This window comes from Impatiens glandulifera, chromosome 7 (genome assembly GCF_907164915.1).
Source record: "Impatiens glandulifera chromosome 7, dImpGla2.1, whole genome shotgun sequence".
Classification (NCBI taxonomy): Eukaryota; Viridiplantae; Streptophyta; class Magnoliopsida; order Ericales; family Balsaminaceae; genus Impatiens; species Impatiens glandulifera.
Window position 1 is genome coordinate 34,045,082 of NC_061868.1, and position 72,089 is coordinate 34,117,170.

General features: G+C 34.1%; 3 protein-coding genes and 1 pseudogene across 3 annotated transcripts; 2 read left to right on the forward strand and 2 right to left on the reverse strand.

Annotated features, from left to right (window-relative positions):
- Nucleotides 1–5,835: 5,835 nt before the first annotated feature.
- On the forward strand, nt 5,836–7,001 carry LOC124909786 (lignin-forming anionic peroxidase-like). The gene is made up of 3 exons (XM_047450428.1): nt 5,836–6,045; nt 6,153–6,344; nt 6,439–7,001. The coding sequence occupies exons 1-3, from the start codon at nt 5,836–5,838 to the stop codon at nt 6,994–6,996; spliced, it is 960 nt and encodes a 319-aa protein (XP_047306384.1). The 3' UTR covers nt 6,997–7,001.
- Nucleotides 7,002–15,625: 8,624 nt separating this feature from the next.
- Nucleotides 15,626–16,825, reverse strand: LOC124909787 (lignin-forming anionic peroxidase-like). The gene is made up of 3 exons (XM_047450429.1): nt 16,616–16,825; nt 16,309–16,500; nt 15,626–16,214 (listed from the first exon to the last, which is right to left on the reverse strand). Exons 1-3 carry the CDS (start codon nt 16,823–16,825, stop codon nt 15,657–15,659), a joined length of 960 nt encoding a protein of 319 aa, XP_047306385.1. The 3' UTR covers nt 15,626–15,656.
- Nucleotides 16,826–32,455: 15,630 nt separating this feature from the next.
- LOC124910398 lies at nt 32,456–33,442 on the forward strand (annotated as a pseudogene).
- An 8,217-nt stretch (nt 33,443–41,659) lies between these two features.
- On the reverse strand, nt 41,660–42,828 carry LOC124910329 (lignin-forming anionic peroxidase-like). The gene is made up of 3 exons (XM_047450962.1): nt 42,611–42,828; nt 42,312–42,503; nt 41,660–42,217 (listed from the first exon to the last, which is right to left on the reverse strand). The coding sequence occupies exons 1-3, from the start codon at nt 42,818–42,820 to the stop codon at nt 41,660–41,662; spliced, it is 960 nt and encodes a 319-aa protein (XP_047306918.1). The 5' UTR covers nt 42,821–42,828.
- Between the last annotated feature and the right edge of the window lie 29,261 nt (nt 42,829–72,089).

Genomic DNA, 72,089 nt, shown 5'->3' on the forward strand with positions numbered 1-72,089 from the left:
TATGTATGATGTTTTTATAATAATTTTTTTGATAAATATTTTAAAATGAGAAAAGATTATAAAGATAAATATAAAAATAAGAAAAAATAAATAAATAAATTTAAGAGTATTAAAATGTAACCTTAAAAATAAATTTAGGTTATGGTTGGATTTATGGTAAAAAAAAATTAAAAATATTAAAGATGGAAAAGCGACTATAATGTAAACAATATAGTTAGAGTTAGTGATATAAATGAGCTACAATAAATACAATAAAGATCTAGAGAGATAGATAGAAAATGGACCTACTAATATTAAGAATAAAATAAATTATATAATAAAATAATAAAATCGCTTACAAATTAGAGAGAAAATTTAATATATTATTATATTAGATATAATATGAAGAGGAAAAAAATTAATATATTATATATAATGTAAAGAGAGAAATAAATAAAATATTATTATATAATATGTAGAGAGAAAAAATGTACATTATTATATATAATATAGAGAAAAAAAGTTAACTTATTATAAATAAATATAAAAGAATATGATATTATACGGGTAAAATAGATAATAATATATAATATATAATTAATAATATTATATATACTAAAAATTAAAATGTTGGGCCCGTGTGGGGCCGATGTAATTGTCGAGCCTACAAACCTGACTAACCTATATAACTTATACTACCCTATATAAAAGTAATTTTAATTACGATTTTATATATAATAGTTAAAATAATGTGTGTTTTATATAAATATTGAATAGTAAATAATTTATATATATTATTAAGCACAATAATATATTTATATATATATATTTTATTTGGAAGATTATTTTAAAGTATGATTTTAGAATAATTATTAGTAAATAAATTATATATATATTATTCCTACATAAAGTATTCCAAATTTTAAAATTTTAATATATTTACTTAATTCATATTTATATATAATACATATTCTAAAAAATTAAAACTTACCATTACAATTATACAAAAGTAAAATAAAATTGAACAAGTCTATAACAAATCTCAATTGTATTAGTTTTATATTTATTTAATCATTAAAATAATTTAATCAAATTAATAAATAATCTATATACATTTTTAATAATATAACATATTTATAAATAATATTGGTAATATATATTTTTAATGCATTAATAAAAATATCCATATATATAATATTAATAATAAAATTTATTATACATTAATTGATAATAAATACTTTATTATTTAATTTTTATAATATTATCATACACAAATCTTTAAATATTTATATCATAATTAAATTTTAAAATAATAAAAATTAAAAAGTTTATGTTGTATCCAATTAATTTCTAAAATAATACAAATTAAGATTTATTAATAAGATTTTTTATGTTTGATAATCTTAGTAAGACGTTTACCTGTGGTTTTATATATCAGGTAAAACTTTTAATTGCGGTTTATAGTTTAATGTAAGACTTTTAACTGCGGTTTTATATACCGTAGTTAAATGAAAGACTTTTAACTACAGTATTATATACCGCAGTTAAAGGTAAGACTTTTAACTACGGTTTTATATACCGCAGTTAAAGTTAAGACTTTTAACTGCGGTTTTTATATACCGTAGTTAAAAATAAGACTATTAACTGCGGTTTTATATACCGCAGTTAAAAGTGAGATATTAACTGCGGTTTTATATACCGCAGTTACATGTAAAGTATTAACTACGGTTTTATATACCGTCGTTAAATTTCGCCACTAATAACACATTTTTTACTAGTGTACGGGTCTCGCTTTGTGTTTTTGAAAGTCTAATATGGGTTTGAAAGGATATGTTGATGTTGACAATGGTGGTGATGTTGATAGTAGGAAGAGCACAATAAGGTACATTTATACTCTGGGAGGTATTGCAATCAGTTGGGTTTCAAAATTGCAGAAGATTGTTGCTCTTTCTAGTTGTGAGGCAGAGTATGTTGTTGTGACAGAGGCTGCTAAGAAGATGATGTGGTTACAACCATTTTTGCGAGAATTGGGTCAAGACTACGAGAGAAGTGTGTTGCGATGCGACAGTCAGAGTGTCATTCATTTGGCAAAGAATCCTGTTTATCATGGTAGGACGAAGCATATACAGGTTCGTTATCATTTCAACCGGTCAACTTTAGAATATGGAGTATTAGCTCTTGAGAAGATTCCCGGGAGTGAGAATCCAGTTGATATGTTGACGAAAATGAGAAACTGGAGTTGTGTGCAACTTCAGCTGGTCTTCTTCATTAAGACACCAGATGAAAAGCCGCAACCGATCAAGAGATGATGAAGTTAGTCTCCAAGTGGGAGATTGTTGAGTTATGGAGCCTACACTTATAATAAACTCTACAATTGTTAATTAGAGGTTATTTAGTTTGTATTTGGTTTTGGGCTTGGGCCTGATCAAGAATTATTTAGATTTATTACTTGAATGTTTACCCTATAAATATGTGATTATTAAGGGTTTACAATGAAGTGAAATAATTCTAGAGAGATAAAGTGTGAGGTAAAAACTCTATATTCCTTTTTTTTCTTCATAGTGAAATCTGGTAGTGGCTGAAGTGGATGTAGCTCAATATAGTGAACCACTATAAATCTGTGTCTTCTTGTGTTCTTCTTTCTTACATTTTTACAGATTGTTTCAAGCTGGTCGAATTTGGGAGATACAAAACCTAACAATCCTGTATTCCGTCAAAGGGATAAAAGACTACTATGTCATGTCTTACAGATTTGGGTACTGTCCAATTTCTGATAAATACAAGGCTTTGAAGATATTAAAGCCCTGGAATCTAAATGTTATAAATAAACCCCCAACTCTTCTTACTACTAATTGGAGGAGAGTTGAAGGTGCTCCAATGGTTGTGTGCAGTGACTACATTCCTATCTTCTTGAATGGATATTTGCATTGGATGATAAATGAGGTTAGGACTATCAATTCTTATGGTTACATGATTTCTTTCAATCTCAATAACGAGAAATACAAAACACATAAGAAAAAAGTTGCAACCCTTCATATTTGTTCATATTTCTTATTACATTAGGAGAGAGATGAAAAACACATGAAAATGGTTACCTTGGAGTATATGAAGGCTAGTTGAGTGTATTTGTGCTCAATTCAAATAAAAGATTAGATGTTTGGGTCATAAAGGAGTATAGGGTTTTTGATTCGTGGGTGACGAAGATTGTTGTGGAAACGGTTGGAATCTATATATATATATATATATATAATGATGCTTAATTTTCAAAATGTCTGGGTTGCCGAGTCGAGAGTTTGATTAATTTAGATATATATGTGAGAGTAAATTGATATTTTGGTCGGATTGTGGATTGACCCGCACAAAAACTTAAAACAGCTAAAAATAAAATTAAAAATGTTATATGTATTTTTCGAATTTGCAAGTACAACACATTAACTAACTAGACTAATAATATTTTATATTTTTAATTCAACACCAAATTTGATGAACGCGAAACATTTTAACAGGATAAGTTCAACTTTTTACTAAATAATTCTATATAAAATTATTACTAAATGTATGTTAGAGTAAGTAGATATTTGAGTTGGATTATTGGTTAATCCGTCTATAAATTTAAAATAGTTAAAAATAAAATTATAAATGTTTCGAACTTGCAATCTAACAAAACAACAAGTACAACCCTTTACCCAAATAAGCTAATAAGATTTTTTATTTTTAATTTATTAATCATTATAAATTTAATTAATGCGAGATATTTTAATAATATAAATTCAATCTTTTAACTAACATAAACATACATCGAAGTCATATAACATATATTTAAGGGAAAATGTCCATTATGTTTCTATACATGCCTTTAAGGTATCCATGATATTTAGACCAGTCTAAACATTAAAGTTTGATGTGTAATACATATTGCACTACAAGGAAAAGTAAGTACAATTTTAAGGGAAAATGTCCAATATGTTTCTATACATGCCTCTAATGTATCCAGACTAAACATTAAAGTTCGATATGTAATACATGTCACACTAGAAGGAAAAGTAAGTACAATTTGAAAGTATTATAAAGATGAATATTAATGAATAGTAGTGTTGAATCAATTATAAGAATTATTTAGGTATTTTCTTATAATTTTTGAAGTTGAATAACTCAAATTATAAGATCATGAAGTTTGGGGAAAATGAGAAAATGTTCTAAATGAGTCTTAAAATTGTGAGAATTTTTAATGGAATTTAGAAAATTATTTTGATCTATTTATAATTTTTTCAAATTTTCAAATATTATTTAAAATAGAAAATAGTTCAAAAACAATTACAATAAAATACAAATAGGGGCTTAAGATTGGTTGAGAATTAGACACAATTAAGATCTATGGTCTGTGGGCTTATGGGTAAGTTTGGGAGATCCAAGGTTCGAGGGCTCTAAAGAGGCCTAGGCATGCCTCCTGGTCCAAAGTTGGAGGGACATGAGGTTAGGGGTCGAATCGCCTCACGCTCCCTTTTTCTCTTTGTTTTTCATCGGGTTTTTGTTTCGAATTCCTATTTTTTTTTTTTTTATAAAAGAGAACTAGCATGACACTCAACATTTATGTCCCCACTTAACCTTAAATCGCTTTCAGATTAAATCGAATTCATAATCTTTCAGTCTCTTAAGTCGACTATTATCACTGTAACCTTGTTGGAGTTGCTTTGAATTCTTATTTAAACGTATAAAATATTAATATACTATTTAAAATTGGTATATTTAGAGTTATTAAAGACCTCTCTTTCTCTTTTATTATAATTTTTAAAAAAATTATATATTAATTTATTAAATTTATTTTATTATTATTAATTTTTATTAGCCAACTTTAATTAATAAATTTATTTTCAGTTATAGAAATTATTTAAATTTTTAATTATATATATAAATTATAATTATTAATATATATTCAAATTTGTGACATAATATATTATAAGGTTGTTATATATATATATATATATATATATATATATTAATAAATATATTATATATATATATAATTAAAATTTCAAATAATTTATATAACTGAAAATAAATTAATTAAAAGTAGACTAAGAAATAATAATAATAAAATTTATTTAAATTTAATATTTAATGTGTAAATTTTATTATTTTTTGGGGAAATATAACTAATCTTTTAAATATTTGTCTATGAATAATAAATTTTTAAGTATATTATAAATAAATAATAAATTAAATTTAAACCATTAATAGAGAAGAGAAAAGAAAAGAGAGAAATATGATATTTATTTAATATTAAATATAAAACAATAACATTTTTAATATCACTAAGTCTACTCATTTTAAATATATAAACTTTTAATAATTTATACGTTTAATTGAGTCATATAAGTACAATTTATTTTTATTTTTATTTTATAGTTTTAATAAGTTAATTTGGAACCCATTTATTTAATTCAAATATTAAAGGGTTGAATTTTGAATGAATCAAATTGAAGCTCATGTAGGCATGGCAAACAAAATTGACAATTGCTAGAGTTGACCTTTAACAGGCAGGCAGTTAAAACAAACTCCTTGTTATCTTTTAATATAAGACAGGCAGGCAGGCAGTCAAAACAGGATTTGATCATGTTTAATTTGCATTTCACGCGGCCACCCAGTTTATATATATTTTTTTTTTATAGAAACCCACCAACCCAACTCTTCTCCTTATAAATTGAGAATTATCTTTCAAACTCTCTCATCAATCATCATTAATCCCATTCCTTTTCTAAGTGCCTCACATCTCTTCCTGTCTTTCATATCAAGGAATTTCTCTTATCGACAAAATAAGAAAGGGAAAAACCATAAGTTGTTAATTACTTGGTTGCAATGGCTTCACCGACCCCTCCCATGCTTGTATCCATCTTGTTCTTTATATCCTTATTCATTGGGAGCAACTCCTTGTCTACCACCTTTTACGATAATACTTGTCCAAATGCTCTTACTACCATACGAACATCCATCAGACAAGCTGTATCTCGCGAGCGTCGCATGGCAGCATCCCTTATTCGCCTACATTTTCACGATTGTTTTGTACAGGTAATTTCCCATTAATTACATTAATTCCTATATATTCGACATTAATTATATGATGCCCGCATTGTAAATATAACTTTCCATATGGGTATGTTCATGGGTATGTTCAGGGATGTGATGCTTCTGTCTTACTCGATGAAAACACAACCCCCGCGAGTGAGAGAAACGCAATACAAAACCAAAATTCTGCTAGGGGATTCAATGTTATTGATGCGGCCAAGGCTCAAGTCGAGCAAATATGTCCTGGAATTGTTTCATGTGCGGATATACTTGCCGTAGCTGCGAGAGATGCTTCAGTTGCCGTGAGTTTATAATTCAAACTTGTTAAAACTTGGCTTACTTGTGAATATGTTGAGATATATAACTTGCTAATTAGAATGACGGTTGATGTATTAGGTGGGTGGTCCAACATGGAATGTAAAACTTGGAAGAAGAGACTCCACCACTGCAAATTTAGACGAAGCTAAAAGAGATCTTCCATTATTTACAAGCACCCTGCGTGAACATATTGAAAACTTCAACAAGAAAGGTCTCAATGAAAGAGATATGGTGGCCTTATCGGGTTCGCACACCATTGGACAAGCTCAATGTGTCACTTTTCGAGACAGAATATACAACGGAACAAACATTGATGATAATTTCGCAAGAACTCGACAACGTCGATGTCCTAACAACCAACAAGATGGAAACGGGAATTTGGCACCTCTTGACTTAGTCACACCTAATTCTTTTGACAACAACTACTTTAAGAATTTAATTCAAAGAAAGGGTCTTCTCCAATCCGATCAAATATTGTTTAGCGGTGGTTCTACCGATAACATTGTGACAGAATATAGTCGCAACCGTGCAAAATTTAGCGATGATTTTGCATCAGCTATGGTGAAGATGGGAGACATCAAACCAACCACAGGACAAAATGGGATCATTAGAAGGGTGTGCAGCAACTTGAATTAAGCCTTGAACACCACAACTAATAGTTTTGTGTTGTTATTCTTTTATTCATTATTGTTTTTTATATTTGCAATGTTAATGTCATTTATTTAAAACACTTTTTCTGTTGTTAATAAAAACAATTCTATTTATATTTGCACACATGTATCAGCTTTTCAATCTTTTTATTTTTCATTTGGGCTTCATTTGTTTATTAAATGGAAACATATTATTGTAGTTGATTGATTAAATGATTATTTGGGGTATGAAATAGGGATTTTTCATGGATTATAAACTACGAGAGAGCGAGGACATTCCTTGATGCAATAGCATGTGAAGAAACGGCAATCGCCACTGGTAAAGCCCTCATTCTTGCACACACCACCACAGTTCTTCTTGTTGAAACACAGCCCATCGTATAACTGACTTTTCGACACACAACTCCTTAGCGATTCAAACATGGTCATCTTGTTCGACGTCGCCTCAGCCACTGTCCAATACAATAATGTTAATGATAATAATTATAGAAATATTGAGAGCGACACAACATATATTACTAACCATTAATTGCTATGACAAGAATAACGATAACTATAATACAAGACATGATCAGATTCTTTGAATGCGCCATTTTCAGCTCTAACCGACGGACAGATCGAGATAGATGAACTCTAATGGATTTAATTAGTTTGCTCACCAAGTTTATCAACCTGATATATATACTTAAACATAGGATGGACCTTTTGGTATACAAAGTAATACGGATGTGGATAGCATATCCTATTAACTCTTTTTTACATGTTCAACAATCAATAGTATATATGTTCTAAAAGTAATTTATGTTCATCTGATGGTCACGTTAAATTGGGGAAAGAACATTAATGGGATTTGACAACAATTATTCAATTATATTCTTGTATTTTGTATTTATATATCTTTTCCGAATTATTCAAAACTAGGATGAGATCTCTTAGTTATGGTCACTTAAATCGACTATTTCCGTTTTGTCACCCTGATGTTGTCACCCTGATGGGTTTTTATTTTTTGTGCATTTTAATTTTTTAATTTTTTTTTAAATACGGTCAACTAAATGTGCACCTTCAATGTCTATTTAAAAAATTAAAGACACTTTAACATTAAAATTTGGTAGAGGTTTTTTAAAATAATCAATGAATTATTAAAATAAATTGATCGGGTAGTGAGTTTGAGAAAGATGAATATTTTTGTAAAATAATTTTAAAAGATTAATATATAATGATAAAATAATTAATTTTTTTAAGAAATAAAATGTATTTTAATATTTGAATTAATAAAATACATAATTTAATTAATAATATTTGAAAGAAATAATTGTTTAAATATGTTGGAAAAATTCAAAACCGACAAAACTGTATAGAAAATGAAATGACATTTTCATTCATTGAAATTACAAAATGGTTATCAATTCAATAATAAAATGAAATTCAGTTTTATATCTAGTATTTCAGATCTCCTTTAAAGATATACTATCTATAAGATATATTTATTCTCTCAAATATATTTTAGAAAGGTTAATCGATTTAATTTTTGATTAATTTATACCAATTGCAGTACAGTAAATAGAACTTAATTCACCAAATTATTTCAGATGGTCCTTATATTTAATAAAAATTTTAGGTTATTTGTATTCCTCTAAACCCCGTTACAGTCACCAAATGATTTATTAATTTTATAATTGTGATTTTTATTTTAATTATATTTTAGTGTCACTTAATGTAGAAACATTTTTTTTATTAGAAAATATTAATAGAATTGAATTTAGTTTTATAAGTTTTTAATTATTCTTTTTAAAATAGCACTTCTATTCTTCAATACTTTTTTGAAAACCATTTAATGTCATTTACTAAAATAAAATTCAAACCAGATACGGAAAAGTGTTTTAAAAAAAGAAAATAAAAACACGTATCATTTTCACACAAATACAACTAACAAATCAAATATCTTACACAAGTTTAAAATATAATTTAAAAGATGCAGCTTTATATAAAGGCTTCTTTGCATCACCTTCTCATAGTCAATTCTCAATTATCCGAAATACAAGGGTATATGATAGAACCCGCATGAGCGTTGAAGAGTTATGGAAATATATTGTATCGGATTGCAGCGTCCTCACGGGAACGTGGACAAGAATTCCAAACACGGAGCATAACTGGAATATTTGTAGGAACTGGAATTTACCGTTTTTTAAACTCACTAGAATTGAAAACATTGTAATCAGATAATTCATTTACGTTTTTAGCTTTTTAGCTTTTTACTCTGAATGTTACGACTTCAAAATCATTCTCGGACTGTCTAGAATGATCTCTTAAACTCGTGGTTTTTTTCCCATTTTTGGGAATTTTTAATGAAATAACGATAAGTCGTTTTTCTCAAAAATATATGTATATGTATATGTATATGTATATGTATATGTATATGTATATGTATATGTATATGTATATGTATATGTATATGTATATGTATATGTATATGTATATGTATATGTATATGTATATGTATATGTATATGTATATGTATATGTATATGTATATGTATATGTATATGTATATGTATATGTATATGTATATGTATGTATATGTATATGTATATGTATATGTATATGTATATGTATATGTATATGTATATGTATATGTATATGTATATGTATATGTATATGTATATGTATATGTATATGTATATGTATATGTATATGTATATGTATATGTATATGTATATGTATATGTACATGTATATGTATATGTATATGTATATGTATATGTATATGTATATGTATATGTATATGTATATGTATATGTATATGTATATGTATATGTATATGTATATGTATATGTATATGTATATGTATATGTATATGTATATGTATATGTATATGTATATGTATATGTATATGTATATGTATATGTATATGTATATGTAAATGTATATGTATATGTATATGTATATGTATATGTATATGTATATGTATATGTATATGTATATGTATATGTATATGTATATGTATATGTATATGTATATGTATATGTATATGTATATGTATATGTATATGTATATGTATATGTATATGTCAGTACGAGTATGAGTTGAACTAATTTAATTATAAATATATAAAGGGTTGATTGAACATCTCGTTGTGTTGAACAAAATTAACTAATATTGATAATTAATGACTTTAGTTAGATTTAATTAACTAGCGTTAACAGCGTTTTCATTGCATACTTTGTTGAATTCCAATTTATTTTGTTGGCGTTGCAAAATTAGTTTTAAAAGATTGTCACTTATTTTTTTTTTTTTTGGTATGAAAACTTATAATTAATATTAAATGTATAGTTTCATAGCTTTTAACATTGACCCAATAAATATAAGTAATGATGAATTGGAACCCATTTAATTAATTAAAAATACTAAAAGGGTTGAATTGTGAATCAATCAGATTGAACTCTTGTGGGCATGGCACATAATTGACAAATTCCCAGAGTTGACCTTCATAGGCATCAAAACAAACTCTGTTATCTTCTAATATAAGACAGGCAGTCAAAAGAGGATTTGATCATATTTAATTTGCATTTCACGCGGCCACCCAACTTAGAAAAATTCTTATAGAAAGGCAATAACCCAACTCTTCTCCTTATAAATTGAGGATTATTCCAATTCTTTCATCATTAATCTCATCCCTTTCCTATCACAAAACAAGAAAGGGAAAATCATCTTATTAATTATTTGGTTCCAATGGCTTCACCCACCCCTCCCATGCTTGTTTCCATCTTGTTCTTTATATCCTTATTCATTGGGAGCAACTCCTTGTCTACCACCTTTTACGATAATACGTGCCCGAATGCTCTTAGTACTATCCGAACATCCATCAGGCAAGCTGCTTTTCGCGAGCGTTGCATTGCAGGGTCCCTTATTTGATTTTCATTCACTCCCTCTCTAAAGGTTAAACGAATATTCAATCCACTCTTCTAGCCTAACGAAAATAAGAGATGGATATCCTCAACTTCCTTAAGAGTTCCTGAGTTTGTCAGACGATAAATTCTACGCATATGATTTAGAGTGTTTATGATCAGAAACGAAGTGATGCTTACGATTTCTTTGATGAAGAGGTCCAGGACAGTCTAGAAAGTAAGGAACCCAACACTTGTATTCATTCATGAATATAGTGACATGGAACATAAGGGGACTCAATGACCTTCTAAAATGCATAGAAATCAGGAGGATCATTGAGAACCAGAAGATCATTATTATGGGTATTCTTGAGACAAAAATCAAAAGCCGGAACGTTGAGAAGGTTAGCAAGCTGTGTATTTATAGCAGCTGAGAAATCATTCACAACTCAAATGACAAAATGGGCAGAATCTAAGTTATTTGAGATAACAAAGTTTCTGAGATCAGGGCTCTCTTTTCGAATGATCAAGCAATCCTAGTGGAGGTCAAAGACAAAATCACAGGAATCGTGTTTAATCTTGCTAATGTCTATGGTAGCAACTCAAGCACTGACAGAAGACTCCTCAGGAATTGTCTTAGAAACTGGATCGGTAGTGATAAATCTTGGGCTGTCCTTGGTGATTACAACGTAACCAGAAACGAATCTGATCGTAGCCCAAAATCTGAAATAACTCGGGATATGATTGACTTTAATGACTGTATCAGAGATATGGGTTGTATCGAGCCTACAAATTCTGGGAATTTCTTCACTGGGTCTTCTACGAGAGGGAATGAGCAAATTAGAAGAAGTAGAATTGAAAGATGTCTGGTAAATGAGAACTAGATTAACCAATTTCCGAGAAGTCAACTTCATGTTCTGAATCCGGGTATATTCTATCACTTCCCGATTAAATTTTCTGAGAAAAGGAAGAAATGTTGAAAAGGCCCTTTAAAATTTTCAATTTCTGGATGGAAAACGACAAATTCAAGGGTATTCTCGAAAGCGTATGGTCTACAGATGTCAGGGGATCTAACATGTACAGGGTTTCTAAGAAGCTTAAACTCCTGAAGAATCATCTCCAAAGTTTTGACAAGAAAAAGTTCAGCAATATCTCCAATAGAGTTCTGGCTGCTAAAGAAGAACTGAAAGAAGTTCAGAAAAGGTTATTAAGTGATGAAAAACTCAATAAAACAGAAAGGAATGTGCTTGAAAACTTCAGGAAGTTGAGTCAGCTTGAAGAGAATTTTTTAGACAAAAATCAAACAGAGATGGAACTCGTTGGGTGATAGAAACACAACTTTCTTCTACAGAAAATGCAAGGCTAGAAACATGAGAAACAATGTATACAGGCTGAAGAATGATGATGGTAAATATGTCCAGGGTCAAAAGGGTGTACAAGATTTGTCTATCAATTTCTATAAACAGCTATGGGTACAAGAAAGCAGCATCAAAGTCACCTGAATACCTTGTATTAGATTATTGATAGGAAAATCTCTGCAAAAGATAGTCGCGAGCTGATAAGGGTGGTCACGAGGGTTGAGGTTAAAGAAGCTCTATTTAGTATTGATGGGAATAAAAACCCGGATCCCAATTGATTTAATACACAATTCTTCAAAGACAATTGGTCGGTTGTGGGTAAAGACGTTACTGATGGGGTTCTAGAGTTTTTTATGAACATGAAGATGTTAAAGCAATGGAATACAGCGGTCCTAACCTTGATCCCCAAAACTACGGTACCCGAGAAAGTACAAGATTTCAGACCAATATCCTACTGCAATGTGATTTATAAAATAATTTCAAAAATCATTTCTAAACGATTTAAAAATATCATATGAAAAATTATAAATCTTAACCAATCTGCATTCATCCCCGATAGGACAATCTCTCATAATATTCTTCTCATGAAGAGCCTTTTAAAAAGCTACGGGAAAAAGAAAATATCCACGAGAGTGGCTTTCAAAATAGATATCAAGAAAGCTTTCGACTCTGTTAAATGGAAAGTAATTAGGGACTTTCTGGTTGTTTCTATTTTTCCTATGATTTTTATTGATTGGATTATGCAATGTGTTTCATCATCCTGCTTTGTTGTTAGCGTCAAATGAGTCCACAAAGACTATTTTAAGGGGGAAACGGGGTAAGGCAAGGGGACCCCCTCTTTTCTTACCTTTTCGTAGCTATCATGGCGATCTTTGAGAGCATCTTCGCGATGTTCCGAAAGAATCGTCCATACATCTTTCACCCATTCTATGAGGTAGAGAAGTAACCCATTTATGTTGTGCTGACGATTTGTTCATTCTAGCGCACGCATACATTGATTCTATTAAAACTATTAGGGATGGACTAACGTTCTTTTCTGAGGTTACATGTTTAACTATTAATGAAAGAAAAAGTGTGGCATTTTATGGAAGCATGAAGGACGAAACAAAGCAGGATATCTTCAATATCATGGGCATCAAAATAGCTTTCCCGTAAGGTACTTAGGAACTGTGTTTACCGCAAAGTGGATTGAGATCTCACACTACAAGCCGCTAATTGAAAAGGTAAAAAACGATATCTGGCTGGGCAGCGAAAAACATTCTTATGTAGGGAGGATCGAACTTATCAAAACCGTGGTCATGGGCATAGTTGGCTACTGAGCGCAAAAAATGGTCATTCCGAAGAAGGTAATGAAGGAGCTCGACACGCTAATAAGGAACTTTATCTGGGGAAGTAGCAAAAGAGGAGGAAAGAAAGACAAATGGACTACTCTCTACAAACGGAAGGACGAGGGAGGCATCGTCTTGAAAAACTGTATCGAGTGGAACAAAGCTCTCACTTTCAAGCATCAGTGGGTTTTGCAGTGCAATCAGGAGTCATTATGTATCAAATGGGTGCATACGAGGTTTGTGAAATACGAAACCAGCATCTAGACCTGTAAAATTCATGAAGGAATGAGTTGGTCTCTAAAAAAGATTCTTAAACTAAGAAGCGATATTGCAAATCTTTATGACATCCGGCTAGGGGACGGGAAAGACACTATATTCTAGCACGACCCCTAGTTCGAAAATCAGCCTATCATCCACAAGGAGGAGTTTCAAAATACCTGTATCAGAATGGACTGCGCAAAAGAGAAAATCAGAGACATTAAAGACGGGAATTGAGACTCACTCCTAAGAAGAAATAAAGAAGGATAGAGAATACTCAATCATATAAGTAACATACAACTACACGACAGATCGGATATTGATGAATGAAAAGCTGAGGACAATGGGAAGCTGGTATTGAAGAAAATATGGGAGGTAACCCGGGAAAAAGCACAAATAGTAGAATGGTCTCCTCTTGTATGGTCAACGAAGATTATTCCTCGACACTCGTTTATCCTATGGCTCGCCTTCTTGGAATGACTCATCACTCGTGATCGTATCATCAAGTATATGAGCATCCCTGACGCGAGTTGTCTTCTGTGCAGAGGAAATGAAGAAACCATAGATCCCCTATTCGAAAATTTTTGTATTGCTTCAGAGTTTTGGGACAGATTCTATAAAATCCTGGAGCTGATCAGTTTCCCGAGCGAATGGAATGAAATCAAAGAAGCGACACTACTTAAAGCCAAGGGAAATAGATTTACAACAAGCGTGTTCAAGTGTGGCTTTGAAGTAGTGGTGTAAAACCTTTAGCAAGAACGGAATGCAAGAGTATATGGAAGAACCCGCAAGAGCGTTGAAGAATTATGAAATGATATAGTATCGAATTGCAGCACCCTCGCGAGATTGTAGAGAAGAATTCCAAGTACGAAGCAGAACTGGAATATCTGCAGAACTAGAATTTACCATTTTTTGAACTCACTAGAATTGAAAGCATTGGAATTATATAATTCATTTATATTTTTAACATTTTAGCTTTTATTTAGAATGTTACGACTTTAAAATCATTTTAGGTCTGTCTAGAATGATCTCTTAAACTCGTGGGTTTTTTTCCTGTTTTGAGAAATTTTTAATGAAATGACGCTAAATTATTTTTCCCAACAAAAATAGTAAGGATCATATTCTAATTTCTGAAAACCCACTTAATTCAAATTATATGATATTTTTGAATGTCATTATTTGGAAGCTTGTTTGAGTCTATATAGACTCTTATATTTCAGTTTAGAAACAATATTTTAGGGACAAGTCATCAGGATTTTCTTGTAATTATTTTTTGAGTGATCAATGAAGAAAAACATTATCAATATCAATTTAGTGTAAAAATCATCTTTTACAAATTGTTAAGGTAATAATTAGTTTGATAGTAATATTTTTGACAAACGGTACAAAACATTGATTAAAATCAATTACACTTTTTGAATTACACTCTTTGGATTGAAGCCTTTAACTACCAGTCTTGCTTTGCACTTGTTTAATGTGCCATTATCATTCAATTTAGTTTTAAAAACCACCTACATCTATCTGCTTTCTTTCCTTTGGGTATTCTATTTATTCCTAAGTTCTAATAACTTGTAAAGTTTCTAATTTATTAGGCATAATTTTCCCTAAATCTGAATTTGGAGCTTCTAATTTATTAGGCATAATTTTCCCTAAATCTGAATTTGGTGAGACTTCTAAATAAGTTTTGGTTCAGTAAATACAATTGATTTTATTAATAACACAAAAGGTTTATAAATAAATGACATTAACATTGCAAATATAAAAAACAATAATGAATAAAAGAATAACAACACAAAACTATTAGTTGTGGTGTTCAAGGCTTAATTCAAGTTGCTGCACACCCTTCTAATGATCCCATTTTGTCCTGTGGTTGGTTTGATGTCTCCCATCTTCACCATAGCTGATGCAAAATCATCGCTAAATTTTGCACGGTTGCGACTATATTCTGTCACAATGTTATCGGTAGAACCACCGCTAAACAATATTTGATCGGATTGGAGAAGACCCTTTCTTTGAATTAAATTCTTAAAGTAGTTGTTGTCAAAAGAATTAGGTGTGACTAAGTCAAGAGGTGCCAAATTCCCGTTGCCGACTTGTTGGTTGTTAGGACATCGACGTTGTCGAGTTCTTGCGAAATTATCATCAATGTTTGTTCCGTTGTATATTCTGTCTCGAAAAGTGACACATTGAGCTTGTCCAATGGTGTGCGAACCCGATAAGGCCACCATATCTCTTTCATTGAGACCTTTCTTGTTGAAGTTTTCAATATGTTCACGCAGGGTGCTTGTAAATAATGGAAGATCTCTTTTAGCTTCGTCTAAATTTGCAGTGGTGGAGTCTCTTCTTCCCAGATTTACATTCCATGTTGGACCACCCACCTAATTCATCAACCGTCATTCTAATTAGCAAGTTATATATCTCAAAATATTCACAAGTAAGCCAAGTTTTAACAAGTTTGAATTATGAACTCACGGCAACTGAAGCATCTCTGGCAGCTAAGGCAAGTATATCAGCACACGAAACAATTCCAGGACATATTTGCTCGACTTGAGCCTTGGCCGCATCAATAACATTGAATCCCCTAGCAGAATTTTGATTTTGTATTGCGTTTCTCTCACTCGCGGGGGTTGTGTTTTCGTCGAGTAAGACAGAAGCATCACATCCCTGAACATACCCATATGGAAAGTATCGCAAGTTATATTTACAATGCGGGCATCATATAATTAATGTCGAATATATAGGAATAAATGATTTGGTTAAATAAGTCATGGGAAATTACCTGTACAAAACAATCGTGAAAATGTAGGCGAATAAGGGATGCTGCCATGCGACGCTCGCGAGATACAGCTTGTCTGATGGATGTTCGTATGGTAGTAAGAGCATTTGGACAAGTATTATCGTAAAAGGTGGTAGACAAGGAGTTGCTCCCAATGAATAAGGATATAAAGAACAAGATGGAAACAAGCATGGGAGGGGTGGGTGAAGTCATTGCAACCAAATAATTAATAAGATGATTTTTCCCTTTCTTGATCTTGTAAATACTTAGAAAATGGATGAGATTAATGATGAGAGAGTTGGAATCAATACTTCAATTTATAAGGAGGAGAGTCGGGTTGGTGGCTTTCAATAAGAATATTTCTAATCTAATCTGGGTAGCCGCGTGAAGGGCGAATTAATTAAACATGATCAAATCCTCATTTTGACTGCCTGCCTTATATTAAATGATAGCAAAGAGTTTGTTTTATTCTTGCTGAAGGTCAACTATGGGATTTGTCAATTTTGTTTGCCATGCCCACATGCATGAGTTTCAATCTGATTCATTCAAAATTCATCCTTTTAATATTTTAATATTTTAATTAATTAAATTGTTTCCAATTACTAATTTCCTATATAAATTGGGTCAAGGTTAAAAACTATAGATCTATATTTTATATTATTTATAAGTTTTCATGCTAAAAGAAGTGACTATTGTCAAACTAACCTGCAGCAACGCCAAAAAAAAAAACAAATTGGAATGAAAACACGGTTAACAGTATAAGTGGCATTGTTAATTTTGTTTAACACAACAAGAGGTTCATTGTGATTCATTCAAAATTCAACCATTTATAATTAAATTAATTCAACTCATAATTGTACATATAAATTGGATTAATATTAAAAAAATTTAAATTGCATAATTTATTTATAAAATTTCACTACAAAATGGACTATTTTCACAGCTAAATTTCTAACACACTAAACATTGAAAAACAGAAAAATAGCAATTTTAATACTCTTATTTAAAAATTAAGTATTAGACAATATTTAATAAAATGATTTATTACTTAATTTCATAATTAATTGAATTATTTGAAATAAATCAATTTTATAACTCGTATATATTTGAAATAACTCAAAGTTAAAGTTAGTTGGCATTTTGTATTAATTAGTTTATTTTCTTTAAATAAGATTATTGTTATATTTATTTGAACTTTATAATTTGATCATAAACACAAATGTGAAGGAATGATCTTAAAAATGAACGTAACATTTAAAGGTGGTTTTTATCCAGTTAAACGTAATTACAATAGTAAAATTATCGCAGTCAACCGCCGTTAAAGAAATTTTGACCATTAAGACGGGTAAATTATTGAAGTTAATAGTCTTTAGTTGTGATTTTAAAACCTCAGTTAATAGTTGTCTGGTAAGATGATAAAAATAGGATAAATAACAAATTTATAACTATATTTGAAACATTTTGTCAAATTTAGGTCTCTTAATTTTTTTTCGTTTGAATAACTCTACTCACAATATTTGGTTATATTTAAAACTTCTTATTAGCACCGTCAATTTAGTTCGAAATTTTTCTAATCGGATAATCTCAACATATTAGATCTCCTGAATTCCGACGTTTTATGAAAATTGACTTTTTAGTACAAAAATAAGCCTAAAAATAGGTGTTTTGTATATTTTTCTCAATAGAAATATTATACTCAAAGTTCATAATTTTCAAACCAGTCAAGCTGAAGGTGTTGGATCATCTGAAATCCGTGTATTTTTGAAAATTGGCATTTAGACCGCTCTTCAATGTTCATTCTAAGCCATTTCTGAAAAGTGTTTCTAATTTTTGAAATTAAATATGATCATCATACTAGACCGAGCAAATTTATTTTAATTTTGGGGTGTAAAAATGGAGTGTCTATTGTACTCATCTAGAGTTATTGTGGTGTTTTGATGATATTTGTAACATAACCTAAGTCTTGATCATAACTGATTGATTTGGGAAAATAATATTTTAAGTTTTGACTAAATCACGAGGCATTGATATGTCTTGATCATATGTGATCGATTTGGGAAATATTGTCTTGAATAAGGTTCAACAAAGAGTGTTGACATATTGTTTACAAGCTCTCCCATCTTACTAAAAATGCTCTAAGTAAGGAAATGGCTTGTTGGAACACTGAAACTCGATATATTATCTTGGAAAAGGTCTAAGTACACGTATTTGAAGAGTCATGTGCACATTATTGTTGAAGTCCTTAGAGATTGAACCCCTAATTAAATCTAATGTGTAAAGAGTTAGTACGCGAGTTTCCCGGGAGACTCTTCAAGTTTGCTCTCTTTCCTTTTTTATCGCATTAAATAAACAAGTCCGAAAGAAATTTATAAATTAAAAATTTCAAATGTAGTGCCTATTTTTCAAACTTGGACATGCATTTTATTAAATAGAGTGCTTTTTTACAAACTTTTCAAGAGGAACATTCTATAAACACTTTTTTTTCACTCTCCAATATTATAGTTTATATTTTTTAATCAATCCCAAGCATATTTGTTGGAAAAAAGTAAAAACAAAGTAAAGAAAAGAGTTAATTAAGTGAGAAGTAATTAATTTAGAAATAAACGAAAGCTATGAAACATTAAACAACTGAAGTTTGATGATATTTAATTAGAATAAAGCTAGATGTTTAATTAGAATAAAGCTAAGTTGTATATTTTATTGCGTGCAGGTGCATAAGATTATGCTAACTTAGACGTGGTCTAAATAGGCTAATTAGATGTGGTTAGACGTGGTAATCTAACTCCTTTAGACTTGTCTAAAGGGAAATAAAGTTAGACGTGGTAGTCTAACTCCTTTAGACTTAGTCTAAAGGGAAACGTAGTTAAACGTGGTAATCTAACTGCTTTAGACTTGGTCGAAAGGGAAACGTAGTTCGACGTGGTAGTCTAACTCCTTTAGACTTGGTCTAAAGAGAAACGTAGTTAGACGTGATAATCTAACTCCTTTAGACTTGGTCTAAAGGGAAACATAGTTAGACGTGGTAGTCTAACTCCTTTAGACTTGGTCTAAAGGGAAACGTAGTTAGACGTGATAGTCTAACTCCTTTAGACTTGATCTAAAGGTACGCGTAGTTAGACGAGGACATCTAACTCCTTTAGACTTGGTCTAAAGGGACGCGCAGTTAGACGAGGACGTCTAACTCTCTTAGACTTGGTCTAATGGAGCACGTCTAATGCCTTGCTTTTGCAGCCGTCTGAAGAAAGCATACGTCTAACCACGATCAACTAGCTGTCTGCTACTTCTGCTCCACTCACTTCTGTGCATTCTGACAAGCCAACTAATTGTATCAAATGAACGAACGTCACGTACGCAAATATCCTTCCAACTGCCTGTCTAGTACAAGACAACTTTAGAGGATATTCGGCGCACTACAAGTTCGGTACGACCACGATCCATTTGCTCAAAGTCTGTTGTATTCTAGTACTATAGGCGGCCTTTCAACAGACACTTGCCACGTGTCCACGAAGAAGATTCAGCCGTTGGTGTCCTTCTACTATACATAGATGCTCAAGGACAACGGACGAATCACCAATCTAACCTTCCTAGTTTACTGAATTCACAAATTCACTCTTGCTCCTACTTATTTCTATCATTCAAACTCAAGAGAGAAAATCAATTACTATCTAGTTGTGAGAATATTGTTGAGAATATTGTAAGTTGAACAGAGGTTGTTCTATTCAACAAAGAGTTATCTAGCTCAGTAAGTTGTATTTGATTCAAAGTATTTAGTGGATATCCTTTCGGTTGTGGAAGAAGGGGTGACATAGGAGTTTTATCTCCGAACATCCATAAAACTCCTTATGTTCTTTACTTTATGTCATTCATCTTCCATCGGTTCAAAGCTTCAAATCTGACGAACACTTCCGCACTTGAATCCGTTTCAAGAATTCAAAGGATTTGTGAAGAATAGAAACAGATATTAATCCCTCACAGGATTATTATAGAATTGTTTATCATAAGCTGTTATCAATAGTCAATCTCTAGTCTCTATTGTTAGCACCAATCCTATTAAGGGGTATTAGAGCTAAGTTTTCTATTCTCATACACCAAAAAGAACCTAAATCATGACTAAAGACGACAGCTCCTCCAAGATCCCTATGTTTTCGAAAGAAAACTACATCATGTGGAAGAAGAGAGTTCGTGCTCATCTTGCTTCCATAGATGATAACATATGGAGTAGTGTCACAAAAGGTCCTATCAAAATAGAGAAAGAAAGATCAGAGGGGACAAATGAAGACAAGAGGAAGAAAAACCTCGACAACTTGGCTATGGATATCTTATATAGATCTCTTGACGACAACATGTTTAACTGCATCATATCATGCGAGTCTACCAAAGAAGTTTGGGAAAGACTCACTCAACTCTGTGAAGGCAACGAGCAAACCAATGAAAACAAGATTACGGTTGCCACCTAGTAGTTCGACAATTTTAAGATGCGTCTTGAAGAAACAATGTCTGGGTTTGATGCAAGATTCAGTAAAATCGTTACCACTCTATCTATACTGGGCAAGATCTACAACAATAGAGAGATTGCTATAAAGGTCATGCGAGCCTTACCCAGGGAGTGGTACATCAAGACTATGGCAATTAGAGAGTTCAAAGACCTCAATAAGATGGAGCTCTTTGACTTGCTTTCGGATCTGAAGGCTTTATGAGTTCGAGTTGAACTCTAGGAATGAAAACACGGTTAACAGTATTTTGTCTTACTGGAATTGTTAATTTTGTTTCACAACAAGAGGTTCATTGTGATTCATTCAAAATTCAACCATTTATAATTAAATTAATTCAACTCATAATTGTACATATAAATTGGATTAATATTAAAAAAAATTTAAATTGCATAATTTATTTATAAAATTTCACTACAAAATGGACTATTTTCACAGCTAAATTTCTAACACACTAAACATTGGAAAACAGAAAATTAGCAATTTTAATACTCTTATTTAAAAATTAAATATTAGAAAATATTTAATAAAAATGACTTATTACTTAATTTCATAATTAATTGAATTATTTGAAATAAATCAATTTGATAACTAGTATTTATTTCGAATAAGTCAAAGTTAAAGTTAGTTGACATTTTTTATTAATTAGTTTATTTTCATTAAATAAGATTATTGTTATATTTATTTTGATCATAAAACAAATGTGAAAGAATGCTCTCTCAAAATAAACGTAACATTTTAAATGTGGTTTTTGTTGGGCCTTTGGGTTCAGCCCAATTAGCCATTTAATAAAACAAGCAAAACTTAAGAATGATGCTCATTCTATCATTTTTAGAGAGAGAAGACATTCTGCAAAGAATGGAAGAAACAGAAGAGAAGAAACAGAGGAAGAAGAAGAAGAGAAGGAGAAGTAGATCTTTTACATTTTCACTTTCAGATTCCAATCTCTTGTTGTCTTATATCTAGACTAGCTTAAATCTGAATGAAATTGGTTTTCTCTGTTTGTATACCTCAACTTTGGGTTTAAAGTTGAGAAGAACATTTGTATCGGTTTCTTGTTTATAGTGAAATATGCTGGTTAGCCCCGTAGTTTTTTACCCTCCAGGTTGAGAGGGTTTTCCACGTAAATTTGGTGTTGTTTTGTTCTGTGCTTGATCTTCTGTTTTAGACTTGGATTACCTGTGTATTTACCCATCTCACATTTCTACATTATAGTATAAAAGTAATTTTCGTTTCAAAATTCCCAACAGTTTTATCGCTGTTAAAACGTAAATAAATAGTAAAATTATCGCAATCAGCCGCAATTAACGAAATTTTGACAATTAAGAATGGTAAATTATTGAAGTTAATAGTCTTTATTTGTAATTTTAAAATCACAATTAATAGTTGACTTAAGATAAATGATAAATTTATAACTAGAAAGATTTTGTCAAATGTAGGCCTCTCCTAATTTTTTTTCTATCATTTGAAAAACTGTACTCATAATGTTTTGTTATATTTAAAACTGCTTATTAACACTATCAATTTAGTTAAAATTCTATTAAAATATGTCTCATGTAATTTTTTATTTATTTATTTATTTAATAAATTTACATATCATCAAACCACCTCTCCTCGACTGCCCAACGTCATCTCTTCTGATTCTCTCTCCTCCTCGCGACACAGACTGCTTCCCTACCTCTATCACCCGACCTTTACCTACACCTCTCCAAATCATTTCCCGAGCTCATAGTATGCTCTCCTCGCTCGGACAATATGACTCTCATCGACTCCATCACCAATCGAGCCCACGAGCTCGACCTCTTGTCCAACGAACCGTTCACTATAACGGTCTTGAACTTCAGTCACGGCCTGCTATATACGTCTCTGACCGGATTGTTACTCTTTTCCATCTCCGAATCTCTATCCCTATTGTGTCTTCAATCCCTGTGGAATTTACCCTCATCCTTGTTGAGTTATGGGGCCTACACTTATAATAAACTCTACAAGTGCTAATTAGAGTTTATTGGGTTTGTATTTGGTTTTGAGCTTGAGCCTAACCAAGAATTATTTAGGTTTATTACCGGAATGTTTATCCTATAAATATGTGATTATTAAGGGTTTACAATTAAGTGAAATAATTCTAGAGATATAAAGTGTGAGGTAAAAACGTCGTATTCCTTCATCTTTTTCATAGTGAAATCTGGTGGTGGTTGAAGTGGATGTAGCTAAATTTGAGTGAACCCCTATAAATTTGTGTCTTTTTGTATTCTTCTTTCTTGTATATTTACAGATTATTTCAAGCTGTTTGGATTTGGGAGATAGAAATCCTAACAACTAGTATCAGAGCAGCTATGCTAGATCTGAGCATTGGAAACAATAGCAAGTGATAACAGTATAGGAAATGGGATTGGAAGATTTGATGAGACAGATTATACCTTCTGGAGAATGCAGATTAAAGATTATCTCTATGGAAAGAAGCTTCATGTTCTTTTGAGTGAGAAACCAGAGAAGATGGATGAAGCTGAATGAAAACTCCTCTATAGACAGGTTTTGGGAGTTGTCCGATTGACGCTAGCCAAGACAGTTGCTCACAATGTAGCAAAGGAGAATACCACCATGGGTATGATGAAAGATCTTTCTGATATGTATGAGAAACCATATGCTAACAACAAGGTACACTTAATGAAAAGACTCTTTTACTTAAGAATGGTTGATGGTACTTCTATCACTACTCATTTGAATGAATTCAATACAATTATGAATTAATTGCTATCTGTTGAGATTGATTTTGGGGATGAAGTTAGTGCCCTGATTTTGTTAGCATCTCTACCAAATAGCTAGGAACCTATGAGAGCAGCAATTAGTAATTCAGTTTGAAATGCTAAACTAAAATTTGTTGAAGTTAGAGATCGTATTCTTGTTGAAGAGGTTCGTAAAATTGATTCTGGTAAAACGTTCAAAGGTTCTGCTCTAAATGTGGAAAATAGAGGCATAGGTAATGATAGAAATTTCAATCGAGGTAAGAGCAGATCTATGTTGAGGAGCAAGAGGAGTCAGTCCAAGTCTGTGCGGACATTTGAGTGCTGAAATTGTGGTAAACAGGGTCATTTGAAGAGGAACTGCAAAGCACCGAAGAGAAATAGTGATGATAAAAATGATGCGGCCAACGTTACAGAAACTGTCACTAATGCGTTACTTCTTTCTGTTGATAGCCCGATAGATTCATGGTTTTTGGACTCGGGAGCGTCTTTCCACACCACTGCCCACAAAGAATTAATGGAGAATTATGTGGCTAAAAACTGTGGGAAAGTTTATCTTGCAGATGGTGAGCCACTGGATATTGTTGGCATGAGGGACATCAAATTGAAGATGACAAATGGTTCTGTTTGGAAGATTAATAAGGAGTGACACATTTTAGGTTTAATGCGCAATCTAATTTCTGTTACATAACTTGATGAAGAAGGTCACAATTTCAGTTGTGAAAATGGTGCATGGAAGGTGACTAAAGGAGCAATAGTTGTTGCTTGAGGTCACAAAACTGGAACGTTATACACGACTTCAACTTGCAGAGAAACAGTTGCTGCTGTAGTTGATGACTCAAAGAACGGTGAATTGTGGCATTGCAGGTTGGACCATATGAGCGGAAAAAAAATGAAAATTCTTTTGAAGAATGGACAGATTCCAGAACTGAAGTCTGTTGAACATCAGTTATGTAAAAACTACATTCTTGGAAAACAGAAACGTGTGAGTTTCTTAAAGATTGGGAAGGAGCTCAAAAAAGAAAGGCTAGAGTTGGTACACACTAATGTGTGGGGACCTACACCTGTTTCTTCTATTGGCGGATCACAATACTACGTGACATTATAGATGATTCAAGAAGAAAGGTATGGGTATATTTTATTAAGCACAAGTCTGAAGTATTTATTGTTTTCAAGAAATGGAAGGCTTTGGTTGAAAATGAAACAAATCAGAAAGTTAAGTGCTTGAGATCCGACAACGGAGGTGAATATATCAATTCAGATTTCAAAGAGTATTGTGTTGTGAATGAGATTAGTATGGTGAAGACTATTCCCTGAACACCTTAAGAGAATGGAGTAGCTGAACGAATGAATCAAACATTGAACGAGCGTGCTAGAAGCATGAGATTGCATGCAGGGCTGCCTAAAACCTTATGGGCAAAAGCTATTAATATTGTTGCCTATTTGATAAATAGGGGACTCTCTGTTCCTCTTGAATTCAGAATTCCTGAAGAAGTTTGGAGCAATAAAAATGTAAACCTTTCTTATTTGAAAGTGTTTGGTTGTTTATCATATGTTCATATTAATGAATGTGATAGGAGCAAGCTTGATCCAAAATCTAAAAAATGTTTTTCATTGGTTATGGTGATATCAAGTTTGGTTATCGTTTCTGGGATAATCAAAATCGGAAGATCATTCGTAGAAGAAATGTTATCTTCAATGAACAGGTTCTCTATAAAGATTATGTTGGGAAGACATCAGATGGTGATTCCAAGTTGGAAGAGATTGGTACAGTCGATTTGAGAGAATTTTCAGCTGAATATATACCAGTTGTCGAAGAAGAACAATGTGTTGTTGAAGATGAAATCATTGAGAACGTGGCCCTAGAGGTAAATCAGCAAACACCGGTTATACAATTGAGAAGATCATCAAGGAATCGAAAACCAGTTGAGAGGTGGTCTCCATCTCTGAACTATATCTTGTTGACAGATAGAGGTGAACCTGAATGTTATGAGGAAGCATTACAATCTGATGAATCGATTAAGTGGGAGTCTGCTATGAAAGATGAGATGGACTCTTTGATATTGAATCAGACTTGGGAGCTCACTGAGCTACCAAAGGAAAAAAAAGCACTTCACAACAAATGGATCTTCAAGATTAAAGAAGAACATGATAAAACCATGAGGTACAAGGCAAGATTGGTTGTGAAAGGATTTCAATAGAAAGAAGGTATTGACTACAATGAGATCTTCTCTCTAGTAGTTAAATTGATGACAATCAGAACTATTTTGAATTTTGTTGTGAAAGAAGACCTTCATCTTCAACAAATGGATGTCAAAACTGCTTTTCTTCATGGTGATTTAGATGAAGAGATTTATATGTGACAACCAGCAGGATTTGAAATCAAAGGAAAAGATGATCTTGTGTGTAAGCTTCAGAAGAGTCTGAATGGTTTGAAACAGGCTCCAAGGCAATGGTACAAGAAGTTCGATAACTTCATGAAAAGTAACAATTTTCTAAGGTTTGAAGCTAATCATTTCTTTTATATTAAGAGGTTTGATAAACCATGCATTATTCTGCTCCTCTATGTTGATGACATGTTGATTGCTGGAGCAAGTTTGTATGAGATTAACAAGCTCAAGAAAGAATTGTCTGAAAAGTTTGCAATGAAGGATTTGGATGCTGCTAAACAAATCATTGGGATGAGAATTTTCAGGGATGAAGAAGTTCTCAAGCATTCACAAGAAGAATATGTGAAGAAAGTTTTTAGCAGGTTCAACTTGTATGATGCAAAACCAGTTACTACTCCCTTTGCAAGTCACTTCAAACTATCTAAAGATCAGTCACCTTCAACAGAGGAAGAGAAAAATTACATGGTCACTATTCCGTATGCGATGGTTTGCAAAAGACCAGACATAGCACATGCAGTGGGAGTTGTTAGCAGGTTCATAAGCAACCCGGGTAGACAACATTGGGAAGCAGTAAAGTGGATACTACGATACTTAAGAGGAAGTATGGGTCTCGCTTTGTGTTTTCGAAAGTCTAATATGGGTTTCAAAGGATATGTTGATGCTGATAATAGTGGTGATGTTGATAGTAGGAAGAGCACAATAGTGTACATTTATACTCTAGGAGGTACTGCAATCAGTTGGGTTTCAAAATTGCAGAAGATTGTTGCTCTTTCTAGTTGTGAGGCAGAGTATGTTGCTGTGATAGAGGCTGCTAAGGAGATGATGTGGTTACAACCCTTTTTGCGAGAATTCGATCAAGACTACGAGAAAAGTGTGTTGCGATGCGACAGTCAGAGTGTCATTCATTTGGCAAAGAATCATGTTTATCATGGCAGGTTCGTTATCATTTCATCCGGTCAGCTTTAGAAGATGGAGTATTAGCTCTTGAGAAAATTTCCCGGGAGTGAGAATCCAGCTGATATGTTGACGAAAGCTGTGATAAATGAGAAATTGAAGTTGTGTGAAACTTTAGTTGGTCTTCTTCATTAAGACACCAGATAGAAAGCCGTCACCGATCGAGAGATGATGAAGTTAGTCTCCAAGTGGGAGATTGTTGAGTTATGAAGCATACACTTATAATAAACTCTAAGAGTGTTAATTAGAGTTTATTGGGTTTGTATTTGGTTTTGGGCTTGGGCCTGACCAATAATTATTTAGGTTTATACTCTAAATGTTTACCCTATAAATATGTGATTATTAAGGGTTTACAATTAGTGAAATAATTCTAGAGAGATAAAGTGTGAGGTAAAAACTCTGTATTCCTTCTTCTTCTTCATAGTGAAATTTGGTGGTGACTGAAGTGGATGTAGCTCAATTTGAGTGAACCACTATAAATCTGTGTTTTCTTGTGTTCTTCTTTCTTGAATTTTTACAGATTGTTTCAAGCTGGTCAGATTTGGGAGATACAAATCCTAACAATCCTGTATTCAGTCAAAAGGATAAAAGACTACTATGTCATGTCTTACAGATTTGGGTAGTGTCCAATTTCCGATAAATACAAGGCATTAAAGATATTAAAGTCCTGGAATCTAAATGTTATAAATAAACCCCTACTCTTCTTACTACTGAGATATACACACTCGAAACCCCTAATTGGAGGAGAGTTGAAGGTGCTCTAATGGTTGTGTGCAATGACTACATTCCTATCTTCTTGAATGGATATTTGCATTGGATGATAAATGAGGTTAGGACTATCAATTCTTATGGTTACATGATTTCTTTCAATCTCAATAACGAGAAATACAAAACACATAAGAAAACAAGTACAACCCTTTATACTTATTCATATTCCTTATTACATTGGGAGAGAGATGCAAAACACATGAAAATGGTTACCTTGGAGTATATGAAGGCTAGTTGAGTGTATTTGTGCTCAATTCAAATAAAAGATTAGATGTTTGGGTCATAAAGGAGTACATGGTTTTTGATTCGTGGGTGACAGAGATTGTTGTGGAAACGGTTGGAATCTATATATATATATAACTAGACTAATAATATTTTATATTTTTAATTCAACACCAAATTTGATGCACGCGAAACATTTTAATAGAAAATAAGTTCAACTTTTTACTAAATAATTATATATAAAATTATTACTAAATGTATGTGAGAGTAAGTAGATATTTGGGTCGGATTATTGGTTAACCCGTCTATAAATTTAAAATAGTTAAAAATAAAATTATAAATGTTTCGAACTTGCAAATCTAACAAAAACAAGTACAACCCTTTACCCAAATAGGCTAATAAGAATTTTTATTTTTAATTTATTAATCATTACAAATTTGATTAACGCGAGATATTTTAATAATATAAATTCAATCTTTTAACTAAGATAAACATACATCTATGTCATATAACATATATTTAAGGGAAAATGTCCAATATGTTTGGATAAATGCCTCTAAGGTGTCCATGATATTTAGACCGGACTAAACATTAAAGTTCGATATGTAATACATGTCGCACTAGAAGGAAAAGTAAGTACAATTTGAAAGTATTATAAAGATGAATATTAATGAATAGTAGTGTTGAATTAATTATAAGAATTATTTGGGTATTTTCTTATAATTTTTAAAGTTGAATAACTCAAATTATAAGATCATGAAGATGGGGAAAATGAGAAAATGTTCTAAATGAGTCTTAAAATTGTGAGAATTTTTAAAGGAATTTAGAAAATTATTTTGATCTATTTATAATTTTTTCAAAATTTCAAATATTATTTAAAATAGAAAATAGTTCAAAAACAATTTAAATAAAATAAAAATAGGGGCTTAAGATTGGTTGAGAATTAGACACAGTTAAGATCTATGGTTTGTGGGCTTATGGGTAAGTTTGGGAGATCCAAGGTTGGAGGGCTCACGTTGGAGGAACATGAGGTTAGGGGTCGAATCGCCTCACGTTCCTTTTTTCTCTTTGTTTTTCATCGGGTGCTTGTTTCGAATTCCTATTTTTTTTTTTATAAAGGAGAACTAACATGACACTCAACATTTATGTCTCTACTTAAACTTAAATCGTTTTCAGATAAAATCAAACTCATAACATTTCAGTCTCTTAAGTCGACTATTATCACTGTAACCTTGGTGGAGTTGCTTCGAATTCTTATTTAAACATATGTACTTATATTTTTTTATGTATCAAATAGTTTTTAAACGTATAAAATGTTAATATACTATTTAAAATTGATATATTTAGAGTTATTAAAGACCTCTCTTTCTCTTTTATTATAATTTTTAAAAAAATTATATATTAATTTATTAAATTTATTTTATTAATATTAATTTTTATTAGCCAACTTTAATTAATAAATATATTTTCAGTTATAGAAATCACTTAAATTTATAATTATATATATAAATTATAATTATTAATATATATTCAAATTTGTGACATAATATATATATAATTAAAATTTTAAATAATTTATATAACTGAAAATAAATTAATTAAAGGAAAAAAGCTCACTTAGACGTATCTACTTGTACAACTAGCTTACTTAGACGTATATACTAATAAAAGATCATTTAAACACATGTACTATCAAAAATTGGCTCATTTAGCCTCTTTTAATAACCATGGTTAACTTTTATTTTTAAATTTATATATTTATTAATTAAATATTAATATATTTTCTCTCTCCTTCTTTTTCATTAATGAAATTAGGTAGTTTATTTTATTATTAAATTTTTTATTATTTTAATATTAATTTCTCTTTTATATTTTATTTTCATTTATTTTATTAGTTTTTATTTCTCATATTTCTTAAATTCTCATTTTAAAAAAAAATTTAATAATTTATTTATGAATTTTATGTTTTACTATAATATTTTTATGAAGGGTTTTTTTCTTATTTATTTTAATATAATAAAAATGAAAAAGAGTTTTTTCTTATTTAGTTTAATATAAATAAAAATGAAATTAATAATTTTTTATTTAATTTTTATTCACGACTTATATTAGTAGTAAAGGAATTGTTTTGTCTAATATTTGGTTATTACTCTTTTAGTGTGTGATGAATGAGTTTTTATTATTATTCAATTCTTAGTTATTAATTAATTTATTTTTGTGTTTGAAGGATTTTTATTATTGAAAGAATTTTCATTGTTATATTCAATTATTGGGATCAAACAATTTTAAAATAATTAATGTGAATATAAAAAATATATATATAAAAAAGAAGAAATATAAAGTTAAAATAATAAATGATGAATGCTCATATATATAAAATAAAATTAAAATAATCAATCATAAATATTCATATAAAAATAATAAAAAATTATAAAAAAAATAGAGGATTCATTTATTAGTAATAAATGAAATAATAAATGAAAAGGAAAGAGAGAAAAAATATATTAATATTTAATTAATAAATATATAAATTTAAAAATAAAAGTTAATCATAGTTATTAAAAGAGGCTAAATGAGCCAATTTTTGATAGTACGTTTAAATGACATTTTATTAGTACATACGTTTAAGTGAGCTAGTTGTACAAGTATATACGTCTAAGTGAACTTTTTTCCTTAATTAAAAGTAGACTAAGAAATAATAATATTAATATAAAATTTATTTAAATTTAATATTTAATGTGTAAATTTTATTAATTTTTTGAGGAAATATAACTAATCTTTTAAATATTTGTCTATGAATAATAAATTTTTAAGTATATTATAAATAAATAATAAATTAAATTTAAACCATTACTACTAGAGAAGAGAAAAGAAAAAAGAGAAATATGATATTTATTTAATATTAAATATAAAACAATAACATTTTTAATATCACTAAATGTACTCATTTTAAAAATATAAACTTTTAATAATTTATACATTTAATTAAGTCATATAAGTATAATTTTTTATTTTATTTTATAGTTTTAATAAGTTAATTTGGAACCCATTTATTTAATTCAAATATTAAAGGGTTGAATTTTGAATGAATCAAATTGAAGCTCATGTAGGCATGGCAAACAAAATTGACAATTGCTAGAGTTGACCTTTAACATGCATCAAAACAAACTCCTTGTTATCTTTTAATATAAGACAGGCAGGCAGGCAGTCAAAACAGGATTTGATCATGTTTAATTTGCATTTCACGCGGCCACCCAGTTTATATATATTTTTTTTTTATAGAAACCCACCAACCCAACTCTTCTCCTTATAAATTGAGAATTATCTTTCAAACTCTCTCATCAATCATCATTAATCCCATTCCTTTTCTAAGTGCCTCACATCTCTTCCTGTCTTTCATATCAAGGAATTTCTCTTATCGACAAAATAAGAAAGGGAAAAACCATAAGTTGTTAATTACTTGGTTGCAATGGCTTCACCGACCCCTCCCATGCTTGTATCCATCTTGTTCTTTATATCCTTATTCATTGGGAGCAACTCCTTGTCTACCACCTTTTACGATAACACTTGTCCAAATGCTCTTACTACCATACGAACATCCATCAGACAAGCTGTATCTCGCGAGCGTCGCATGGCAGCATCCCTTATTCGCCTACATTTTCACGATTGTTTTGTACAGGTAATTTCCCATTAATTACATTAATTCCTATACCTGGGAAAATATATCTGGGCATTTAGTGTAATGCATCTGGCACATCTGGTATTTAAAGTAAATCTGGTGCATCTGGCTATCTGGGAAAATATTCAAGTCAAGGTGGAGATTTGTTGGGTTTCTTTGCCTAGAATATTCTTTTTGTATGATTGTCCCACATCGGAAGATGATGGGAGTTGGGGAAGTTTCTTACTGTATAAAAGAAACTCTCCCCTCTTTGGTTCACTGCACCCAATATTTGTTAGTTCTCTTTTGAACTATTCTGAGTATCTGTAATTCGTGTTAACAATTATAGTGAAATATTTTTCAGTGGCTCTGCCCGTGGATTAGTCAGCAATTTTGCTGGATACCACGTTAAATCGGGTGTCGTTTTCATTCTGTCTTTTACTATTATTATCATTGTTCTTGCATCCGCATAACAGGTATGTATTTACAAAATCAAGCTTATTAATTATTTGGTTGCAATGACTTCACCCACCCCTCCCATGCTTGTTTCCATCTTGTTCTTTATATCCTTATTCATTGGGAGCAACTCCTTGTCTACCACCTTTTACGATAATACTTGTCCAAATGCTCTTACTACCATACGAACATCCATCAGACAAGCTGTATCTCGCGAGCGTCGCATGGCAGCATCCCTTATTCGCCTACATTTTCACGATTGTTTTGTACAGGTAATTTCCCATTAATTACATTAATTCCTATATATTCGACATTAATTATATGATCCCCGCATTGTAAATATAACTTGCGATACTTTCCATATGGGTATGTTCAGGGATGTGATGCTTCTGTCTTACTCGACGAAAACACAACCCCCACGAGTGAGAGAAACGCAATACAAAACCAAAATTCTGCTAGGGGATTCAATGTTATTGATGCGGCCAAGGCTCAAGTCGAGCAAATATGCCGTAGCTGCGAGAGATGCTTCAGTTGCCGTGAATATGTTGAGATATATAACTTGCTAATTAGAATGACGGTTGATGTATTAGGTGGGTGGTCCAACATGGAATGTAAAACTAGGAAGAAGAGACTCCACCACTGCAAATTTAGACGAAGCTAAAAGAGATCTTCCATTATTTACAAGCACCCTGCGTGAACATATTGAAAACTTCAACAAGAAAGGTCTCAATGAAAGAGATATGGTGGCCTTATCGGGTTCGCACACCATTGGACAAGCCCAATGTGTCACTTTTCGAGACAGAATATACAACGGAACAAACATTGATGATAATTTCGCAAGAACTCGACAACGTAGATGTCCTAACAACCAACAAGATGGAAACGGGAATTTGGCACCTCTTGACTTAGTCACACCTAATTCTTTTGACAACAACTACTTCAAGAATTTAATTCAAAGAAAGGGTCTTCTCCAATCCGATCAAATATTGTTTAGCGGTGGTTCTACCGATAACATTGTGACAGAATATAGTCGCAACCGTGCAAAATTTAGTGATGATTTTGCCTCTGCTATGGTGAAAATGGGAGACATCAAACCGCTCACTGGACAAAATGGGATCATTAGAAGGGTGTGTAGCAACTTGAATTAAGCCTTGAGCACCACAATTCATAATCTTTGTTTTTGTTATTCTTTTATTCATTATTGTTTTTTATGTTTGTAATGTTAATGTCATTTATTTATAACACTTTTTCTGTTGTTAATAAAATCAATTGTAATTATATTTGCACACATGTATCAGCTTTTCTATCTTTTTATTACAAATGAAGCCTTTGGGCTTCATTTGTTTATTGAATGGAAACATATTATTGTAGTTGATTGATTAAATGATTATTTGGGGTATGAAATAGGGATTTTTCATGGATTATAAACTACGAGAGCGAGGACATTCCTTGATGCAATAGCATGTGAAGAAACGGCAATCGCCACTGGTAAAGCCCTCATTCTTGCACACTCCACCACAGTTCTTCTTGTTGAAGCACAGCCCATCGTATAACTGACTTTTCGACACACAACTCCTTAGCGATTCAAACATGGTCATCTTGTTCGACGTCGCCTCAGCCACTGTCCAATACAATAATGTTAATGATAATAATTATAGAAATATTGAGAGCGACACAACAAATATTACTAACCATTAATTGCTATGACAAGAATAACGATAACTATAAAACAAGACATGATCAGATTCTTTGAATGCGCCATTTTCAGTTCTAACCGACGGACAGATCGAGATAGATGAACTCTAATGGATTTAATTAGTTTGCTCACCAAGTTTATCAACCTGATATATATACTTAAACATAGGATGGACCTTTTGGTATACAAAGTAATACGGATGTGGATAGCATATCCTATTAACTCTTTTTTACATGTTCAACAATCAATAGTATATATGTTCTAAAAGTAATTTATGTTCATCTGATTGTCACGTTAAATTGGGGAAAGAACATTAATGAGATTTGACAACAATTATTCAATTATATTCTTGTATTTTGTATTTATATATCTTTTCCGATGATTCAAAACTAGGATGAGATCTCTTAGTTATGGTCACTTAAATCGACTATTTCCGTTTTGTCACCTTGATGGGTTTTTATCTTTTGGTGCATTTTAAATTTTTGTTTTAATTTTTAAATACGGTCAACTAAATGTGCACCTTCAATCGTCTACTTAAAAAATAAGACACTTTAACATTTAAATTTGGTAGAGGATTTTTAAATATTAAAATAAATTGATCGGGATAGTGAGTTTGAGGAAGATGAATATTTTTGTAAAATGATTTTAAAAGATTAATATATAATGATAAAATAAATTAATTTTTTTAAGAAATAAAATGTATTTTAATATTTGAATTAATAAAATACATAATTTAATTAATAATATTTGAAATAAATAATTGTTTAAATATGTTGGAAAAATTCAAAACCGACAAAACTATATAGAAAATGAAATGACATTTTCATTCATTGAAATTACAAAATGGTTATCAATTCAATAATAAAATGATTCAATAATAAAATGAAATTCAGTTTTATATCTAGTATTTCAGATCTCCTTTAAAGATATACTATCTATAAGATATATTTATCTCTCAAATGTATTTTAGAAAGGTTAATCGATTTAATTTTTGATTAATTTATACCAATTGCAGTACAGTAAATAGAACTTAATTCACCAAATTATTTCAGATGGTCCTTGTATTTAATAAAAAATTTAGGTTATTTGTATTCCTCTAAACCCCGTTACAGTCACCAAATGATTTATTAATTTTATAATTGTGATTTTTATTTTAATTATATTTTAGTGTCACTTAATGTAGACACATTTTTTTTATTAGAAAATATTAATAGAATTGAATTTAGTTTTATAAGTTTTTAATTATTCTTTTTAAAATAGCACTTCTATTCTTCAATACTTTTTTTGAAAACCATTTAATGTCATTTACTAAAATAAAATTCAAACCAGATACGGAAAAGTGTTTTCAAAAAAGAAAATAAAAACACGTATCATTTTCACACAAATACAACTAACAAATCAAATATCTTACACAAGTTTAAAATATAATTTAAAAGATGCAGCGTTATATAAAGGCTTCTTTGCATCACATTCTCATAGTCAATTCTCAATTATCCGGAATGCAAGGATATATGATAGAATCCACAGGAGCGTTGAAGAGTTATAGAAAGATATTGTATCGGATTGCAGCGACCTCGCTGGAACGTGGACAAGAATTCCAAACACGGAGCATAACTGAAATATCTGTAGGAACTGGAATTTACCATTTTTTAAACTCACTAGAATTGAAAACATTGTAATCAGATAATTCATATACGTTTTTAGCTTTTTAGCTTTTTACTCAGAATGTTACGACTTCAAAATCATTCTAGGCCTGTCTAGAATGATCTCTTAAACTCGTGGTTTTTTTCCCATTTTTGGGAATTTTTAATGAAATGACGCTAAGTCGTTTTTCTCAAAAATATGTATATGTATATGTATATGTATATGTATATGTATATGTATATGTATATGTATATGTATATGTATATGTATATGTATATGTATATGTATATGTATATGTATATGTATATGTATATGTATATGTATATGTATATGTATATGTATATGTATATGTATATGTATATGTATATGTATATGTATATGTATATGTATATGTATATGTATATGTATATGTATATGTATATGTATATGTATATGTATATGTATATGTATATGTATATGTATATGTATATGTATATGTATATGTATATGTATATGTATATGTATATGTATATGTATATGTGAGTACGAGTTGAATTAATTTAATTATAAATATATAAAGGGTTGATTGAACCTCTCGATGTGTTGAACAAAATTAACAAATATTGATAATTAATGACTTTAGTTAGATGTAATTAACTAGCGTTAACAGTGTTTTCATTGCATACTTTGTTGAATTCCAATTTATTTTGTTGGCGTTGCAAGATTAGTTTTAAAAGATTGTCACTTATTTTTTGGTATGAAAACTTATAATTAATATTAAATGTATAGTTTCTTAGTTTTTAACATTGACCCAATAAATATAAGTAATGATGAATTGGAACCCATTTAATTAATTAAAAATACTAAAAGGGTTGAATTGTGAATGAATCAGATTGAACTCTTGTGGGCATGGCACATAATTGACAAATTCCCAGAGTTGACCTTCATAGGCATCAAAACAAACTCTGTTATCTTCTAAAATAAGGCAGGCAGTCAAAAGAGGATTTGATCATATTTAATTTGCATTTCACGCGGCCACCCAACTTAGAAAAATTCTTATAGAAAGGCAATAACCCAACTCTTCTCCTTATAAATTGAGGATTATTCCAATTCTTTCATCATTAATCTCATCCCTTTCCTATCACAAAACAAGAAAGGGAAAATCATCTTATTAATTATTTGGTTCCAATGGCTTCACCCACCCCTCCCATGCTTGTTTCCATCTTGTTCTTTATATCCTTATTCATTGGGAGCAACACCTTGTCTACCACCTTTTACGATAATACGTGCCCGAATGCTCTTAGTACTATCCGAACATCCATCAGGCAAGCTGCTTTTCGCGAGCGTTGCATTGTAGGGTCCCTTATTTGATTTTCATTCACTCCCTCTCTAAAGGTTAAACGAATATTCAATCAACTCTTCTAGCCTAACGAAAATAAGAGATGGATATCCTCAACTTCCTTAAGAAGTCCTGAGTTTGTCAAGCGATAAATTCTACGCATATGATTTAGAGTGTTTATGATCAGAAATGAAGTGATGCTTACGATTTCTCTGATGAAAAGGTCCAGGACAGTCTAGAAAGTAAGGAACCCAACACTTGTATTCATTCATGAATATAGTGACATGGAACATAAGGGGACTCAATAACCTTCTAAAATGCATAGAAATCAGGAGGATCATTGAGAACCAGAAGATCATTATTATGGGTATTCTTGAGACAAAAGTCAATAGCCGGAATGTTGAGAAGGTTAGCAAGCTGTGTATTTATAGCAGCTGAGAAATCATTCACAACTCAAATGACAAAATGGGCAGAATCTAGGTTATTTGGGATAACAAAGTTTCTGAGATCAGGGCTCTCTTTTCGAATGATCAAGCAATCCTAGTGGAGGTCAAAGACAAAATCACAGGAATCGTGTTTAATCTTGCTAATGTCTATGGTAGCAACTCAAGCACTGACAGAAGACTCCTCAGGAATTGTCTTAGAAACTGGATCGGTAGTGATAAATCTTGGGCTGTCCTTGGTGATTACAACGTAACCAGAAACGAGTCTGATCGTAGCCCAGAATCTGAAATAACTCGGGATATGATTGACTTTAATGACTATATCAAAGATATGGGTTGTATCGAGCCTACCAATTCTAGGAATTTCTTCACTGGGTCTTCTACGAGAGGGAGTGAGCAAATTAGAAGAAGTAGAATTGAAAGATGTCTGGTAAATGAGAACTAGATTAACCAATTTCCGAGAAGTCAACTTCATGTTCTGAATCCGGGTATATTCTATCACTGCCCGATTAAATTTTCTGAGAAAAGGAAGAAATGTTCAAAAGGCCCTTTAAAATTTTCAATTTTCAAATGTTTAAAGGGTATTCTCGAAAGCGTATAGTCTACAGATGTCAGGGGATCCAACATGTACAGGGTTTCTAAGAAGCTTAAACTCCTGAAAAATCATCTCCAAAGCTTTGACAAGAAAAAGTTCAGCAATATCTCCAATAGAGTTCTGGCTGCTAAAGAAGAACTGAAAGAAGTTCAGAAAATGTTATTAAGTGATGAACAACTCAATAAAACAGAAATGAATGTGCTTTAAAACTTCAGGAAACTGAGTCAGATTGAAGAGAATTTTTTAGACAAAAATCAAACAGAGATGGAACTCGTTGGGTGACAGAAACACAACTTTCTTCTACAGAAAATACAAGGCTAGAAACATGAGAAACAATGTATACAGGCTGAAGAATGATGATGGTAAATATGTCCAGGGTCAAAAGGGTGTACAAGATTTGTCTATCAATTTCTTTAAACAGCTTATGGGTACAAGAAAGCAGCATCAAAGTCACCTGAATACCTTGTATTAGATTATTGATAGGAAAATCTCTACAAAAGATAGTCGCGAGCTGATAAGGGTGGTCACGAGGATTGAGGTTAAAGAAGCTCTATTTAGTATTGATGGGAATAAAAGCCCGATCCTAATTGATTTAATACACAATTCTCAAAGACAATTGGTCGGTTGTGGGTAAAGACGTTACTGATGGGGTTCTAGTGTTTTTTAAGAACATGAAGATGTTAAAGCAATGGAATACAGCGGTCCTAACCTTGATCCCCAAAACTACGGTACCCGAGAAAGTACAAGATTTCAGACCAATATCCTACTGCAATGTGATTTATAAAATAATTTCAAAAATCATTTCTAAACGATTTAAAAATATCATATGTAAAATTATAAATCTTAACCAATCTGCATTCATCCCCGATAGGACAATCTCTCATAATATTCTTCTCATGAAGAGCCTTTTAAAAAGCTACGGGAAAAAGAAAATATCCCCGAGAGTGGCTTTCAAAATAGATATCAAGAAAGCTTTCGACTCTATTAAATGGAAAGTAATTAGGGACTTTCTGGTTGTTTTTATTTTTCCTATGATTTTTATTGATTGGATTATGCAGTGTGTTTCATGATCCTGCTTTGTTGTTAGCGTCAAAGGAGTCCACAAAGACTATTTTAAGGGGGGAAACGGGGTAAGGCAAGGGGACCCCCTCTTTTCTTACATTTTCGTAGCTATCATGGCGATCTTTGAGAGCATCTTCGCGATGTTCTGAAAGAATCGTCCATACATCTTTCACCCATTCTATGAGGTAGAGAAGTAACCCATTTATGTTGTGCTGACGATTTGTTCATTCTAGCGCACGAATACATTGATTCCATTAAAACTATTAGTCCTGGACTGACGTTCTTTTCTGATGTTACATGTTTAACTATTAATGAAAGAAAAAGTGTGGCATTTAATGGAAGCATGAAGGAAGAAACAAAGTAGGACATCTTCAATATCATGGGCATCAAAACAGCTTTCCCGTAAGGTACTTAGGAACTGTGTTTACTGCAAAGTGGATCGAGATCTCACACTACAAGCCGCTAATTGAAAAGGTAAAAAACGATATCTGGCTGGGCAGCGAAAAACATTCTTATGTAGGGAGGATCGAACTTATCAAAACCGTGGTCATGGGCATAGTTGGTTACTGAGCGCAAAAGATGGTCATTCTGAAGAAGGTAATGAAGGAGCTCGACACGCTAATAAGGAACTTTATCTAGGGAAGTAGCAAAAGAGGAGGAAAGAAAGACAAATGGACTACTCTCTGCAAACGGAAGGACGAGGGAGGAATCGTCTTGAAAAACTGTATCGAGTGGAACAAAGCTCTCACCTTCAAGCATCTGTGGGTTTTGCAGTGCAATCAGGAGTCATTATGTATCAAATGGGTGCATACGAGGTTTGTGAAATACGAAACCAGCATCTAGACCTGCAAAATTCATGAAGGAATGAGTTGGTCTCTAAAAAAGATTCTTAAACTAAGAAGCGATATTGCAAATCTTTATGACATCCAGCTAGGGGACGGGAAAGACACTCTATTCTAGAACGACCCCTAGCTCGAAAATCAGTCTATCATCCACAAGGAAGAGTTTCAAAATACCTGTATTAGAAGGGACTGCGCAAAAGAGAAAATCAGAGACATTAAAGACGGGAATTGAGACTCACTCCTAAGAAGAAATAAAGAAGGACAGAGAATACTTAATCATATAAGTAACATACAACTACACGACAGACCGGATATTGATGAATGAAAAGCTAAGGACAATGGGAAGCTGGTATCGAAGAAAATATGGGAGGTAACCCGGGAAAAAGCACAAAAAGTAGAATGGTCTCCTCTTGTATAGTCAACGAAGATTATTCCTCGACAATCGTTTATCCTATGGCTCGCCTTCTTGGAAAGACTCATCACTCGTGATCGTATCATCAAGTATATGAGCATCCCTGACGCGAGTTGTCTTCTATGCAGAGGAAATGAAGAAACCATAGATCACATATTCGAAAATTTTTGTCTTCAGAGTTTTGGGACAGATTCTATAAAATCCTGGAGCTGATCAGTTTCCTGAGCGAATGGAATGAAATCAAAGAAGCGACACTACTCAAAGCTAAGGGAAATAGATTTACAACAAGCGTGTTCAAGTGTGGCTTTGAAGTAGTGGTGTAAAACCTTTAGCAAGAACGGAATGCAAGAGTATATGGTAGAACCCGCAAGAGCGTTGAAGAATTATGGAATGATATTGTATCGAATTGCAGCACCCTCGCGAGATTGTAGAGAAGAATTCCAAGCACGAAGTAGAACTGGAATATCTGCAGAACTAGAATTTACCATTTTTTGAACTCACTAGAATTGAAAGCATTGTAATTATATAATTCATTTATATTTTTAACATTTTAGCTTTTATTTAGAATGTTACGACTTTAAAATCATTTTAGGTCTGTCTAGAATGATCTCTTAAACTCGTGGATTTTTTTTTTCGTTTTGAGAAATTTTTAATAAAATGACGCTAAATTATTTTTCCCAAAAAAAATAATAAGGATCATATTCTAATTTTTGAAAACCCACTTAATTCAAATTATATGATATTTTTGAATGTCATTATTTGGAAGCTTGTTTGAGTCTATATAGACTCTTATATTTCAGTTTAGAAACAATGTTTTAGGGACAAGTCATTAGGATTTTCTTGTAATTATTTTTTGAGTGATCAATGAAGAAAAACATTATCAATATCATTTAGTGTAAAAATCATCTTTTACAAATTGTTAAGGTAATAATTAATTTGATAGTAATATTTTTGACAAACGGTACAAAACATTGATTAAAATCAATTACACTTTTTGAATTACACTCTTTGGATTGTAGCCTTTAACTACCAGTCTTGCTTTGCACTTGTTTAATGTGCCATTATCATTCAATTTAGTTTTAAAAACCACCTACATCTATCTGCTTTCTTTCCTTTGGGTATTCTATTTATTCCTAAGTTTTAATAACTTTTAAAGCTTCTAATTTATTAGGCATAATTTTCCCTAAATCTGAATTTGGTGAGACTTCTAAATAAGTTTTGGTTCAGTAAATACAATTGATTTTATTAATAACACAAAAGGTTTATAAATAAATGACATTAACTTTTCAAACCAAAAAAAACATATAATGAATAAAAGAATAACAACACAAAACTATTAGTTGTGGTGTTCAAGGCTTAATTCAAGTTGCTACACACCCTTCTAATGATCCCATTTTGTCCTGTGAGCGGTTTGATGTCTCCCATTTTCACCATAGCTGATGCAAAATCATCACTAAATTTTGCACGGTTGCGACTATATTCTGTCACAATGTTATCGGTAGAACCACCGCTAAACAATATTTGATCGGATTGGAGAAGACCCTTTCTTTGAATTAAATTCTTGAAGTAGTTGTTGTCAAAAGAATTAGGTGTGACTAAGTCAAGAGGTGCCAAATTCCCGTTGCCATCTTGTGGGTTGTTAGGACATCGACGTTGTCGAGTTCTTGCGAAATTATCATCAATGTCCGTTCCGTTGTATATTCTGTCTCGAAAAGTGACACATTGGGCTTGTCCAATGGTGTGCGAACCCGATAAGGCCACCATATCTCTTTCATTGAGACCTTTCTTGTTGAAGTTTTCAATATGTTCACGCAGGGTGCTTGTAAATAATGGAAGATCTCTTTTAGCTTCGTCTAAATTTGCAGTGGTGGAGTCTCTTCTTCCAAGTTTTACATTCCATGTTGGACCACCCACCTAATACATCAACCGTCATTCTAATTAGCAAGTTATATATCTCAACATATTCACAAGTAAGCCAAGTTTTAACAAGTTTGAATTATAAACTCACGGCAACTGAAGCATCTCTCGCAGCTACGGCAAGTATATCCGCACATGAAACAATTCCAGGACATATTTGCTCGACTTGAGCCTTGGCCGCATCAATAACATTGAATCCCCTAGCAGAATTTTGGTTTTGTATTGCGTTTCTCTCACTCGCGGGGGTTGTGTTTTCATCGAGTAAGACAGAAGCATCACATCCCTGAACATACCCATGAACATACCCATATGGAAAGTTATATTTACAATGCGGGCATCATATAATTAATGTCGAATATATAGGAATTAATGTAATTAATGGGAAATTACCTGTACAAAACAATCGTGAAAATGTAGGCGAATAAGGGATGCTGCCATGCGACGCTCGCGAGATACAGCTTGTCTGATGGATGTTCGTATGGTAGTAAGAGCATTTGGACAAGTATTATCGTAAAAGGTGGTAGACAAGGAGTTGCTCCCAATGAATAAGGATATAAAGAACAAGATGGATACAAGCATGGGAGGGGTCGGTGAAGCCATTGCAACCAAGTAATTAACAACTTATGGTTTTTCCCTTTCTTATTTTGTCGATAAGAGAAATTCCTTGATATGAAAGACAGGAAGAGATGTGAGGCACTTAGAAAAGGGATGAGATTAATGATGAGAGAGTTTGAATGATAATCCTCAATTTATAAGGAGTTGGGTTGGTGGGTTTCTAAATAAAAAATTCTAATCAGGGTGGCCGCGTGAAATGCAAATTAAACATGATCAAATCCTGTTTTGACTGCCTGCCTGCCTGTCTTATATTAAAAGATAACAAGGAGTTTGTTTTAACTGCCTGCCTGTTAAAGGTCAACTCTAGCAATTGTCAATTTTGTTTGCCATGCCTACAAGAGCTTCAATTTGATTCATTCAAAATTCAACCCTTTAATATTTGAATTAAATAAATGGGTTCCAAATTAACTTATTAAAACTAAAAAAAATAAAAAATTGTACTTATATGACTCAATTAAACGTATAAATTATTAAAAGTTTATATATTTAAAATGAGTACATTTAGTGATATTAAAAATGTTATTGTTTTATATTTAATATTAAATAAATATCACATTTCTCTCTTTTCTCTTCTCTATTAAATGTTTAAATTTAATTTATTATATATTTATAATATACTTAAAAATTTATTATTCATAGACAAATATTTAAAGATTAGTTATATTTCACTAAAAAATTAATAAAATTTACACATTAAATATTAAATTTAAATAAATTTTATTATTATTATTAATATTATTATTTCTTAGTCTACTTTTAATTAATTTATTTTCAGTTATATACATTATTTAAAATTTTAATTATATATATATATATATATATAAATTATATTTATTAATATATATATTAATATATATAATATATATATATATATATATATATATATATATATATATATATATATATATATATATATATATATATATATATATATATATATATATATATATATAACAACCTTATAATATATTATGTCACAAATTTGAATATATATTAATAATTATAATTTATATATATAATTATAAATTTAAATGATTTCTATAACTGAAAATAAATTTATTAATTAAAGTTGGCTAATAAAAAATAAAAGTAATAAAATAAATTTAATAAATTAATATATAATTTTTTTAAAAATTGTAATAATAGAGAAAGAGAGATATTTGATAACTCTAAATATACAAATTTTAAATAGTATATTAATATTTTATACGTTTAAAAAACTATTTAATACATACAAAAATATAAGTACATATGTTTCAATAAGAATTCGAAACAACTCCACCAAGGTTACAGTGTGGTAATAGTCGACTTAAGAGACTGAAAGGTTATGACTTCGATTTCATCTGAAATCGATTTAAGTTTAAGTGGGGACATAAATGTTGAGTGTAATGCTAGTTCTCCTTTATAAAAAAAAAATGAATTCGAAACAAGCATCAGATGAAAAACAAAGAGAAAAAGGGAGCGTGAGGCGATTCGATCCCTAACCTCATGTCCCTCCCACTTTGGACCAGGAGGCACGCCTAGGCCTCTTTCGAGCCCTCAAATCTTGGATCTCCCAAACTTACCCATAAGCCCACAAACCATAGATCTTAACCGTGTCTAATTCTCAACCAATCTTAAACCCCTATTTGTATTTTATTTTAAATAATATTTGAAAATTTGAAAAATTATAAATAGATCAAAATAATTTTTTATATTCCATTAAAAATTCTCACAATTTTAAGACTCATTTAAGACATTTTCTCATTTTTCCCAAACTTCATGATCTTATAATTTGAGTTATTTAACTTAAAAAATTATAAGAAAGTACCCAAATAATTCTTATAATTAATTCAACACTACTATTCATTAATATTCATCTTTATAATACTTTCAAATTGCACTTACTTTTCCTTCTAGTGCGACATGTATTACATATCGAACTTTAATGTTTAGTCCGGTCTAAATATCATGGATACCTTAGAGGCATGTATAGAAACATATTGGACATTTTCCCTTAAATATATGTTATATGACTTAGATGTATGTTTATGTTAGTTAAAAGATTGAATTTATATTATTAAAATATCTCGCGTTAATCAAATTTGTAATAATTAATAAATTAAAAATAAAAATCTTATTAGCCTATTTGGGTAAAGGGTTGTACTTGTTTTGTTAGATTGCAAGTTCGAAACATTTATAATTTTATTTTTAACCATTTTAAATTTATAGACGGGTTAACCAATAATCCGACCCAAATATCTACTTACTCTCACATACATTTAGTAATAATTTTATATAGAATTATTTAGTAAAAAGTTGAACTTATCCTGTTAAAATGTTTCGCGTTCATCAAATTTGGTGTTGATTTAAAATTATAAAATATTATTAGTCTAGTTAGTTAATGTGTTGTATTTGCAAATTCGAAAAATATATATAACATTTTTAATTTTATTTTTAACTGTTTTAAGTTTATGGGCGGGTCAATCTATAATCCGACCAAAATATCAATTTACTCTCACATATATATCTAAATTAATCAAACTCTCGACTCGGAAACCCAGACATTTTAAAAATTAAGCATCATTATATATATATATATAGATTTCAGCCGTTTCCACAACAATCTCCGTGGTCTCCGTCACCCACGAATCAAAAACCATGTACTCCTTTATGACCCAAACATCTAATCTTTTATTTGAATTGAGCACAAATACACTCAACTAGCCTTCATATACTCCAAGTGTTAGATAAAATTAGACCGGTTAACAGAACTTAACACAAATAAACCTCTCATGCAGGAACAAAGAACCGGACCGGTCAAAGTAATCAACATGACTAAGAAGTTCTACCGGTCAAGTTATCAAACCGACCAGAAACATGACTGCACAAAAGAAGGCAAGATCGACCAAAACTAAAGGCCGGAAACACCAGATAGTCGGTCATTAACCAACCAGAAGCCAAAGCAATAACCGGAAGCCATCCGGTTAAGACAAATAACCGACCACATAAGAAGATACTTCGGGTATCTGTTGAGAATGATACCAAAGGAACAGACTGAACATTGTCATATTCATACAAGTCTGAGGACAGTCTGCAGGCTGTAGAAGACCGTCCTACAAGATCTTTCCACTTCAGGATAAATCAGAATGACAATCCTCCAAGTACAGACAACTGTCTAACCGACAGTCACCATATTGAGTAAAAGACAAACCTAGCCAGTTTGTCCTACATACAGGAAGATCAGACCGCCAGGTCTGAAAGGTTGACCACCAGGTCTGAATCACTGAACCTCTGCTCAACCAATCAAATTCAAGGAAGTGAAATATGACCGTTGGCATATTTTACCTACAAAAGGAGCAGCTGAAGAAGAGTAAATGCGGGACACAGTGAACATTTAATCTACAAGTGAAAAGAGTGTGTTCTATCTCTAGAAAGCATAAGTGCTAAAGTTGAAGTGTAATCTTTACAATTTCAGTTAAAATTGTACTGGTGTTATCGAGCAGGAAATAAGTCTCGATTGGATTGTGTTTGTATTCCTTAGTGAATATCCTTCTCGCGGTTTCGAGAGGAAGGGGTGACGTAGGAGTTTTATCTCCGAACATCCATAAAAACCTGTCTTGTTATTTACTTTCCGCCTGTTTTACTTTATAACCGAGCTGTAATAACCTACCTACATCGCTTTGACCGACTCTACACTACCTAAACCGAATCACCAAGTTACAAAACCGACCCAGCAACTTCCAAACCGGTCTTATCTAAAAACCGGTTCTGCCTATTTCACAAGTGTGCTGCTTCAACCTGAAACAAACCACTTCCGCGCTTGAACCTGGTTCAAGGGTTTGTGACAGTTTGTGTAGTATTGAAACCCCGGTGTTAATCTCTAACCGGATTAATCACCACCCTTTGAGTGAGACGCGCTAACCGGCCCAACCCCGGTCCTCCAGCCGCGACCTAGATCATAACAATTGGTATCAGAGCAGTTAGTTTCAATACTCAAGCAAGCATGTCGTTTGATAGGCCCCCTATGCTAGAAGGTGATGACTTTGCCAACTGGAAGGCACGCATGCACCTACACTTAATCACCATGGATGACGAAATGCAGTTCATTCTAGCCGAAGGACCGATAATCATTGATAAGGACAGGAAAGATTGGACAGCTGAAGATAAGAGAAGAAACAACCTGGATAACCATGCCAGAAACCGGATCTCAAAGGGTGTGGACAGAAACACATACTGCAAAATCAAAGACTGCAAAACCGCAAGGGAAACATGGGAAACGGTTATACAGATTCATGAGGGAAATGAAAGAACCAAGGAAAACAATGTAATGGTAGCTACTCATAAGTTTGAAAGCATCAAGATGAAACCGGGAGAAACAATGAGAGAATACAATGACCGGTTCACAGGTGTGTTAGACGAACTAACAACCCTTGGCAAGAGGTATGATAACAAGGAGGTCATCATGAAAGCACTAAGATCTCTTCCAAGTGCATGGGACATAAAGACAATGGTGATGAGGGAATCAAACTGCCTAAGTAAGATGAAGTTACACGATGTATTTGAAGATCTTAAGGCATATGAGTTCGAAATGAGATCTAGGACTGAAGAAGAAGTCTCAGCCTCAACCTCAACCAGAGCATTGATCACATCCACAGAACCGGTTGCACCCGCACCAATCAGAACCGCTGAACAATTCACTGAGGATGCCATGGCAATGCTTGCACAAAAATTTGGGAGATTCATGAAGAGAAGTCAACTGACAAACAACTACACCTACGGTGATAAATCAAATGTAAGGTGTTATAACTGCAACTGTTTGGGACACTTCAAATGGGAATGCAGAAAACCGAGGAGAGATGACCGGAAACCGGACAATCAAAATAACCGAAACAACTATCAACAAACCGGTGAAGGGAGTGAGGTACAGAAAGCACTGATAACCGATGATGGAGGAAGCTTATGGGCTCACAGTGACAGTGATGATGAACTCACATGCCTCATGGCAAATGAGGAATAGGTATTTGACTCTCCTTGTGAAGAATTACTAAAGATGAGTTATATAATGCCTTGAATGATATGGTAGTAGAGTATAAGAACCTGTTAGCCTTATTACCTAAGCAACCTAACTTTAGAGCAGACCTCATAGTACCCTTTTTGACCGAACCAGAGATCATACAACCTGATGAAACCCCTATCTTAGAAACCGAGTCAGCACCTGAACCATCACCTAAGACCGAACAACCTAATGAGCCAGCTCGAGAATTAACCAAGGAGGAAAATGCCCGACTCCAGTATAAAATGGCCGCATATAAAAGATCTAGTGACATGGTGAGCAAGATGTGTAGTTATAAAAGACATCATTTTTGCATGTTTGGCCTAGGATACAAAAAGGATAGATCCAAAGACCAAAAACCCACAGAGAAAGTAAGGCTCTCAAAGAATGACCTTCCTTTCATAAGTTTCATTAGAAGTTCCTTAACCGCTGAAGAGGAACTAACTGCCTATTATACGGAAGAAAAACTAACCTATGTTGGTCCAACTGACTCTGAGAAGTGGCTTGACCCTGAGAAAAGAAAAGCCAACCTGCTCAAAAATAAGAGAGCAAATCCACAACCGCATAGGACAAACCAAAGATCACCCTCATACAAGGCCTTCGTAGGAAAACCAAAAGACCCGAAACCGAGTGTCAGAAAGACGGTTAAAATCTTAACTAGGAAAGTTGTCCGGTTTGTCAAGGTCTGGGTACCCAAGGGACTAATCGCATGTGGACCCAAGTAAATGTGGGTACCAAATAGTTGTAAATATGTACATTTTGCAGGATATAAAGAAACGGCTAGGAAACTCTGAATGGTACTTGGATAGCGGTTGCTCTAGGCATATGACCGGGAACAACAACCTTCTAACCGACATCAGAATAGAAACCGGTGCATTAATCACCTTCGGTGACAATTCAAAAGGTAGAACTGTGGGCAAGGGTAAGATTGTCCATGGTAACTTAACAATTGATAATGTACTCTTAGTTGAAAACCTACGTTTTAATCTGCTAAGTATTAGTAAAATGTGTGATGCTGGATACACTGTAGAGTTTCATAAACATGCATGCTTAGTTAAGATTTCTCAAGGTACCATACTCCTAACAGGAAATAGGCTAGGAAACATTTACAAAGTAGACTGGAAAACTAAAGTAGAATATCCTGTATGCATGATAGCTAAAACCGATCACAACTTACTGTGGCATAAAAGACTAAATAACTTAAACATGAAAACCTTAAACTATATTCGCGGTAGAAAGTTAGTCGAAGGAGTTCCTGACATAGTGTTTAATAAGGACAAGGTTTGTTCAGCATGTCAAATGGGTAAACAAACTAGGTCAACCTTTAAAAATAAAGGACATATTCAATCTAACCGATGCTTAGATCTTCTTCACATGGATTTATTTGGACCGATTCAGGTCATCAGCCTAGGAGGTATGCTTTACACTATGGTAGTTATTGATGATTACTCTAGGTACACATGGGTAATATTTCTACCATCCAAACGTGAAACCGCATCAAACTTGATCACACTGCTTAAATGTTTGGAAAATGAAAAATCAACACACATTAATAGCATTAGAAGTGATAGAGGAACCGAATTTACCAACAGTACTTTAACCGCATTTCTTGATGAATCCGGTATTAGACACGAGTTGTCTAGTGCTAGGACTCCTCAACAAAACGGCCTGGCCGAGAGAAGAAACCGAACTCTCAAGGAAGCCGCACGGTCTATGATAGCCGATTCGGGTATTGCTCAGAAATTTTGGGCTGAGGCTATTAATACTGCATGCTACACACAAAACCGGTCTTTAATCAACAAGTTTCACAACAAAACACCTTATGAGGTTTATTTTAACAGGGTTCCCAACCTTAAGTATCTTAAGATTTTCGGTTGTAAATGCTATATTCATATAAATGGAAAAACCTACCTATCTGCTTTTGATGCAAAAACCGATACTGGAATCATGTTAGGTTACTTAGCAGTAAGTAAGGCATATAGAGTGTATAATAACAGAACTGCAACCGTGGAGGAATCACTTCATATTGTCTTCGATGAATCGGTTGAAAGTAACACTGCATCATGCTTTGATTTACACAACAAATTGGAAAATAACAATATCCATTCTGATAGTGAAGATGAAATTCCGGTTTTCAGGCGGTTTGTCCATGACCAAATGGGTAATAATGAAACCCAGCCGGATCAAGCTGTCCCACGACAGGAAGCTGACACTTCAGTCCAAACCGAGGAAATCGGTCGGTCTGACATCCCTGTTCAGCCTACTGATATGTCTAGCCTTGATCAGGTAAACGGTAACTTGGTAGACACCCCTGAACCGAATTTCAAAAGGAACACCAAGCATCCTCCTAAGCAAATTATAGGTGACCTTTCAGAACCTATTCGAACTAGGTGTCAAATTCTGGAGGAATACTTCAATTCCGCCTTTATATCCCAGATTGAGCCGAAAAGAGTGGATGAAGCATTGTCAGATCCGGATTGGATCTTGGGAATGCAAGAAGAGTTAAACTAGTTTAAGAGTAACAAAGTCTGGTACCTAGTCCTTAGACCGAAAGATCAACCGGTCATAGGAACAAGATGGGTATTCAGAAATAAACTAAATGAAGACGGTTTGGTCACAAGGAACAAATCTAGGTTAGTGGCACAAGGATACAAACAGGAAGAAGGCATTGATTTTGAAGAATCATTTGCCCCTATAGCTAGGATTGAAGCTATTAAGATTTTCCTAGCTTTTGCTGCTTTCAAAAACTTTAAAGTTTTTCAAATGAATGTTAAAAGTGCATTTTTGAACGGTGACCTTCATGAAGAGGTTTACGTTGAGCAACCACCCGGTTTTTAAAAACGCTGAATTTCCAAACCATGTATACCGGTTAAACAAAGCTTTATACGGTCTAAAGCAAGCTCCTAGAGCCTGGTATGATACACTAAGCGCATTTCTGTTGAACCATGACTTCACCATTAGTTCAGTGGACAAAACACTCTTTAAATTTGAGAAGACAGAACATATCCTACTTGTTCAAATTTATGTAGATGATATCATCTTCGGATCAACCGATCCTAAGGTTGTGATAAATTTTCAACTCTGATGACTAACAAATTTGAAATGAGTATGATGGGGGAATTAAGCTTCTTTTTAGGTCTTCAGGTTAAGCAACTTGAGGAAGGAACCTTCATAAGCCAACCTAAGTACACCAAAGAACTCCTAAAGAAATTTGGAATGGACACATGCTCCTCAGCGGCTACTCCAATGAGCTCATCGGCCAAATTGGACAAAGATGATGAGGGTCAAGCGGTAGACCTGACTGTTTACTGAGGAATCATCGGTTCCCTTCTATACTTGACATCAAGTAGACCGGATATTCTGTTTGCGGTCGGTGTGTGTGGAAGATTCCAGGCCAACCCAAAACAGTCGCAAAGCGAATCTTGAAATATCTCAAGGGAACCCCTGACGTCGGTCTGTGATATACAAAGGACTCATCGTTTAACATAACAAGTTATTCAGATGCAGACTATGCAGGTTGCAAGGTTGATAGAAAAAGCACCAGCGGAACATGCCAATTCCTAGGTGATCGGCTTGTTTCATGGCATAGCAAGAAACAAACATAAGTTGCCACATCAACCGCAAAAGCTGAATACTTGGCAGCCGAAAGCTGCTGTTCACAGCTTCTTTGGATCCAACAACAACTGAAGGATTTCGGTATCACAGCCAAAGAGTCTCCAATCTTCTGTGATAACACAAGTGCCATAGCAATCACCTACAATCCAGTTCTATACTCCAGAACCAAGCACATCGACATAAGGCACCACTTCATTCGAGAACATGTCATGCTAAAGCATATCTGGCTGGAATACGTACCGACAGATCAACAAGTAGCCGATATCTTCACGAAGCCTCTGCAGGAATCTAAGTTTTCTCAATTCAGACTCACACTCGGTTTAACCGATATTAATCAGATCATCCCTAAGGATGCTTAAAAAGGGAAATCGGCTCGGACAGACAAAACCGATAGTTCTTCCTAACTTGTCGGATTCCAAATTTACCAAGGTTTCTATGGAAGAACCGCCTGGTTTATCAGTCAGAGTAAAACGACTGGTTACTTAGTGCATGCACGAATTAACCACATCGGGACGAACAACTGATAACTTACCGGTTCAGAAATAGCTTATCTCGGATTATTTGGCTTCTAAACAAAAGTGGAATAATTATTTGTGTTTAAACTTATCTGTTCTGAAAAATTACCTTTTAGGAGTAAAATGGTCACACCTAAAAAGACGTGAAGATATGATATCTTTCACAGTCCAGGCCTATGACCAATAACTCAGACTATAGACATGCTTATTTCATGCAAAACCTGTTATCCTATGGTTAATAAATATTATTACTTGTGACACACTGGATAATAAGATCATCCTTTCACTAATATATAAGTTGAGCAAACCTTAAACAAAACAATCACAAGTTATAACTTCCTCTCTCACTAAGACAAAATGTCTCAGTTTTCAAACATCCTTCAAGTGGACTTCAAATATGCCCTGAGCACTGAACACTATGATGTATTCAAGATGATCAAATCACTTGAAGACACCGGTCTTCAGTATTTCCTAGATGACAAGCACGTCATCTACTCTGAATCTGTTCTGAATTCCTCTACAATGCTAGGGTTTTTAGAGGGACTCCTCATTTTGATACTCATATCCAATCAAAAGTGGGAGGTATAGTATTTGACTTCACCGAAAATGACTTTGCAAGGTGTTTCAGCCTATCAAAGCAAGGGCTAACCGATCTCAATGTTCCGGCCGACTTAAAGGCCGAGATTTCCCTCACCTTTGCACGGTCTAACCAACCCGTTGATGACCATGGTACGAAGTCACTGCTGAGAGCTGAATATCAGTTCCTCAATGACATAATCGGTCGAAACATCTTAGGGAGAGATGTGACGAACACCTACTGTACCGCAACCTTTAACATGATGGCTGCTATAACCACCGGAACACCGGTTAATTGGTCAAGGGTATTGTTCGACGTCCTAATCTGGATGATTGGTGTTCGAACAGTCGGCCTCGTTCCCCAACTGAGCTGTCTGCTTTTTGAACTTGGAGTTCCGACCTGTCCGGGCGAAGGTCTGAACCAAGCTCAAGTGCTCACCAAGGAAGTCACCGACTCTTTCTTTGAGCGGTTTGAGAAGGCTTGGAAGAGGAGAAACCGCCGCAACAAGCCCAACGGTGTCGTCTCCTCCAGCGGATATTAATTCACTCCTTCCTACAACCGGTCATTTTGCTACACGCACCGACTGTATCTTTGTTCAAATCCTTTATGATCATTTCGACTTCATCTATGTTATCTTCGGTCTAGTCTATGTTATCTTCGGTCTCAATCGGTTACTTTTCAGTTTGTTGTTGTATTAGTCATTAATGAAAAGTAACATTTAATTAATGAAGTAACTCCCAACCACCTGAGTAATTACTATCCAACTAACTTGGTTACTTTTCAACTAAATCCCTACCTCGAGCTCCGCAATCGGTCAAAAGTAGTCTCTTCCCAATACACCTTGGAAACATAAATATTCTCTTCTCTAATAAGACAAAACTGACATTCAATGTTGATGTTTTCCCTCCAAAATCGGATCTATATAAAGAGCCATTCCCTAGTCAACTTAACACATCTCAAATCATAAATCTCTTGAACTCCTTCTCTCTCTCTTAGCAAAGTTTGAATCATGCCTAGCCGAACTCTACCAAACTTCCTAAGCATTGATTTTGAATCATGCTTGGAGATCAATGATCAAGAAACAAAGGAGTTGTTGTTTGAGTCTCTCATTGACACCGACCTTCGAACCTTTCTCGAAGAATCTGGCCCAATACTTCTTGAGGATGTCAAGACCTTCTTTAGAAGTGCTTGCATCAGAGGAAACTATATTGTTTCCACGGTGAGAGACCATACCTTCTGGCTGGATGAAGCCGAGTTTACTGAAATGTTTAACCTACCCACCGAAGGGTTTTCGAACTTTCCGCCCAAGGAGGGCCGCGCCGCGGAATCTTATGCCTGACTGTTCTCTGGAACCGGGTGCCGGTGGAGAACAACGGACCAAAGACATGTCTTCGGTTCCACATCCAGCTTCTTCTTGAAATTGTCAATCGCTCATTAATCTGTCAATCCCCTAACCAGCGGTACTCCAAGAAGGTGTACAATATGATGACCTACATCATGAGCTATGCTCCCATAAATTGGTCATCGGTCATATTCAACAACCTGAAAACTATGGTGTTGACCAAAAAGGGTCTCGGCTACGCTCCTCACATCAGTCGAGTCATTCTCAAGTACCGTCCAGAATTTGGACCGGGTACACCTGCATCCTTCTTAAACATTCTTGATGTGGATGAGGTGGAAGACAAGTTCTATAGGATGGTTATTGCCTAAGTTGTATCGTCTTCTCTTTTGTACTCCTTTCCTTTTATATTTTCAAACCGATTCATATATCGGTTTCTATCTTGTACCTTTCTCAATGAAAAATCTATTTCAGTATAAATAACCGGGTCATTTCTGCAATCAGATTATACATCTAAGTAATCGGTTAATATTATAATAATTTCGTTCTCATTGAAGTATCCGGTCAATATTAATGAAACTGCATCTTCGCGGCTATACACGGTTTCAAGAAGAACCGCTTACTCAAAGTTGCAAAAACTCAGCTCATAACCGGTTAAAATCGATGAACAAACTTGTGTTCTAAGAACTTTCCGGTCAAGGTCAAAACACCGCAACATCGCGGTTCACAAATCACTTCATAAAACGGTTTCAAAAAGGGACGCCTCATCAAAACCGAAAACAAAATCCTTTGAGGAAATTTCCCGCCCAAAGAGCTCCCGCTCAAATTTCTCGCCTTTGACTTGGCGCCCATGGTTTGCCGCCTTCTGGCTTGGAGGGAAAATTCCCGCCCAAAGGTGATGGGACAGTTTGCGACGGTTGGGCTTCCAGACCGCGCCTATAAAATGGATCCTTGGCCATTTCATTTCACTCTTACGCGAATAGACTTTCTCTCTCTAGCTCTCAAACTCTCTCATTGCGGTTTTTCTCTTGCTCCCTCAAAATCTCTCAATCATCAACAATGGGTCGTGATTCGGCATTATTCAAACATATCATCCAGGTGGATTTTGAGGAAATCAGACGAAACGGTTCGGCTCTGGCAAAGGAAGTTCTATCCCGGATTTCCAAAGCCGGACTCGAATACTTTCTAGGCGGCCCTTTCGTTCTTTACAAGGAAGCGGTTGAAGAATTCTTTAAAACCGCATCTCTATCTGGCAATAAAATAACCGCAACCGTAGGCGGTAAACAATTCGATATAACCGAAGAGTCGGTTGCGGAAATCTTACGCCTTCCAACAGATGGACGCAACGATTCGATGGAGCTAGACCGGAAAACATTCGAGGCGGCTTGCCAGGTTCTCTCGGCAACCAAGGATCCTGTAGAGGTCTCCGGTAAGAAATCAACATTGCGACCGGAGTACATACCACTTTGTGATATCTTCCCCAAGTCGGTTCAAGCAAGAGGTGGAAATTTCGACAACCTCACCAAGGCAAAAATCGAGATGCTTGCCGGTCTTCTAAACGGCCTAAATGTTAACTGGGCAAAGGAGATCTTCCACAACCTTAAAGAAATGGTGGTACCGGATTTCCCCCGGTCATGGGGATACGCCATCTCACTCGGGAAGATCATGATTCACAACAACATTAACACCGGACCAGGTGTTATTCTTCCTTCAAGCAGGATTATACGGTCACGACAATTCTTAGAAAAGAAGAAACCGGCCCCCGGTTCTTCAGGAGGCCGATAAAGAAATCTGCCACTAAGAAACCGGCTCTAGTAAAGGGCAGGTCCGGAAGCAAGAAGGATAAAGAACCAATATCACTCACGGAACCGCCCTCGAAAATACGAGATGAGGAAGATTCGGCCTCCACGTCTCACCGAACCGCCTCGCAGAAAACCGATGAAAATCTGTCCGATCAAGAAAAGGGACCATCGGAAGAAGAACAATCGGCCACAAGTCTTGACAATGTCGGTGCGGCCGTAAGTCTTGAAAACACCGATACCGGTGCAGACGGCCCTGGGGAAGAAGACGTTCAAAATACAAACAAACTCCAGAAGGTGGCCGAGAACATAGTACGCAAAATCTTGGAGAAAATCGATCTGCAAGCTCATGCGGCATCCCAAGCATACAGTGAGTGGTTCAAGATCCGGTGCAATAAATTCTTTAAACATGTGTTACCGGATCTAACCACCGGACAAAGATTCGAAAGGATCTTGGAGATAGAGGAAGATGTCATCAGCCTCACTAACGCTGAGGATCCCAACGAAGCCATGGACCGACATGCAATTATGGAACCGCGTGCTCGGCTGCTAAAGCTAACCGAACATATAGAAAGCTTACGGAAAGGTATGTCCCTGGAACACCGAAGGCTCAACTACAACTATTGGTGTTGGATATCCTTGCGGTCAAGAAAGGGGAATTTATAGACGAAGTGGCGCGGCTTGACGCGGTGCGCGAACAGCGAAATACACCGCACTCTCCAGCTCTAAAGACCGGTGACGGTCAGAATCCAGGTAATAAGTCTCCTCTAGCGGATCCGGTCATCAACGAAACCGACGATAGGACAGAGCATCTTATAACCTACAATCTTGAATCTGATCAACCGGAGACTTTAGTACCGCCCGTCACAAAAGAAAAAGTCAAGTCTCTCATTAAAGAGTTGGTCAACGACGCGGTTAAGCCCTGGAAGAAGAAAGCTAAGAGGGTCGCGGTTCAGGCATTCAAGATGGCCGAAACAACGAGGGATAATCTTGTGAAGGCAGATGCCCGAATCATAGAGATCGAAGTCAACTACCGTGACGACACGGTTATGTACGACGCTCATCTTAGGCGAACCATAGACTTGGAAGATAAGACCTCCAAGTTGGTGGATGACTTGGAACGGTTTCAAGAGAAAACCGAACAACAGCTTACCAAGGTCGATGAGGACCTAGGGCGGTCAAGCACCGAAGTCGGTTCGACACTTGACAGGGTCACAGATCTTGAAAAGAAGAATGCAAGACTTGAAGAGCGCAACGACAAGCTTGAAGCCGACCTTAAAGCGGTCACCGAACAGGTGAATGAGCTAATAAATGCCAAGCTTAATGCTGATAAAGCGGTTGAGGAGGCAAATGATCAAGCGGCTAGAGACCTTCAGGATGCCCTGGATAAGAAGAACCGAACAGAGAAGGGGGCGGCACGGTCTGATGAGAACTTCGACAAACGCGTACGGATATTAACGGCCAAAGATCCGGAACTTGCAAAATCCATAGCAGCTCGAGAAGCCAAGGAGGCAGAGCAGTTAAACACTGAAAAACAAAGACTCGCCGAATATGCCAAGGCTCACAAGAAGACCAAGGCAGCTCCTTCCTCTTCGGTTCCGGCAACACGGAAAAGGAAAACACCATCAAGGAAGGTTCAAGTAACCGAGATGCTGGAGAGGATCACCGAGATGGTTATTAAAACTCAACCGAACCCGAATCAGCTAACTGAGGATGAAATCGAAGAGACACTCGAGCCGCGATCTACAAGACAGCGAGTTCTCAATGCAGTTCCAATAAGCACGGTCGGTCAACCGCAAGTTGGAAGCTCTTCTTCAAGGCCGGCTCAACCGGATGAGGAACAACCAACCGATGCCATGATGGATGACTTCCTGCCATCTAAATTGAACTAGGGGCTTTCCTTTCTATCTTCACTCATGTTTATTTCAGTTTCTACATATATAATATTTTCTCCTTTTGCGGTTACCTTTATATATATAAAGTTATTTTTGAAACCGGCCTACACTTGCAATCTTACATGGTTTTGATAATTTTAAATAAAATAATCAAAAAGGGAGAAATTGATAAGATAAAAGATTAGAAAATTTCAAAATTTTTCGAAAAATTCTCTCAAGTCAGTTTCAAAAATCCGGTCAAATAAAAACAGAACCGGCCTACGTTTGCAATCTTACATGATTTTGATAATTTTAAATAAAATAATCAAAAAGGGAGAAATTGTTAGATAAAATTAGACCGGTTAACAGAACTTAACACAAATAAACCTCCCATGCAAGAACAAAGAACCGGACCGGTCAAAGTAATCAACCGGACTAAGAAGTTCTACCGGTCAAGTTATCAAACCGACCAGAAACATGACCGCACAAAAGAAGGCAAGATCGGACAAAACTAAAGGCCGGAAACACCAGATAGTCGGTCATTAACCAACCAGAAGCCAAAGCAATAACCGGAAGCCATCCGATTAAGACAAATAACCGACGAGCATAAGAAGATACTTCGGGTATCTGTTGAGAATGATACCAAAGGAACAGACAAAACATTGCCATATTCATACAAGTCTGAGGACAGTCTGTAGACTGCAGAACACCGTCCTACAAGATCTTTCCACTTCAGGATAAATTAGAAAGGCAATCCTCCAAGAACAGACAACTGTCTAACCGACAGTCACCATATTGAGTAAAAGAAAACCTAGCCGGTTTGTCCTACATACTAGAAGATCAGACCGCCAGGTCTGAAAGGTTGACCGCCAGGTCTGAATCACTGAACCTCTGCTCAGCCAATCAAATTCAAGGAAGTGAAATATGACCGTTGGCATATTTTACCTATAAAAAGAGCAGCTGAAGAAGAGTAAATGCGGGACACAATGAACATTTAATCTACAAGTGAAAAGTGTGTTCTATCTTTAGAAAGCATAAGTGCTAAAGTTGAAGTGTAATCTTTACAATTTCAGTTAAAATTGTATTGGTGTTATCGAGCAGTAAATAAGTCTCGATCGGATTGTGTTTGTATTCCTTAGTGAATATCCTTCTCGCGGTTTCGAGAGAAAAATGTGTCGTAGAAGTTTTATCTCCGAACATCCATAAAAACCTGTCTTGTTATTTACTTTCCGCCTGTTTTACTTTATAACCGAGCTGTAATAACCTACCTACATCTCTTTGACCTACTCTACACTACCTAAACCGAATCACCAAGTTACAAAACCGACCCAGCAACTTCCAAACCTGTCTTATCTAAAAACCGGTTCTGCCTATTTCACAAGTGTGCTGCTTCAACCTCAAACAAATCACTTCCGCGCTTGAACCTGGTTCAAGGGTTTGTGACAATTTGTGTAGTATTGAAACCCCGGTGTTAATCTCTAACCGGATTAATCACCACCCTTTGAGTGAGACGCGCTAACCGGCCCAACCCCGGTCCTCCAGCCGCGACCTAGATCCTAACACGAAGGTAACCATTTTCATGTGTTTTGCATCTCTCTCCCAATGTTATAAGAAATATGAACAGTATTAAGGGTTATACTTGTTTTCTTATGTGTTTTGTATTTCTAGTTATTGAGATTGAAAGAAATCATGTAACCATAAGAATTGATAGTCCTAACCTCATTTATCATCCAATGAAAATATCCATTCAAGAAGATAGGAATGTAGTCATTGCACACAACCATTGGAGCACCTTCAACTCTCCTCCAATTAGGGGTTCCGAGTGTGTAAATCTAAGTAGTAAGAAGAGTAGGGGGTTTATTTATAACATTAGATTCTAGGGCTTTAATATCTTCAACGCCTTGTATTTATCGGAAATTGGACAGTACCCAAATCTGTAAGACATGACATAGTAGTCTTTTATCCCTTTGACGGAATACAGGATTGTTAAGATTTGTATCTCCCAAATCCGATCAGCTTGAAACAATCTGTAGAAATGCAAAAAGAAGAACACAAGAAGACACAGATTTATAGTGGTTCACTCAAATTGAGCTACATCCACTTCAGCCACCACTAGATTTCACTATGAAGAAGAAGAAGGAATACATAGTTTTTACCTCACACTTTATCTCTCTAGAATTATTTCACTTCATTGTAAACCCTTAATAATCACATATTTATAGGGTAAACATTCAGGTAATAAACCTAAATAATTCTTGGTTAGGCCCAAGCCCAAAACCAAATACAAACCCAATAAACTCTAATTAACACTTGTAGAATTTATTATAAGTGTAGGCTCCATTACTCAACAATCTCCCACTTGGAGACTAACTTCATCATCTCTCGATCGGTGGCGGCTTTCCATCTGGTGTCTTAAAGAAGAAGACCAACTGATGTTGCACACAACTTCAGTTTCTCATTTGTCACAACTTTAGTTAACATATCAGCTAGATTCTCACTCCCTGGAATCTTCTCAAGAGCTAATACTCCATCTTCTAAAGCTGGCCGGATGAAATGATAATGAACATGTATATGCTTCGTCCTGCCATGATAAACATGATTCTTTGCCAAATGAATGACACTCTGACTATCGCATCGCAACACACTTCTCTCGTAGTCTTGACCCAATTCTCGTAAAAAGGGTTGTAACCACATCATCTCCTTAGCAGCCTCTGTCACAGCAACATACTCTGCCTCACAACTAGAAAGAGCAACAATCTTCTACAATTTTGAAACCCAACTGATTGCAGTACCTCACAGAGTATAAATGTACCCTGTTGTGCTCTTCCTATTATCAACATCATCACCATTGTCAGCATCAACATATCCTTTCAAACCCATATTAGATTTTCGAAAACAAAAAGCGAGACATGTACTTCCTCTTAAGTATCGTAGTATCCACTTTACTACTTCCCAATGTTGTCTACCCAGGTTGTTGATGAACCAGCTAACAACTCCCACTGCATGTGCTATGTCTGGTCTTGTGCAAACCATCACATACATAATACAACCAATGGTAGAGGCATACGGAACAGTGACCATGTAATTTTTTTCCTCCTCTGTTGAAGGCGACTAATCTTTAGATAGTCTGAAGTGACTAACTAAGAGGGTAGTAACTAGTTTTGCATCATACAAGTTGAACCTGCTAAGAACTTTCTTCACATATTCTTCTTGTGAAAGCTTGAGAACTTCTTCATCCCTGAAAATTCTCATCCCAAGGATTTGTTTAGAAGCATCCAAATCCTTCATTGCAAACTTTTCAGACAACTCTTTCTTGAGCTTGTTAATCTCATACAAACTTGCTCCAGCAATCAACATGTCATCAACATAGAGGAGCAGAATAATGTACGATTTATCAAACCTCTTAATATAGCAGCAATGATCAGCTTCACACCTTAGAAAATTGTTACTTTTCATGAAGCTATCGAACTTCTTGTACCATTGCCTTGGAGCCTGTTTCAAACCATTCAGACTCTTCTGAAGCTTACACACAAACTCATCTTTTCCTTTGATTTCAAATCCTGCTGGTTGTCGCATATAAATCTCTTCATCTAAATCACCATGAAGAAAGGCAGTTTTGACATCCATTTGTTGAAGATGAAAGTCTTCTTTCACAACCAAACTCAAAATAGTTCTAATTGTCATCAATTTAACTAATTGAGAGAAGATCTCATTGTAGTCAATACCATCTTTCTGTTGAAATCCTTTCACAATCACTCTTGCCTTGTACCTCATGGTTTTATCATGTTCTTCTTTAATCCTGAAGATCCATTTGTTGTGAAGTACTTTCTTTCCCTTTGGTAGCTCAGTGAGCTCCCAAGTCTGATTCAACATCAAAGAGTCCATCTCATCTTTCATAGCAGACTCCCACTTAATCGATTCATCAGATTATATTCAGGTTCACCTCTATCTGTCAACAAGATATAGTTCAGAGATGGAGACCACCTCTCAACTGGTTTTTGATTCCTTGAAAATCTTCTCAATTGTATAACCGGTGTTTGCTGATTTACCTTTGGGGCCATGTTCTCAACGATTTCATCTTCAACAACACATTGTTCTTCTTTGACAACCGGTATATATTCAGCTGAAAATTCTCTCAAATCGACTGTACCAGTCTCTTACAACTTGGAATCACCATCTGATGTCTTCCCAACATAATCTTTGTAGAGAACCTGTTCATTGAAGATAACATTTCTGCTACGAATGATCTTCCGATTTTGATTATCCAAGAAACGATAACCAAACTCGATATCACCATAACCAATGAAAAAACATTTATTAAACTTTGGATCAAGCTTGCTCCTATCACATTCATTAATATGAACATATGATAAACAACCAAACACTTTCAAATAAGAAAGGTTTACCTTTTTATTGCTCCAAACTTCTTCAGGAATTCTGAATTCAAGAGGAACAGAGGGTCTCTTGTTTATCAAATAGGCAGTAGTATTAATAGCTTATGCCCAGAATATTTTAGGCAGCCCTGCATGTAATCTCATGCTTCTAGCACGCTCGTTCAATGTTCGATTCATTCGTTCAGCTACTACATTCTCTTGAGGCGTTCGGGGAACAGTCTTCACCATACTGATCTCATTCACAGCACTATACTCTTTGAAATCTGAATTGATATATTCACATCCGTTGTCGGATCTCAAGCACTTAACTTTCTAATTTATTTTATTTTTAATCAAAGCCTTCCATTTCTTGAAAATAACAAATACTTCAGACTTGTGCTTCATAAAATATACTCATACCTTTCTTGTTGAATCATCTATAAACGTCACGTAGTATTGTGATCCGCCAATAGAAGAAACAGGTTCAGGTCCCCACACATTAGTGTGTACCAACTTTAGCCTTTCTTTCTTGAGCTCTTCCCAATCTTTAAGAAAATCACACGTTTCTGTTTTCCAAGAATGCAGTTTTCACATAACTGATGTTCAATAGACTTCAGTTTTGAAATCTGTCCATTCTTCAAAAGAATTTTCATCCATTTTTCGCTCATATGGCCCAACCTGCAATGTCACAACTCACTGTTCTTCGAGTCATCAACTATAGCAGCAACGACTTCTTTGCAAGTTGAAGTCGTGTATAATGTTCCAGTTTTGTGACCTCGAGCAACAACTATTGCTCTTTTAATCACCTTCCATGCACCATTTCCACAATTGAAATTGTGACCTTCTTCATCAAGTTATGTAACAGAAATCAGATTACACATTAAACCTGAAATGTGTCTTACCTTATTAATCTTCCAAACATAACCATTTTCCATCTTCAATTTGATGTCCCATATGCCAACAATATCTAGTGGCTCACCATCTACGAGATAAACTTTTCCACAGTTTTCAGCCACATAATTCTCCATTATTTCTTTGTGGGCAGTGGTGTGGAAAGACTCTCCCGAGTCCAAAACCCATGAATCTATCGGGCTATCAACAGAAAGAAGTAACGCATCAGTGACAGTTTCTGTAACAACATTGGCTGCATCATTTTTATCACCATTATTTCTCTTCAGTGCTTTACAGTTCCTCTTCAAATGACCCTGTTTACCACAATTCTAGCACTCAAATGTCTGCCCAGACTTGGACTGACTCCTCTTGCTCCTCGACATAGATCTGCTCTTACCTCGGTTGAAATTTCTACCATTACCTCTGCCCCTGTTTTCCACATTCAGAGCAGAACCTTTGAACGTTTCACCAGAATCAATTTTACGAACCTCTTCAGCAAGAATACGATCTGTAACTTCTACAAATTTCAGTTTAGCATTTCAAACTGAATTACTAGTTGATGCCCTCATAGGTTCCCAGCTATTTGGTAGAGATGCTAACAAAATCAGGGCACTAACTTCATCCCTAAAATCAATCTCAACAGATAGCAATTGATTCACAATTGTATTGAATTCATTCAAATGAGTAGTGACAGAAGTACCATCAACCATTCTTAAGTAAAAGAGTCTTTTCATTATGTGTACCTTGTCGTTAGTAGATGGTTTCTCATACATATCAAAAAGAGCTTTCATAAGACCCATGGTGGTATTCTCATTTGCTACATTGTGAGCAACTGTCTTGGCTAGCGTCAATCAAACAACTCCCAAAACCTGTCTATAAAGGAGTTTCCATTCAGCTTCATCCATCTTCTCTGGTTTCTCACTCAAAGGAACATGAAGCTTATTTCCATAGAGATAATCTTCAATCTGCATTCTCCAGAAGGTATAATCTGTCCCATCAAATCTTCCAATCCCATGTCCTATACTGTTCTCACTTTAGATCTAGCCTAGCTGCTCTGATACCAATTGTTAGGATTTGTATCTCCCAAATCCAACCAGCATGAAACAATTTGTAAAAATGTAAGAAGAAGAACACAAAAAGACACAGATTTATAGTAATTCACACAAATTGAGCTACATCCATTTCAGCCACCACTAGATTTCACTATGATGAAGAAGAAGGAACACTAGTGAAAAGGGGTAAAAAAACGAGAGTAAAAACTCTCGGTTTTGACCTTATAACTTTCGGTATAGACTAAATACCGAAATTTTAGGTAACTTTCGCCATCCCTCGGTATTGACTCTTTCGTTAAAAACAATTGGGCGTTTATCGAGAGATATCGTAAAGTTTTCGGTTTAGATACCTAAGAGTAAAACCGATAGTTAATTGGAAAACTTTCGGTTTTTCCCTTCGTAGTAAAACCGAAACTTAATTGTAAAACTTTTGGTTTTTCCCTTTGGATGAAAACCGAAAGTTTTCTAATTAACTCTCGGTTTTTCCCTTTGGAATAAAACCGAGAGTTAAATAGAAAACTTTCGGTTTTTCCCTTTTGAGTAAAACCAAAAGTTTTCTAATTAACTTTTGGTTTTACTCCAATGGTAAAAACCGAGAGTTAATTAGAAAACTCTCGTTTTTTCCCTTATGAGCAAAACCGAAAGTTATCTAATTAACTTTCGGTTTTTTTCTTTGGATGAAAACCGAAAGTTTTCCAATTAACTTTCGGTTTTCAACCAAAGGGAAAAACCGAAAGTTTTCCAATTAACTCTCAGTTTTTCCCTATAAAATGTACAAAATAGGTCGATTGTTTTGCTCGCAACCAGAACCTGTTCAGCCAAACCAATATATCAAAAATAAAAGAAATGACACATACATGAAATGATCATTATCATTACAAAATTCGCAACCAAACTAATCATCTGAACAATCTGTTTTAAATTCAAATTGGAACAACCAATCAAAACCTGTTTTCAATCGAAACAACCAATCAAAACGTACTAGAATTAGCTTGTGGGGGGAGGAGGTGGTGGTTTTTGTTGCCTCATAAACAATTCGATTCTATCCATTCTTGCATTCATGTTTAACTTCTCCCTCTCCATTCTTGTCACAATTTCTTCTTTTTCCGCTTGCATTTCTTGAATTGTGCGCATTCTTTCTTCATCCCTCTTCTTTAGTTCCTCTAGTTTGAGCGCCATTCTTTGATTCTCTTCATACAATCGCTCATTTTTCGTTGTGAATTGTTTCCACTTCGACGATCCTCATGAAAGCTTGTGGGTCGGACGCCTGATCCCATTGCGAACACTCCCCCGTGTTTTTGTTGTCCGAACACCCTCTCCGTCAATTCAAAATCAAATATTTCAGGTTCGTTACTAAGAACTTCATTCATCTCAACCTGCACAATTGAAATAAAGTATCATTTCTATAATAAAAAACTAGTCATATTCAATTCACTTACAATTTTCTCTTGCACGTGTTCGTCCGGGACGAGGGTTGGGTTTTTTTTTGTCGATTTTGGGGTACGGGTCTTCTTGATACTTTAATGACAGACGGTGCCCGTCCCATTTCAAGCGCCTGTTGAAATAAATGATTTATATAATTAATAACAATCTTTATATTATTAAGTTATTACAAATAACTTACCAACTTTTCTTCAACTTGAGCAAACGGTCTTCTTCCCGTATGATGTGGGAATTTGAGTTTCTTCCTGTTAACAATATTTGTACTACTGTTTTTATGAAATTTAAATAAAAAATGAAGTTAGAATAATGAATATCAACTTTTATTTGAATTATGAAACCGTACCTTAAATTTTTCCATGAAGAAATGGTTGCGTCACACAAACTCCCAATCATCTCGATCGTAGTCTGGTGAAGGATTGTCCAGTACCGCCGCCTCGTCTCCTTTATGGACGCGGATATATCCCGTGTTCAAATTTGAGCGCCATTTATCCCATATCTGCTTTGCGTGTTCCAATCTGGTCTTTCGATAATTGTCAATAGGACCATTAGTAGCCTCGAAAATTAATGTATAATTAAGTAAAAATTATTACCGTCATAGAAGTCCAAATGTAATCCAATTGGTCAGCACTTAATGCCTTCCACTTTAGAAGACGGTGTGAGATGGTTGAAGGGTCCCGCACAACCGATCCCACATGTTTAGACCACATTGTTCTTCCCACGCCAGCACCGCCGGGCCTCCCATCTACCTCTCTAAAAGTCAGAGTAATCCTTGTCCCCGCTGGCCTCTTAGATAGCGCAATATTCTTTTTCTTTCCCCGTCTCTTGTGGGCAGAAGATTCTTCAAAATTATCAAATTCATAATTAGATATGTGAATCAATTCAAACAATAACTAATTGTAAACAAGTTACCCGTCGATGATAGGTCGGGAGTCGAACCGTGCTCCTCCTCGTCATCCTCCTCGTGAGGCTACTCGTGACCCTCGTCGTCAGCCTCATTGTCATCCCCCATATCAGCAAACGTACTCTCTACAAACTCTTCAGCCTCAGCAGCATCATTATCCTCGTCTGCGGGGGGAGCAGTAGCTATCGACTCCACAACAATAGGTGCTTGATCTCTAGAAGACGATCCTCTGAGCTTTAAGTTTTATGATTGGGCAAGTAAGTTCTGGTATGGCCTAGACAGTTTGCTGGGTGTTTTTCTCATACTCCACCAAACTTCTTTACTACCTTTAGACATTCTTAATGCATACCATTAATAAATGAGGGAATAATTGAAATAAAATAGTAATAAGAATGAATATAAAGTAAAAAACATAAATCTACCTAATTAATGAATCTAAATTATATGTTTGTAAACCGCAGTTTTATTTTTGTCACAATCTTCCAACCGGGTCGGGCTGACATATCAGGGACGTTAATACTTGTTTTGCTCGCCAATATATACGGGTCTTAACTTTGGGTTTTCAAAATTTGGTTTATATTTATACTTACGAAGCCATATTTATCCACTTTCACTCTTAGTTCCCCCGAGTGTGTATCAAACCACTTACACTTGAATAAAACAACTCGTTTGTGAGAAAAGTATTGTACTTCGATTATATCCATTAAAACTCCGTAGTATGACATAGTTTTAGACCCGTTGTACCCTTCAACAACCACCCCACTATTTTGAGTGGTCAAACCTTCGTCGTGATTTTTTGTACAGAATTTGTATCTGTTTACTTTACACCAAACATACATAGACGAGTACATACTTGGACCTTCTCCTAAGATCTTGAGGTCTCTTGATATGTCGTTAAATTCTGCAAATTGAGCGACCTATATATATACCCGAAATTCAGTCGTTAAAATAAATATAAAGAGTCAGGATATATATGGTTTATAATTAACTCACTCTATGCTTGAAATAGGCGGCAAACGTTTCTCCACGTGACTCGTTGATATTGCAATACTGCATATAATCTCTGCAAATAGATCGAATATTAAATAGCATACTCTTTAATGCTATTAATAACAACAACATATACCTGACACATAAACTAATACTCTCATTTACAAGATAGCTCTCGCTTATAGAGTCTTCGGGGTGGTTATTATTCTGCAAATATCTTTGCATTGTACACATGTAATATTCAAACGGATACATCCATCGATACTGAACAGGTTCCCCAAGCAAAGCCTCAAATGACAAGTGAACCGGGAGATGCATCATGATGTCGAAGATTGACAGCGGAAAAATCATTTCAAATTTGTAAAGTGTCAATGTAATATCAATGTACAATTGTTCGAGGTCCGCTTGAATCAACTCTTTGAAGCACAACAACCGAAAGAACCGAGACAAATTTACTAACGCATCATACACATTATCTAGAAGTAATCCACGGGTTGCTAAAGGAATAAGATATTCCAACAAAATATGACCATCATGACTCTTTAATTCCGAAATCTTCTTCTCTTCCAAATTTACACAACCGCCGATATTTGAGCAAAAATTATCAAGCAACTTGAGATCTTTCAAGAATTTACAAAGACGTTTTTTATTATCGGATGTCAAAGTGAAAGGCACTTCTGGATAATGAACCAATCCTTCATCATTTATAGGATGTAACCATGATTTTATGCCTAAGAGTTGTAAGTCTTTACGGGCTTTAGGACCATCCTTAGTCTTCTCTTTCACATTCATTATTGTTCCCAACACGCTATCACAAATATTTTTCTCAATATGCATCACATCCAAATTATGTCTCAATAATAGTAATTTCCAATAAGGCAAACGTAAGAAAATGCTAAGTTTGTTCCAATTGTCTCCCCGCGTTTCATGATATATCTTGGTTTTCTTGCTCAGATCCGTACTAAAAATTATGTCTTCTAGGTCTTGTGCTTGGTCTTAACTTTCTTGCCCCGTTAACAATTTAGGGGGCTCTCTATAATCTGTTCGACCATCAAACGACTCTTTATCCCTTCTGTATTTGTGCTTTAGTGTAAGGAAGCGTCTATGACCCATGTAATATTGTTTGGAACCATGAACCAATCGAAGAGATACTGTGTCGTTGTTACAACAGGGACAAGCGAATTTACCTTTCGTACTCCAGCCTGATAAATTCGCGTAGGCAGGAAAGTCGTTAATGGTCCACAACAACTCCGCTCGCATGTTAAGGTATTGCGAGGTGTGTGCATCAAACGTTTTCACACCAGTTTTCCACAATTTAGTCAACTCATCGATCAATGGCTGGAGAAATATGTCAATTGCATCTCCCGGATTCTTTGGACCCTGAATTAACATAGATAAAATAAAATTGCTAGAATCCATGCAAGTAGTGGGTGACACATTATAAGGAACGAGAATAACCGGCCAAACACTGTATGACTTTTTCCCATTTGCAAATGGTTGAAACCCATCGCTTGATAAACCCAGTCTTACGTTTCGAGATTCTGATGCAAAATATTTATAATTTTCATCAAACGTTTTCCAAGTTAAGGAATCAGCGGGATGTCTCAACGTATCACTATCAACTATTCCTTCCTTATGCCATCTCATCATTGAAGCCATTTTTAAGGACATGTATAGTCTTTGCAATCTTGGTATTAGAGGGAAATATCTCAACACCTTTTTTGGAATGAATTTCTCATTTTGCTTCTCTCGAACTGCCCCACTTGTTTGGTCGACTTTCAATCTTGAAAGACCGCAAACTCTGCAAGAATCTTCATTTTTGTCGTCCTTCCAAAATAGCATACAGTTGTTCTTACATGTATCTATCTTGTCATACTTAAGTCCGATATCAGTAATGAATTTTTTACTTTCGTAGTAGGAGTTTGGCAATTGAGCGTCAATCGGTAATATGTAGTCTTTAAGCAGACGCAACAATATATCGAACGAAGAATTTGTCCATTGACAGACATTCTTTATGTGAAGTAGTTTTAGTAGTGCCGATGATTTCGTTATTCGAGCACCTTCATACAATGGCCGTTTGGAATCATCAAGCAATTTATAAAATCTATGCACATCTTCGACTGGTTCATAGTTGTTCGGGACATCATTAACGTTGGAGAACATATTGTTTATAAAATCGTGCATATCACGTTCTTCATTGACCTGTCATTAACTGTATTATTTATCTTCGTTCTCGGATCGTTGAATTCCAGCACGACATCCTCCCACTGATCATCGTCGTCATCATCATCATCGAAGTCATCAGCATCTTCAGCGACATCGTCATTAACCACTTGAGTAGTACATCTCTTTTCTCCATGACAATACAAGTACTCATAATGAACATTTATTCCATAAATGATGAGGTGAGTCTTCACTTCGTCTATTTCCATAAACGGCGTGTTCAGCCATTTCACGCAAGGACATTTCACTGTTTGTCGGGATGTACTCCTAACAGCAAACTCGATGAATTTGTCAACACCTTCCTCGTAATCTGGATGATCTCGACGTAAGGTCATCCAACTTTTATCGGGTACTTCCATCTTTCTAATAAAATGGAAAACAACCCGCATTATTATTTACTTAAATTTGTCTAAATTAATTAAGCTTACAAAATTGTAACATAATCGCTACCTAATCTATCATTATTCAAACAAAATTCAACATAATCTAACATTTTCCAACCCAAATTCAACATAAATCTAACATTTTCTAACTAAAATTCCACCTAAATAAACAATAATAATAAATTCATTCAATACATGACTCTAACCTAAATAAATAATAATCAATTCATTCATAAACCTAAATCTAACAAAATATAACATAAATCAAACCTAACATAAATGAAAATTAAATCTAACCTAAATCTAACTAAAATTCCACCTAAACAAACAATAATAATCAATTCATTCAATACATGACTCTAACCTAAATCAACAATAATCAATTCATTCACAAACCTAAATCTAACAAAATATAACATAAATCAAACCTAACATAAATCAAAATAAAATCTAACATAAATCTAACATGAAAATCTAACATGAATCTGACAAAATCTAACCTAAATCTAACATACATAAACCTAAATCTAACATAAATCAAAAATTAAACTAACCTTGCAAGAAAAGAGCGACGAGGAAGAGCGGAGGATGTAGATCGACGTGCGGGCGGCTGAAGGTCCTAATCCAAACCTAATAACAAGAACTTAAACTAATCAAAATTAATATAAAATCCAAATCAAACATAAAATCAAATACATTCATACCAAACTCAAATCAAACCTAAAATCAAATTCATTCATACCAAATCCAAATCTAACCTAAAATCAAATACATTCATACCAAACTCAAATCAAACCTAAATCAAACTCAAATCAAACCAAACTCAAATCAAACCTAAAATCAAATTCATTCATACCAAATCCAAATCAAACCTAAAATAAAATACATTCATACCAAACTCAAATCAAACCTAAATCAAACTCAAATCAAACCAAACTCAAATCAAACCTAAAATCAAATTCATTCATACGAAAAACAAATCAAACCTAAAATAAAATACATTCATACCAAACTCAAATAAAACCTAAATAAACTCAAATCAAACCAAACTCAAATCAAAAACCTAAAATCAAATTCATTTATATCAAACTCAAATCAAACCTAAATAAAACTCAAATCAAACCAAATAATCATCATATCCAACAACTTATATCTTAATCAAAACCTAAACTAACCTAAATCAAACCAAAAACTAACATAAATCAAACATAAATCAAACCTAAAACTAACATATATCAAACTCAAATCAAACCAAATAATCATCATATCCAACAAATTATATCTTAATCAAAACCTAAACTAACCTAAATAACACCCTAAATTTAACCAACAACTAACTTTAATCTAACTATATAAATCAAACTGACCTTGGATGCAGGTGGTGGGTGGAGGCGCGGCGGCAGGGAGATTCTTCAATCGGCGGTGGCGACAATATTCCAATCGGGCGCAGCGACAGGGCGATTCTTCAAGCGGCGGCGGCAGCAGGGCGATTCTTCAAGCGGCGCGGCGGCATGGCAATTCTTCAAGACGGCGTCTTCGAAAGGGTGGCGTCGTCTTTGGGGGGTGAAGGAGGAAGAGAACCGGCGGCGAAAGCGAAAGAAATCGGGAGGCGGCGAAGCGGGAGAAAGAAAAAAACGAGGAAATAAAGAGAAGAGAGGGAAAATAAAGATTTTTTTTTATATATTTATTTGGTCATTACCGAAAGTTATATGATTAACTTTCGGTTTTATCAATTGATCAATTCCGAAAGTTAATCATATAACTCTCGGTTTTGATTATTCATATTTCCGAGGGATTTGGACATATCTCTCGGTTTTGATCAATTAAATTCCGAGAGATGTGTCTAAATCTCTCGGTTTTGAGATATATAAAAATTAATTTAATTAGATAAAATCGAAAGTTTTATATATAATTTTCGGTTTTTATGGTAATTTCCGAAAGTTATATATAAAACTTTCGGTTTTACCACTTGACAAATTGTTAAATTAATTAGTTTCTCACTTTCTAATAACTTTGAAGACATTAATTTAACACATTTGATATCCTTACAATATTACACAATCCATATGATCAAACATTACACACATTGATAGGATAATCAAACATAAACAATCATTTACACTTCTTTATATAATCAAACAATCATAAACATTTTAACATTAAACACAATCTTAGTTTTTAAAATACAACACACTTGATTATATTAGTTAGGAGTCTAGATGGGAAAATAAAAAACCAATTAAT

Excerpts from the sequence above, each read along its gene's own strand:
- LOC124909786 (XM_047450428.1), top strand. The coding sequence starts at position 5,836 with ATGGCTTCACCGACCCCTCCCATGCTTGTATCCATCTTGTTCTTTATA. Across the intron at positions 6,046-6,152 it reads TTCACGATTGTTTTGTACAG|GGATGTGATGCTTCTGTCTT; the intron begins GTAATTTCCCAT and ends GGGTATGTTCAG. Across the intron at positions 6,345-6,438 it reads CGAGAGATGCTTCAGTTGCC|GTGGGTGGTCCAACATGGAA; the intron begins GTGAGTTTATAA and ends TTGATGTATTAG.
- LOC124909787 (XM_047450429.1), bottom strand. The coding sequence starts at position 16,825 with ATGACTTCACCCACCCCTCCCATGCTTGTTTCCATCTTGTTCTTTATA. Across the intron at positions 16,501-16,615 it reads TTCACGATTGTTTTGTACAG|GGATGTGATGCTTCTGTCTT; the intron begins GTAATTTCCCAT and ends GGGTATGTTCAG. Across the intron at positions 16,215-16,308 it reads CCAGAGATGCTTCAGTTGCC|GTGGGTGGTCCAACATGGAA; the intron begins GTGAGTTCATAA and ends TTGATGAATTAG.
- LOC124910329 (XM_047450962.1), bottom strand. The coding sequence starts at position 42,820 with ATGGCTTCACCGACCCCTCCCATGCTTGTATCCATCTTGTTCTTTATA. Across the intron at positions 42,504-42,610 it reads TTCACGATTGTTTTGTACAG|GGATGTGATGCTTCTGTCTT; the intron begins GTAATTTCCCAT and ends GGGTATGTTCAG. Across the intron at positions 42,218-42,311 it reads CGAGAGATGCTTCAGTTGCC|GTGGGTGGTCCAACATGGAA; the intron begins GTGAGTTTATAA and ends TTGATGTATTAG.